Raw genomic sequence first — 70,040 nt, forward strand, 5'->3', positions numbered from 1 at the left:
ACGGTAGGTAGAGCATCTGCACACACAGCCCCTCCACCTTTACACCTGGGCAGAGGGAAGCAGGCAGGACTGCGTCTGGGCAGGCACGTAGGCTGCAAGTAGAGAAAGGAGGGATGCATTTTCATTGGGGGATGCCTGGAGCAAAGCAGGTGGGAAACGTCCAGGACCCAAAGAAAGTGCCAGCTTACCTGGGTATCTCCCCATCTTCAGTAAGGGGTCCCTTCGCTCACTTCCCATATGCACGTCCCAAGCAGCCCACCCTGGCACAGCCCTAGGTGTTCTGAAGATCCCATGTCTTCCCTGAACCTCCAGGAATGTTGGGCATAGCTGCTCTGAGCTCTGCCCCACCCAGACTCTGCCTTGGAAAGTCTTTCCCAGGCTGACTCACTGTCCTTCTATTACTCAGCCTTTCTGGGTGCCATGTTTGGGATAATGGAAGGCACGAAGGGTAGCCTGGGAACTGCGGGCAGTGTCGAGAGAGTAATGGGGTGCAGGGAAGGCCGCAGACAGGAAGGAACCTGAGTGCCTGGAGGGGCGGGGAGGTATCCAGGGAGGATGGAGCCCCAAGCAAGAAGGGTCGCAGGTGGGGCTCCCATTTGCGTGTCAGGGTGGCAGGGAGGTGACAGTCTGTGGGGGTTTGGGCAGAGAAGGTCAGGAGAGGCAGCTGAGATGGCACAGGAAGCCCTTCCTGCCCCTAGCTGCTACCTCCTGTGCCATAGTTCCACGGAGCGTCACTCCCTCTGAGACTTCTGGGGCAGCCGATGGGGATGGACAGAGTCTGGCAGTGGGTATAGGAACCCTCGCCACAGTGGGTGGCCTTGAACTCCTGAACTCAAGTGATCACCCACCTCAGCCTCCCAAAGTGGTAGGATTACAGGCGTGAGCCACCGTGCCTGGCCATGAACTTTATCTTAATTTCAAAATAAGTTGGGGTTTGGTGGCTCATGCCTGTAATCCCAGAACTTTTGGAGGCTGAGGCAGGTGTATCGCTAGAGGTCAGGAGTTTGAGAGACCAGCCTGGGCAACATAGCAAAACCCTGTCTCTATTAAAAATATACAAATTAGATGGGTGTGGTGACGTGCATCTGTAGTCTCAACTACTCAGAGGCTGAGGTGGGAGAATCACTTGACCCCGGGATGTCGAGGGTGCCATGAGCCATGATTATGCCACTGCACTCCGGCCCGTGTGACGAAGCAAGGCCCTGTCTCAAAATAAATAAATAAATAAAATAATAGTGGAGCATCAGGAAAAGAGATCTAGGAAGGGGGCACAGGGAAAGGGGAACACTTCTGGGCCGCCTGAAACCCCAGTATGGGGATCACCACCACCCACCACCTCCATCCCACCGCCATGTTAAGGGTCCCAGCTGGGTGTGGGAGGACTGATTCTGCTTTTCCTCCCTGAGGTCCAGCCTCGAAGAGCCGAGGCCACACACAGCTAGTTCTCATGAGGAGACTGGACACTCTCCTCCAAGCCTCTTAGGGTTGCAAGGAAATGAAACAGGCATCAGATCCAACCTCTCCAATAAATCCAGTGCAGCGATCAGCCCGTGCCTAACCCGCGACATGCGGGGAACTCACTGGGTCTTGAGTAGCTCAAGCCCGCTGCTGATTGCCAGAAATTTCCCCCTATGCTGTATGGAAACCATTTCCTGAATCTTCCATACTAACCCCAGTGTCACCCTTAGGGTCCCCCAAGATCCCCACACCTGCCTTCCCCAGAACAGACTTGGAGAAGTGCTCTCGTCTTCTCGGGAACACGCCCGCCGTCAGTCTTCCTCCCTGGCGGTGGCTTAGTTCCCCCACCACATGGGCTTCTGTCTTCGGTGTGGGCTGCGGTTGGTCCATTCCTCTAACCTCAGCCAGACAGTGGGATATGGAAGAAGGGATTAAAGCTTCCCACAGCCACGGGGGCAACGGCAAGGCCTGAGCTTAAGGATAATTTCCCATCTCTGCAAAGGCCAGGCATTTAGTCTGAATGGGCAGAGTCTGGAAAGAGTGGGCCAGGAAGGCACAGGGAGCAGCCACAGCCCAGATGGCCCAGAAGAGCGAGTGACTGTCCCCAACCTGAGCGAGGTCCCTGAGACCCAAGGTGGCCGCTGATCTGTTATCCCCAGAGGTAGGAGGGAAGGTGGGTGGGATCCTGGGAGGGGGCTCCGGGCAGAGCTCGTGTGTGTGTGAGGGGGAGCAGCCGGGTCTCCTACCCTGCCCCAGGTCCCTGGGAGGTGTGGGAAGAGCTTCCTCCTCTTTGCCCTCCCTTCACCTCCTCTCAATACTTAATGCCACCTTCTGGGTGCCCACTGTGTGCCCAGCAGTTTCCTGTACCCCTTCTCGGTGAATTTTCAAAAATATTATCTTTAGTTTCTTACAGCAGAAGTCATATGTACTCCAGTTTGTTTGCAATGTAAGGATCACAAAAGATCTATACAGACAAAGGTATCCCTCCCACCCCCACCTCTGCCCCCGCCCCCACCCAGGCACAGTGGAGTGTGAGTAATTCCAACTGAAATTAAATGAGATATTGAAATTATATGGCATGTAGAGAAGAGAGTTCATTTTCTTCTCACTGTTGGCTGGCAGCACCTGGAGGGAAGATCGCGTTCATTTGATGCACAATTCATTTGCTCATGGAGGAGAAGTCGCTGCCGGAGGAGAATTTCTGAGCATCCAGCTTTTTTCTCGGGAGCTGCAGGGGAGCTGTAACCACCCTCCATCCTCAGCTGAGGCAGCCAGGGGCTCCTGGGGAGGTGAGCTGGTTCTCCAGTCTCCCAGGACAACTTAAGGGTGGGCTCTAGGACTCAGGGATCCCCCTTCTGTGCAGACATCACTCTGTCAAATATTTTTATGGCTGAAAGATGGAAAGATGGGGCGATTGGTTGTGAAGTCCTCAGCAACCTTTGATATGCGGATGGACCCTCATGTGCCAGGGGTGCCCTTCCAGAGAGACTGGGCCATAGGGAGAGGGCCCAGCCCCGAGGCTCAGCGGAAAGCCGTCAGCAGCCAGCGCGGGTACCACCTGCCTCTTAAGGGGTTAACCCAGGTACCAAGCGCCAGTGGGTGATATGGCACCTGTAGACTTTAAAAATAATTTTCAATCTCTGGAAAAGGAAAGAAATGAGCATTGATCAGAGGCAGTATACAGAAGGGCGTAAAAATGCAAATTCTGAACCTGACTGAGTTCAAATCCTGGCTCCGCCGCTTACCTAGCTGGTAACTCTGGACAACTTACTTCACCACCCTGTGCCTCAGCGTCCTAGCTGTGAAATGGGATCATAATGAGTGTCTGCCTTTTACGTGTGCTATGCTTACGTGGCTTTTTGGTGTCTAGCACATAGCAAGCTCTCAATCAATGTTCACGACTGCTAATGATGAGGGGCTTCCATTTCCAGATGCCGGTCATTAAAACATGGCTGCATTTTTGTCCTACATCAAAATAGTTCCACTGACATAGGTACTGTCGTCCCTGTTTTTCAGATGTGGGAACTGAAGCACAGAGAGATTAGGTGGCTTTCTCAAGGTCAGTCTTTTTTTTTTTTTTTTTTTTTTTTTGAGGCAGAGTCTCGCTCTGTCGCCCAGGCTGGAGTGCAGTGACGCGATCTCGGTTCACTGCAAGCTCCGCCTCCTGGGTTCACGCCATTCTCCTGCCTCAGCCTCCCCAGTAGCTGGGACTACGGCGCCCGCCACCACGCCCGGCTAATTTTTTATATTTTTAGTAGAGACGGGGTTTCACCATGTTAGCCGGGATGGTCTCGATGTCCTGACCTCATGATCTGCCCGCCTCGGCCTCCCAAAGTGCTGGGATTACAGGCGTGAGCTACCGCGCCCAGCCTAACTTTTGTATTTTTAGTAGAGATGGGGTTTCGCCATGTGGGCCAGAATGGTCTCAATCTTGACCTCGTGATCTGCCCGCCTTGGCCTCCCAAAGTGCTGGGATTGCAGGTGTGAGACACTGTGCCCGGCCAAGCCTGGAATTATATCAAGGTCAGCTCCGCGACTAGGCAGAGATCCCCTCAGTAAAGGGTCTGAGTGTCCCTGTGTTTTGTATTCCTGGACCTAGACCTGCACTGTCCTGATTGGCAGCCACCAGCAACACGTGGCTTCAGAGCCCTTGACCCCTGGCTGGCTCGAGTCAAGGTGTGCTTTAATGTAAAATACACACCAGCTTTCCAAGACTTAAGACAAAAAGAAGAGAAATGGAAACTATCTTATTTTAATATTTTAATATTGAATCAATTATTAATATTGATTCAATATTAAAATTAAAACAATTCTAATATTGATGACATGCTGAAATGATAATTTTTGGATAAATTGGGTTAAATGAAAGATATTATTATAATGAATTTCACCTGTTTCTTTTTACTTTTTTTTTTTTTTTAACGTGGCTACTGGGAAATTCTAAGTGGCACTTGTGGCTCGAGCTAGATTTCTATTGGCCTTAGGCCTTGCCGGCCTGGCACCCCACAGGAGGTGTCCAGGAGAGCTTTGTAAACGGATGAACGGATGAATGAATAAGCAAGTAAGTGAGTGAATGAAGGAGTGTGGGAGGGAACAGACCCTTGAGAACAGGACCACGGTGCCTCAGAGTCCCAGCTGGTCCCACCCCTGGTGTTCTCAGACTGTGCAGAGAGGCAGGTCCCTTGGTGAGGGGCCTGACAGCCCCAGGTGAAGTGAGTGAATGGGCTGAGGAGCTGTGCCCATGAAGGACTGCCCGAGCATTCTCCAGCCAGCCTACTCCCTGGGCAGGGTCTCATGGAAAGCCCCACGCTGACCCAGGAAGCAGCATCCTGCAGAACAGCTGAGGCCCCTCTGGGGTCTGGTGTGCACCCCTGGCCCCTCCCAGCTCCTGGCCGATGCATGTGACACCCCCACGCTTCTAGCACTGCCGCCGGTGTGTTCATCCAAAGCCCACAGGGGGCCAGGACCACACTGTAGCAGGCTTTGAGCCACCTGCCTGCTCTGCCTGCCCCAGAGGCCTCACGGAAGAAGAATGTCAAAGCTGTGCTCAGCCCCCAAGCATGGTGCCCAGGCCAGCCCAGGCAGGGGCCTGCACACCACGGTGCCCACTTTGATGCTCGAGAAAAGGTAACTTTGAAGCTGCCAGTCTGAGCAGCTGAGCCAGGCAGGCTTTAGGAAGAGTGCTAAGGCTTCTAACCCTGCAGCCTCTGGTTCACTCATGTACAGATGGGGCACGTGGTCTGAATCTCGCAGGGAAGCCCGCTGGACTCAACAGCACTCCCCTCTCTTTTCAAAGATGTGCGAAACTGTACTCATTTGGAACACTTGGGAAAAAATATTTTACTTAAGGTTTCAGGTAACTGACTTTTAGCCCCTTAGGCACAATGCTTAATTTTTTTCTTTTTTTTTTTTTGGAGACGGAGTCTTGCTCTGTCGCCCAGGCTGGAGTGCGGTGGTGCAATCTCGGCTCACTGCAAGGTCCGCCTCCCGGGTTCACGCCATTCTCCTGCCTCAGCCTTTCCGAGTAGCTGGGACTACAGGCACCTGCCACCACGCCTGGCCATTTTTTTTTGTATTTTTAGTAGAGACGGGGTTTCACCATGGTCTCGATCTCCTGACCTCGTGATCCGCCCGCCTCGGCCTCCCAAAGTGCTGGGATTACAAGCGTGAGCCACCGCGCCTGACTTTTAGCCCCTTAAGCACAATGCTTAATTAAAGATGGTAACGGTTTTAGGGGAGAAATGTCTAACAATGGCATTTATCCTTTTCTTTATGACAAATGGTGGTGTAGGGAGGTATGAGGCTGGACTCTGTTGGACCAAAATGCTCTTGGCACTACTGGACGTGGAGCACTGGACTGGGAGTCCCTCCACAGCTCTCCCAGCAGCCACCCTGTTTGGATGTTGGGTCTCCTTTTCACAGTTCGTTGTCCTCCTCTGGTCATCAGCTCTCGCTCCTGCTGTGTCAGGGCAGGGTGGCGTGTTCAACCTCCTTCCCGGCAGCCCCTCCCTCACAGCCTACCTAAACCATCTTCAGACGGCTGCTTCTGCTACACTCAGGTGGAAAAGCCAAGCTTATTCAGTGTATGTACAGTTAGGCCAGAAGTTTGGGCCAGCTCTTGCCTCTGATCGCTGGGTGGTCTTTGGTGCCAGGCTTTGGGTCCCCCTAGGCTCCTCTGCTGCCTCCTGATTCTCTGTCGAGGTGTGGACAGGTGAGGTCCTCAGGTGTGCCCTCAAATAAATGGCATTCCTGTCCTTCTCGGGATATAATTGGTCTATGAACAGAAATGCCTGTTGCTCGAAGGCAACAAGTTCCCTGCAGTTAGCAAAGTACCAATCTTTGTGTCTTCGAGATGGTTTCAACATCTGCTACTTCCTGAATTTCGCAGGAAATAATTCAACAAAGCAAGCTCACCCATGTGCTGAGTGAGGCACAAGACTGAAATCTGGGAGCTATGCTTAATCCCTATCCGCCTGGCCACAGATCCCGTCCCTGCTCCTACCCCACCCACCCCACGTCTCAGGGACTCACTTTACCTCTCCACTCCCCCACACACCCATCCCATCTTTCCATACCACAGTGTCAACCCCAAGCAAAGCTGGGGCCTCTGACTCTCTTGTTTTGGAAGGTCCCACTCCTGAGCCCAGCAAGCTTATAAAAAAATCCCACCCATTTGCACCATTAAATACCATTTGTTCTGACATTTAAAAACTAATTTTTATAATTTTGCATTTGAAATTATTTGGCTATAAGTAACTTAAATGTAATGGTGGGCCAGGCATGGTGGCTCACGCCTGTAATCCCAGCGCTCTGGGAGACCAAGGTGACCTCACCTGAGGTCGGGAGTTCGAGACCATCCTGACCAACATGGAGAAACCCCATATCTACTAAAAATACAAAATTAGCCGGGCATGGTGGCACATGCCTGTAATCCCAGTTACTTGGGAGGCTGAGGCAGGAGAATCGCTTGAACCTAGGAGGCAGAGGTTGCGTTGAGCCGAAATTGCGCCATTGCACTCCAGCCTGGGCAACAAGAGCGAGACTCCGTCTCAAAAAAAAAAAAAGGAACGGTGGCCGTGACTGCTTGGCAAGCACGCATATTCTGGAAGATTGGTAAAGCTAAACTTCATTTTGCTTCTAAACATACTGAAATCGTTGTGAAGACTACACTTAATAACAGAGTTTCTGTGTCTTAAGTAAACTTTTACTAGCTTGGATTTTGCAGTTTTCTCCATATTTTAGAACCCATAAGGTTTTTGTTTGTTTTTTTGTTTTTTAACTTTTGGACTAGATAATACATTTTCATGATCCAAGTTGCAAGAGGAACAAAGGACATAGAGAAAAAGTCTCCCAGGACCTCTGCCTGCCCCATTCCCTTCCTCACAGGCAGCCAAAAGCCCTAGTTTCCAGTGGAACCTTATGGAGATGTTTTATGCTTTAAAAAGTGCAGATCCAGGTTCTCCTCCCTTTTTATTTTGATTTTGATTTTGAGACGGAGTCTCGCTCTGTCACCCAGGCTGGAGTGCAGTGGTGCGATCTCAATTCATTGCAACAACTTCCACCTCCCAGGTTCAAGCGATTGTCCTGCCTCAGCCTCCCCAGTAGCTGGGATTTCAGGTGCCCACCACCATGCCTGGTTAATTTTTGTATTTTTAGTAGAGACGGGCTTCCACCATATTGGCCAGGCTGGTCTTGAACTCCTGACCTCGTGATCCGCCCGTCTTGGCCTCCCAAAGTGCTGGGATTACAGGCGTAAGCCGCTGCGCCCAGCCTCTCCTCCCTTTTTTATGCAATGATTGAACATTTATATGGTCTTCTACACCTTGCATTTTTTCACTTGGAGATCTTTCCATATCAGAATATAACAGCCCAGGCACAGTGCCGTGCAGTTGTAGTCTCAGCACTTTGGGAGGCTAAAGCAGGAGGATCACTTGAGGCCAGGAGGTTGAGAACAGCTTGGGCAATATAGTGAGACCCCATTTTTACAAAAAATGAAAACAATTAACCGGGCATGGTGGCGTGCTCCTGTGCTCCCAGCTCCTTGGCAGGCTGATATGGGAGGATCGCTTGAGCCCAGAGGGTGGAGGTTGCAGTGAGCTATGATACGCCACTGCACTCCAGCCTGGGCCACAGAGCAAGATCTCGTCTCAAAAACAACAACAACAACAAAAAGACAGGATCTAAAAGCTTTGTCATTCTTTGTCATTCTTTATTTCTTTATGGCTACGAAGCAATCTTTTGCTTTTGGTTTTGAGGTTTTTTTTCCATTCTGGAACATCTTTATAGGCTCCTGGGGAGCTCACCAACCCAGGCATTGCCCACCTCCCGGCACAGCCCCCATTCTCCTGACTGAGTTCTCTGTGCCCCAACAGCCCTGCCCTGCGCCCACTCACCCCAGCAGCAGGTGGAGCCAGCTTCCCAGGCAGCCACTGATCTGGCCGCCCGCCCCTGCTGAAAACGCCTCCGTAGCCAGCTGCTAGCATCGGCACAGAGTCCCAGAATGGGACCCCAGCACCTGCAGGTCTCCGAGGATCACATTGCCCATGCCCTCAGGTCCAGCCTGTCAGCCTCCTAACCTGCTGATCCTGCCCTCCCGGCCCTGCCCTCTCTAATCCCAGCCCTGCCATCTGCCCCTCCGGCCCCTCCACTTTGCTTCCACACCCGCCTCACGCTCACGTCAGTGAGGGTCCCTGCCCACGGCCTCAGGCTCCATGAGGCAAGGGTCTTGCTTGTCTGTTCCCCAGACTGCCAGCACCTGACCAAGTGTCCAGCACGTATGAGATGCTCAGGAAATAATGTCAGGAATGAATGAGCGAGTGAGAGACTGCCGTAATTCTTCCTGTCCCCAGCATGGGCTAGGAAATTTGAGACCTGACTCCTAATCCCAAATGCCCCCTCACTCATGGGGGACCTCCGGGAGCTCGCTCCCAACATGACAGCTTGACCCTCCTTGCCTGCATCAGTGGGGCGCTCCCAAGGCCTGGCACGGCTCCTCCGTCATCTTCAGCGCCCCTCCTGTCTCTTTTCCTCCCATTCATCTCCTGCTGTCCCATGGCTTCTGCTTTCTGGCTTCCTTCCTCTTTCCGTGTGAATCTTCTTGTTTTCTTAGCACCAACTTTGCCCTCGTACCTCCTCCCTGTAGGAGGGCTGCCCCCCACCACCAGGGGCCAGGCTGTTCCTCTTTCTATGTGTGTTTTTGAGACAGGTTCTCACTCGGTTACCTGGGCTGGAGTGCAGTGGCATGATCGTAACTCACTGCAGCTTTGAACTCCCGGGCTCAAGTGATCCTCCCACCTCAGCCTCCTGAGTAGCTGGGCCTACAGGCATGCACCAGCATGTCCAGCTAATTTTTAAATTTGTTTTCTTCCCATGTTGCCCAGGTGTGGAACTCCTAGCCTCAAGCCATCCTCCTGCCTAAGCCCTCCAAAGTGTTGGGGTTACAGGTGCACACTGCCATGCCCAGCTATGTTCCTCCCTCTCTGCTGCAGAGCCAGCCACTGGGACTGCGGGGCCCATGCACCCTCGGCTCTGCCACAGCAGTAGGGCTGCCTGGCATCTGTGGCATCTGTGGGTTATGTGGTCATGTCAGGGCCTTGCTTCTGTGCTGGGTGAAGTGCCCCTTCCCTCCCTTGACCTCCCTTCCCTCCATTATTGTTTTATTACAGCCTCATTGAGGAGGCTTTTTTTTTTTGAGACAAAGTCTCACCTGTTGCCCAGGCGGAGTCAAATGGGGATCTGGTCACTGCAACTCCCCCTCTGCCTCAGCCTCCTGAATAGCTGGGATTATAGGCGTGTGCCACCATGTCCTGCTAATTTTTGTATTTTTAGTAGAGATGAGGGTTCACCATGTTGGCCAGGCTGGTCTCGAACTCCTGACCTCATGATCTGCCTACTTTGGCCTCCCAAAGTTCTGGGATTACAGGTGTGAGCCAGTGCATCTGGCAAGCAGGCATTTTCATGCCATAAAATTCACCTGTTTTGAGTATTCGATTCAATAATTTCAGTGAATCGACAGGTCTCTCTACCCCTTTGCAGGCCCTCCTCCTTCCCAGCCTCAGTCCAGGTAACAGCCCATCTGTTCTCTGTTGCTAAGGACTTGCCTGTTCTGGACATTCCATATAAATGGAGCCATACAGTATGTAGTGTTGTGTGACTGGCTTCCTTAAGCATAATGTTTTTGAGGTTTATCTACATTGTAGCATGTATCGGCACTTTCTTTCTTTTATGGCTGAATAATACTCCATCGTAGTCCTGGCACGGGTGGCCACATCTATAATCCTAGCACTTTGGGAGGCCAAGGCGGGCAGATTGCTTGAGCCCAGGAGTTCCAGACCAGCCTGGGCAATATGGTGAAACCTCATCTCTACAAAAAAATACAAAAATTACTGTATTTTCATATACAAAATGCTGCGGTGGTGCAGCATGCCTGCAGTCCCAGCTACTCAGGAGGCTGAGGTGGAAGGATCACTTGAGCCTGGGAGGTCAAAGCTGCAGTGAGCCAAGATCATGCCACTGCACTCCAGCCTGGGTGACAGAGTGAGACTCTGTCTTCCCCAAAAAACAAAAACACCCATCATCATCTGGCTGGACCACATTTGGTTTATCCGTTCATTCGTTGACCCACAACCCACAGTTGGGTTGTTTCCATTTGTGGCTGCTGTGAGTCAAGCACTGTGAACATGAGTGTCTAAGTCTTTATATGAACATGTGTTCTCTTGGCTAGTACCTAGAAGTGAAATGATGGATCACATGGTAAATAAATGCTTAACTTTTTAAGATTCTGCCAAACTGTTTTCCAAAGTGGCTGTATTATTTTACATTCCCAGTAGTAATTTAAACATTCTTACCCACCCTTACCAATATTTATTTTCTTTTTTTAAAAAATCACAGCCATCCTCATGTGTATGAAATGGGATCTCACTGTGGTTTTGATTTGCATTTCCCCGATGACTAATGATGTTGAGCGTCTTCTCACGTGTGTGTTGGCCATTTGTATATCTTCTTCCGTGAAATATCTACTGAAATCTTCTGCCCAGTGGTGTTTTTGTTTTTGAGACAGGGTCTCACTCTGTTGCCCAGGCTGGAGTGCAGCGGTGCGATCATAGCTCACTGCAGCCTCGACCTCCTGGGCTCAAATGATCCTCCTGCCTCAGCCTCCTGAGTAGCTGGGACCACAGGCACATACCACCATGCCTGGCTAATTTTTCACTTTTTGTGGAGACGGGGTCTCCCTGTGTTGCCCAAGTTAATCTGGAACTCCCAGGTCAAGCCATTCTCCCGCCTTGACCTCCCAAATTGCTGGGATTACAGGCATGAGGTAGTGCGCCCAGCCCAGTCTTTTTTGTTTTTTTTGAGATGGAGTCTCACTCTGTCGCCCAGGCTGGAGTGCAATGGTGCGATCTCAGCTCACTGCAACTTCTGCCTCCTGGTTCAAGTTATTCCCTGCCTCAGCCTCCCGGGTCTTTTTTTTTTTTAAAGACAGGGTCTTGCTATTTTGATGACGTGGCCAACTATTCTTGGGACTTCCCCTCTGTCGGGAGACGCTTTTTGTGCTAGGTACAACGGCCTGGGCTTGAGTCTGTTTCCTGTTGTCCCTTTAACACCTGGGTGGCCACTGTGTGTGACTCTGATCCATGTCCACTGAGGGACAGCATGGTGAGAATCCCAATCAGACTGCCTGGCGGGAACCCAGGCTCTGACCCCCACTCACCTGGGGCAAAAGTGAGGATACCGCTCTATGCATCAGTCACTTCATCTGCAAACGGGGAATCAAAATAGTACTGACTTCCGAAGTCTATGCAAAGTTTGTATTTGAAGCAGTGCCTGGAACTTAGGCAGCTCACCACAAACACTAGCTATGATTCATGTGGTTCCCTCGACTTCGTGGTGAATTTACATTCACGCTTACTCCGTCTTCACAGCGGTCCTCTGAGTGGTTCTCCTCAGCCCACGCTGGGGTGAAACGCTGACACTCAGAGAGGCCGAATGACATCGCTAAGGTCTCACACAGCCCGTGACGGGCTGCCGAGGTTTCAACCCAGGTCGGGATTCCAGATCCCCCGCCACCTCGCTCCCCCACGGCTGCTCCCAGGAAGACAAAGTGAGGTTCATTCCATCCATCTGAAAGCTCAGGCAGAGGCTGTTCCGACGTCCCTGGGCCCCACGCTGATGCTGCTCAACAAACCAGTGCCTGCCAGGGGCCTGGGCATAGGGATCAGTGGTGAGAGACTCAGCTCCCGCTGATGCAAGAGGAACCCTTGACCCTAAGGGAGGCAGAGCTGTGGGGGGCGGGGATAAAGGGCGCCGGTGTTTGGGGACACACTCAGGAGGCCGGTGTGGGGCATGAGGAGGGGGCATCTCAGAGCGGGGGCTGCAGAACCACAGGCTGAGCCTCCTGCATGGATGGGGTGTCCCTGCCTGTCCCCCTGCCGCCAACCCCGCTCCTGGGGCCTGTCTCCCCAGAGCCTGTACTTCTTTTTTTTTTTTTTTATTTTGAGACAGAGTCTCACTCTGTCACCAAGGCTGGAGTGCAGCGGCATGTTCTCGGCTCACTGCAACCTCCGCCTCCTGGGTTCAAGTGATTCTCATGCTTCAGCCTCCCGAGTAGCTGGAGTTATAGGCATATGCCACCAGGCCTGGCTAATTTTTGTATTTTTAGTAGAGACAGGGTTTCACCACACTGACCAGGCTGGTCTCGAACTCGTGACCTCAGGTGATCTGACCATCTTGGCCTCCCAAAGTGTTGGGATTATAGGTGTGAGACACTGTGCCTGGCCCTGTACTTCTTTTTGTTTGTTTTTTTGACTTTTTTTGTTTGTTTTTGAGACGGGGGTTCACTGTGTCACCCAGGCTGGAGTTCATTGGTGTGATCCCAGCACTGTGTCCGGCCTGCAGCCACCTTTAACCCTCCACCCTGCTTAAGAAACCATTGTTGGGCTGGGCGCAATGGGTCACACCCGTAATCCCAGCACTTTGGGAGGTTGAGGTGGGCAGATCACGAAGTCAGGAGTTCGAGACCAGCCTGGCCAGCATGGTGAAACCCCCGTCTCTACTAAAAATACAAAAATTAGCCGGGCGTGGTGGCACACACCTATAATCCCAGCTACTCAGGAGGCTGAGGCAGAAGAATCGCTTGAACCCGGGAGGTGGAGGTTGCAGTCAGCAGAAATCATGCCACTGCACTCCAGCCTGGGCTACAAAGTAAGACTCTGTCTCAAAAACAGAAAAGAAAATAAACCATTGTTGAATAGGAAACCGAATGTCACAGGTGCACCACGTGTTGGTAGGACGTGGGGAGTTGTGAATGGGAAGAGGGTCTCCCTGCTAGCCCCACTCCCCACCCTGCAGGACCCCTAGGAGGTGATGCGGAGCCCCCGGGCTCAGGTCCCTGCAGAGTGGGGTGTGGCTGCAGGGTGCTCCTCCTCGTCCTGCACCCTGAAGGCAGAACTTTCCTGGGAGCTTTTCCTCCTGTCGCCCACACGGCAGCTCCCTTGCACCTGCCAGGGCTTCCTCTACAATCACTGGCTCATAGAAGCTTTTTCCTGCCCATCTTGTCTACAATTTTGACTCCCCACCCCCACCCTTTATAGCCTCCGCTGTAATTGTTTTCCCCGTAGCACTCAGGCGCTGGTGCCCATGAGGGGCAGGGTTTGGCCTGTCTCTCTCAGCCTCTGTATTCTCAGGGCCTGGAGCGGTGCCTGATAGGCGCCAGTAAATGTGTAGAGCTCTTGTCCAACTGTGCACAGGAAGCTGCTCTCCCAACCATTAATCCCGAAGGGGAGATGGGGGGAGAAATTGCTCTAATTCTTCTTCTCCGACATCCTCTGCAGACCGAGTCTCCAGGTCTGAGAAGGAAGGACGGGACTCAGAGGGCTCTGGTGTCAGGGGCCTACCTTCCCGTCCTGTACCCCGCACCTGAAGATTCCCAGCCTCCAGCATCTGCCTTTCCCCACACTCCAGGGGATTCTGATCACAGGCAGGTGTGGGGCCGCAGCCCTGGCCTCGTCTCCGGGGTCTGCAGGCTCAGTGCTCCCTGCAGCTCTTCCCAGGTGGTGGGACAAAGTGAGGCTGCTGAGCGGAACTCTCCTCCCAGAGCCCATGGGTCCCCACTAGCAGCTGCCCGCTACCAGCACCACCCCAAGATCAAGACCAAGTTACTCGGGCAGGCACCTCACCTGGCTGCCAGGAAAGTGACGTGCAGCTGGGCTCTCTGCTGCTAGATTCGAAGTTCTCTGTCAGAGCCAACTATTAACATCATCTGGGTTAGCCTCAACCTCCTAGGCTCAAACAATCCTCCCACCTCAGCCTCCCAAGTAGCTGGACATACAAGCATGCGCCACTATACCTGGCAAATTTTTATATTTTTTGTAGAGCCGGCAGGGGTTGTGTGTGGGGATGTCTCACCATGTTGCTCAGGCTGGTCTCGAGCTCCTGGACTTGAGCAATCCTCCCGCCTCAGCCTCCCAAAGTGCTGAGATTACAGGCATGAACCACCACACCTGGCCTCACCTAGGGGTTTTTACATAACACCCATACCTGGGCCCTACCTGGGCCAATTAAGTCAGAGCCCATGGGGCGAGGCCAGGACCTGGGTATTTGCTTCATTCATTTTTATTTATTTATTTGTCAGCTTGCCAGGTGATCCTGGCATGCAGTCAGGGCCGGGAACTATTGGAAAATACTCAGGGGTTCTCAGCCAAGGGCATGGTGCTCCCAGGGGACAGGTGGCAATGTCGGGAGTCATGTTGTCATGACTTTGAGGAACGGCTCTCCTGGCACCTCGTAGGTAGAGGCCAGGGATGATTCTCAGCACCCACAGGGCGCAGGACAGCCCCCAGCACAAAGGGTGACCGGCACAGATGCCAACAGCGCAGACGCTGGGAAAGTGATGCTGGAGTGTAAACCCACCGTTCTCAGGGCAGCAGCCTCCGGATTCTTTCCACTCCTCATCTCAGGCTGTACAGTTGACAAAACACATCCTCCTCGGCCTCCACTCATTAGTGCAGCGTCCCCTCCCCCAGGGCTGAGGCTTGGGCCAAACTCCCCTGGGATGAGCCGCTCCTGTCTCCGCTGGGGGCAGGAGAGCGCAGGAGTGGAGACGAAGCAGAGTCAGAAGGCAGTCCTCACTGGCTGGGACACCCAGGACCTGTGACCTCCCTAAGCCTCGGGCCCCACACCTGAGAGAGTTGTCATGAACAGGCAGTGACGTGAGGGCCGCCTGCACAGTTGGTGCCAGGTTAAACACATAACCTGATAAATAAGTAAATCCCCAGTCCTCCTTTGAGGAAACTGAAGCCCAGAGACAAGCTGATCTCCACCAGTGTCACCCCTTCTGCACCCTTCCAGAACAAGAAGGCAGGGGTGAGGGCAACTGCCTGTCTGTCATCCCTAGGGACTTCCGCTGCCACCATTAGAGGAGACAGTTCACAGCGGCTCTGCCCCAAAGCTCCTTGGAGAGGAGCAGGACATAGGACCCTCAGCAGCCCAGGAAATGGCCCCTTGGGACTTTCAGGAGGTGCTGCACTTCCCCAGGGACCCGCTGACTCCTGAGGGGCTGGGGCACAGGGAGCCCCTGGGAAGGGCAGGCACTGGCAGTGCGGGGGAGATAGATATTAATCAAATCTTTGCACAATCATGAAAGGGAACCTGGCTCCAGGGCAGGCACTGCTGGGCTGGGAGGTGACTGACGGAGGAGGGAGACGCTGTGCCATGGGGTCTCGGAGCCTTAGTTCTTAGTCGCCTAGGCTTGTCCATCTCAGTTCCTCAGGAACCTAGGTCTGGTCCCTGCCTCCCCACACCCAGTGAAGGGCCGGCACACAGCCAGGCATGATGATTTGCCCACAGCCAGCTTGTTGAGCCCCCTCCCCCTCCTACCCTGAAGCCTCTTAGCTCTTCCTGGCTTTCTAGCCCCTCCCCAGGGATGTGCACTCAGCAGGGAGCCACCTGCACAGGCCTCCCCCAGCCCAGCAGCTGGGGCAGCAGCTTTGATGGGCACGCCCACCACCCCAGCACCGGCCAGCCGCAGGTCCCATCCTGCCTCCGGAGGGTGGGGACTAGTGGAAGGAACGTCCTGCCCCAGGCCTGCCCTTTCTCTTTGTTAGAGGCGGGGGAGTGGGGGACATGATACATTTCCTGCCTGTCAGTTGGGACTCTATAAGGTCAGGGGAACCTAAAGATCGCCCCATTTTTAGGAATGACTCAAGCAACAGCAGACGGCTAGGAAGATGACTCCATTTCCTGCAACTCTGCCACATTCACTAAAGGAATGTCACTTTCCTGCTCTGTGACTCAGTTTCCCCTTCTAAGCCTCCAGAAATATATAGGGCACGGGGTGTGGAGACCTTGGGCTTGTAGGTTGGAGAGGGTACCACAGGCTAGTGACAATGACATGGAAAGCACAGGGCAGGCATCTTTCTGTTCCTCCTGCCCCACTGGGCAGGTGTCTGCAGAGGCCTCCACACAGGTACGGCTGACCTCCTAGGGAGTGTGCCTCCTAAGAAGCTCATCTGGCCAAAAGACATCTGTGTCCACACCGCGGGGAGCTCTGTGTCCACACCGCGGGGAGGTGGCGGATTCCTCTCCCTGATGCTCATCGAGGTCATCACCAAACACCTGAAGCTGCCCAGGGGGCCAGGAGGCAAGCCCTGACCTCCTTGTAGGCTGCAACCCGGGGTTCACCCCAGAAGTGGGGTGCAAAGGCTTGGGTGGAGAGCAAAAGGGAACCCCCACAGCCGGAGCCACAGGGAAGGGCGCACTGCCTACCAGTCTCTGGGGTCCTGCACCAGGGGAGGGCGGCTGCAGACGGCGAGATGGGGAGGGGGGATGTTCTCGCCTCCCCTCTTCGCATCTGGGCGGCGAGGTTCACTGAACCCGGGCCCCCAGTATGGGAGGAACCCTGGTGCCCTTTTTCACCACCCAGGGCTGGGGTGCAGGGCCGCAGGGAGCCCGGCACCCAGCCCCGGAAGAGGGGCGCACGGTGGGGAGCCGTACGGGCCGCGGCCCAAACTTTCCCCGGGACCGCCCAGGGCCTGGAGGGAGGAAACAAGCAAGCAGCGAGGGGTCGGGACCGCCGCCTAGGGCGGCGGGCGGGTCCTGGCACGCTCCCCAGGGAGGCGACGGGCGGGCCCGCTCCGCCCCGCGCCTGGCCGGTGCAATCCTGGCGCCCGCGGCCCGGCGGCTGCCGTCAGCACCGCCCTCTAGGAGCGGGGCGGGACCGCGGGAGGCGCGCGGCTGCCCGAGCGCCAGCCGGGCCATGACCCCCGCTGCTCTGTCTTGCAGGCTTGTAGCCGCGGCCCCCCGAGCCCGACCGCCGCTGCCACCACCAGCGCCCGGGCGGGCCTCGCGCGCCTCGGGCGCGGCTCCGCAGTGAGCCCACCAAGAAGGAAGCGGTGAGTGCCCCGCGCCTCGTGCCCGCCGCCCCTTCCCCGGGACGCCCGCCTTCCCCGAGCAACGCGGCCCCGGCCGGGCGGCGTCCACGCCTCGCAAGCCGCAGCCGCTGCAGGGGCGCGGCCCGGGGGGCGGTGGGGGACCCACGCGGGCCCGGGCGTCCCCCCAACTTCTTGCAGACTTTGCTGCGGAGACACAGGCTTTGGGAAACTTGGCCCGGCTCTGGCCGCGCTGCAACTTGCACCGGCGGTGGGGGTGTGTCCCCGCGCGGAAGCCTCTGGCCCCTCACTCACCACAGGCCACCCCGCGCCGTCACGAGTTCCTTGGGAATGGACCAGAACGCCATTCCTGAGACCTGGAAGGGAGCCCGGCGGGGGGCGGGGGCAGGAGGCCTCCCGAGGAACCATTTCCCTTCTATCGAGTATTTCCAAATCTATTATTTATGAACCGCCTCACTTAGGGGCCCCCCTGCGCTCCCAGGGCATCAAAGCAGGTTTGCAACCGCAAAGGGCGACCCGTGTGGACGCACGCGCTCCTTCTCCTGGCTGGCTGCACTCGAGCGGAACTAGGGGAGGCCTCAGTAAAAAGGGGCACCCGCAGCTCTCCCCAGGGATAGGCGGAGGGCGGGGTCCGAGGGCGGCTGGGACTTCTCTCAGACCGCCTCTGGCTGCGGGGCCCAGATGGAATCAAGGAAAAATCTGTGCAGGTTGGACAGGCTTTGGAGCCCGGAGGAAGGGAAGGCTGCGAGGCAAAGGCACTTCTGAGGTAGTGCAGTTCTCGGGGATCGAACGCCTCAATGTACAGGTGAGGAAACTGAGGCTCTGAGAGGCATACCCTGAGTCACAGACCCTGGCGTTTCCTGCCTAGACCGCACCCACCCAACGCTGTCAGGAGGCCCGTGTCCTGGGCTGGGTTAACTCCAAAAAGCAGCCTCACCTGTGCAGGCCACGCCCTCCTTGGGTTCTGTGCCCCCACCGCTGGGGACCCGGTCCTGTGGATGGGAGAAGGCCATGTATTTATGGAAACGCTTAATCCCTCTCCAGCCCCAAGGAGGCTGAAAGCTCACCACCTAATCTCCTCTCCCTGGAAGCGCCTTCCCATGCCGGTGGGGTGCACCCCAGACCCACGTAGAGTGTATTTTCCCAGCCCAAGGTGCAGGTTACCTCTGGAGACTTGAAATGGGAGCGTCCCGTCAGTAGACACTGAAGAGAGCAGTGATAGTTCATGCTTACAGAGTGCTCCTCGTACACCAGACCCTGCGTTTTCTGTTTTAATCCCCTGACCAACTCTCCAACGAAATACTGTCAGCCTCATTTTAAAGATGAGGAAACGGGGCTGGGCACAGTGGCTGACGCCTGTAGTTGCAATACTTTGGGAGGCCAAAGCAGGAGGAGTGCCTGAGGCCAGGAGTTGGAGACCAGCCTGGGTAACATAGTGAGTCCCCCCAGCTACAAAACATTTTTTAATTAGCTGGGTGTGGTGCATACCTGTAGTCCCAGCTACTTAGGAGGCTGAGACAGGAGGTTTCCTTAAGCCCAATAAGTTGAGGCTACAGTGAGCTATGATCACACCACTGCATTCCAGCCTGGGCAACAAAGGGAGACCCTGTCTCTTAAAAAACAACAACAACAACAAAAACCCCAAAAATTAAAAAATAAAAATGAGGAAACAGAAGCTTGTAAAGGCAATGTCACTGACAAAGATTACATGGCTGGAAAATGGCAAGGCCAGGCCTGGAACCCTGAGCCATGGTACCGAATTGCTCTTACCTACAGTGGAAGCCAGGCTAGGCCTCTGGGCCTGCTAAGTATAATCCCCCATCGTTAAAAAGATTAGTAAGTGATGATGGGGCCCAGGCACAGTGGCTCACACCTGTGATCCCAGTGCTTTGGGAGGGTGAGGCAAGAGCATCACCTGAGGCCAGGAGTTTGAGACCAACCTGAACAACATAGTGAGACTCCTTTCTCTAAAAAAAAAAAAAAAAAAAGATTAGTAAGAGATCATAAACCAAAAAAAAAAAAATTCAAAGCCTCCCAGTCATCTGAATGGACCACTCCCCTTGGCTAAGGGCATTCCAAAGTTAACCTGAAAAGCTAGTTCAGGCTATGATGGGAAGTGGGGTCAGACATGCCTCATTATACTCTCTTGCCTTTTGAAATTCAGACCCAGCTGACCAGCATTAACATCAGTGCAGACCTTCAGACTAATAGGACAGTCCCTTTAAGTCTGATAAGAAACATGTACAATCTATTCTCTCTCAAGCCAAACCCCCTATCGTAACCCAGACATTCCTTTCTATTGATTCCAGGTCTTTAGATAATAACTCTTGGGTTTTTTTGTTGTTTTTTGTTGAGACAGAGTCTTGCTCTGTCACCCAGGCTGGAGTGCAGTGGCGTGATCTTGGCTCACTGCAACCTCCACCTCCCAGGCTCAAGTGATTCTCCTCCCTCAGCCTCCTGAGTAGCTGGAATAACAGGTGCGTGCCACCATGCCCAGCTAACTTTTGTATTTTTAGTAGAGATGGGGTTTTACCCTGTTGGTCAGGCTGGCCTCAAACTCCTGACCTCGTCGTGATCCACCCACGTCAGCCTCCCAAAGTGCTGGGATTACAGGCATGAGTCCTTGCGCCCGGCTGGAACCAATGTATATGTTATCTGTACTGACTGATACCTTGTGTCTTCCTAATGTATAAAACCAAGTTGTAGCCCAACTACCTTGGGCACATATTCTCTGCGTCTCCTGAGGCCATTGGTTACTCATATTTGACTCAGAATAAATCTCTTCAAATATTTTACAGTTTGATACTTTTTGTGGGCAAGGTGATATGCCCATTGTAATAAGTGTACATCAAAAGTGTGCACCAGGTCAAGAAACAGACTTCCAGCCCCCCAGGACACCCCCAGCAATCCCTTCATGCTCCTCCTGGCCATGGTTACCCTATGGGTAGCCGTTAACCTGCCTTCTAACAGCAGACCGCTTTTATTTATTTTGAGACAGGGTCTCACTCTGTTGCCCAGGCTGGAGTGCAGTGGCATGATCGTGGCTCACTGCAGCGTCAACCTCCTGGGCTCAGGTGATCCTCCCAACTCAGCCCCCCAAGTAGTTGGGACCACAGGTGTGTGCCACCATACCCAGCTAGTTTTTGTATTTTTCTGTGGAGACAGGATTTCACCATGTTGCTCTGGCTGGTCTCAAAGCCCTCTTATTTTTTGATAAATGTTTTTATTGGTGTATCATGTACAGAAAGGTGCTCGAATCCTAAGGTGTTCAGCTCTATTATTTCACGGTGGCCCAGAGTCGGCAGTGGGCAAGTATTTTGCTGTAAGTCACATGGCTCATCCGTGGGAGGCCAAGCAGGTGGGGATTTCGGTGGGCCTCCTGCCCCCACCCCATCCTGTTTCACTTCCTGCTGGTGAAGTCTTCCTGTGGGCCAGGTGGAGGTCCTGGCCATTCGGAGAGGGGCTCACTGTCCCTGCAGGACCGTGGCTAAACGGAAGGCAGCCCTCCCTTTTGCACGCTGTGGACCAGGATGAAAGCACATGAATGCTTGCAGTATCGCTTCCCAACCCAGTTCCTTTGGCTGGAATTGCAGGAATTCTAATCCTGCTGCAGAAAGAAAGTGGCTTTCCTAAAGAAGGAAGAAAAGCACCATGCGTGTCGTGAGCCTGCTGGGAGCCCCGCTTGCCCGCACTCTCTTCCCGGCTTGCAGCGTGACCAGGCCCAGAAAGCTGAAGGGGCTTACCCAGCCTCACCGACCACCCTGCCCCACTGGGATTGGAGCCCACTCACCTGGCAAACAGTCACATTCTTCAGCTGTGACTCTTCTTCAGCCCTGCCCTCTTCTGGGTCCTCCCAGGAGGTCTTTGTTAGGCAAGCAGGGCAAGGTGCCACCGTGACTCAGGACCTCCATGGGGTTACTCTGATTTCATCTGGTAGGTGGCTCCGCAGGAACCAGTTCATTCACTTTTCCTGTCTGGTTCTCCAGGTCCCCATCTGGGACAGCCAGATGTTAGAAATCAAATGACCTTGAACAGGATGGTCAGATTCAGCAGATAAACACAAGGATAATTAAGTTATCCAGCTGAGTTTTTGTTGTTGTTTTTGTTTGTTTGTTTGAGGCGGAGTCTCACTCTGCCGCCCAGGCTTGAGTGCAGTGGCGCAATCTCCACTAGCTGCAGCCTCTGTCTCCCAAGTTCAAGCAATTATCCTGCCTCAGCCTCCCTAGTAGCTGGGATTACAGGCGCCCTCTGCCACGCCCGGTTAATTTTTGTATTGTTAGTAGAGATGGGCTTTCACCATGTTGGCCAGGCTGGTCTTGAACTCCCAGCCTCAAGTGATCTGCCCGCCGCCTCATCCTCCCGAAGTGCTGGGATGACAGTAATGAGCCACCGCACCCAGCCCCAACTAAGTTTAACTGCAGATAAACAATGAATAGTTTTTACGAGTGTGTCTCATGCGATAACTGGGCATCCTGTATTTTACCTGGCCATCTCTCTCTGACCACTTCCAGCTCTAGATTTGTATGAGTCTCTCCAGGATGGGTTTATCTCATAGCCTAGAGCTGAACATCTGTGATCCACAGAAGTAGTAACCGAAGGGAATCGGCAAACATCGGAGCCTGCTTTGAAGAGCAGGGTCCCTCCAGCCAGCGGGAGATTCTGTCCCTCTTAGTCACTGCTACGTCTTGGTTGCTTTTGACTTTATGAAAGAACACATCATTTTGCTTTTCTGTTCGCACTGAAAATCTGTAGAGGGTGAGCTGACAAGCAGTCATGTTGTGAGCTGGTAATTTGTGGCACCTGCCTTCAAGGCTGTTGCAAAAACAAACGCAGCCAACGTGGACGTGGGACCTGTCCCTGGAGATGCTGTTGGTCTTAGAGAAGCTGTGTGGCATGACGTTGACATCTGATGTCCTTCTGTCTTGCCGCCCCTCAGGAGGCGGTGGACCTCTGCCAAGGAAGTCAGTTTTTATAATTGCCCATCCTTGTCGCCAGAGAGAGTCCCGTGACCATTTGGTGACAGGGAGATTTTTTTTGTTGTTTTTTTTGAGACAGAGTTTCATCTTGTTGCCCAAGCTGGAGTGCAGTGGTGCAATCTCAGCTCACCACAACCTCCAACTCCCGGGTTCAAGCGATTCTCCTGCCTCAGCCTCCCAAGTAGCTGAGATTAGAAGCATGCGCCACCGTGCCCGGCTAATTTTGTATTTTTAGTAGAGATGGAGTTTCTGCATGTTGGTCAGGCTGGTCTTGAACTCGCAACCTCAGGTGATCCGCCCGCCTTGGCCTCCCAAAGTGATGGTATTACAGGCGTAAGCCACCGCACCTGGCTGACGGGGAGATTTTTTTTTTTTTTTTTTTTTTTTTTTTTGAGATGGAGTCTTGCTCTGTCGCCCAGGCTGGAGTGCAGCGGTGCCATCTCAGCTCACTGCAAGCTCCGCCTCGTGGGTTCACACCATTCTCCTGCCTCAGCCTCCCAAGTAGCTGAGACTACAGGCGACCGCCACCACGCCTGACTAATTTTTTGTATTTTTAGTAGAGACAGGGTTTCACCGTATTAGCCAGGATGGTCTCGATCTCCTGACCTCATGATCCGCCTGCCTTGGCCTCCCAAAGTGCTGGGATTTCAGGCGTGAGCCACCGTGCCTGGCTGCTGACGGGGAGATTTTTATGCCTGGGTGCAAGAAAGAACCTGTTCTTCTTCAAGCTGTTGTGCAAATAATTAACAATCTGATATTTCAAAGGGAGCATAAACAGAGCCCAATTCAATATGAAACGGAAGTTTTTCACACCCCTGCAAATGTGTGAAAAAGATAGAACATTTATACCTAAACTAGCAGTTCTTTTGGGCCCAACTGCTCCCATACCATCATGCCAAGCTAAGGGTATCCTCGCCTTAAATCTTTTTTTCTCCCATTAAATCTTTCTTTTCTTTTCTTTTTTTTTTTTTTTTTTTGAGACGGAGTTTTGCTCTTGTTGCCCAGGCTGGAGTGCAATGGCGCAATCTCGGCTCACCACAACCTCTGCCTCCCAGGTTCAAGCGATTCTCCTGCCTCAGCCTCCTGCCTCAGCTGGGATTATAGGCATGCACCACCACACCCGGCTAATATTGTATTTTTTTTTCTTTTGAGACAGAGTCTCTCTCTGTTGCTCAGGCTGGAATGCAGTGGTGCGATCTCAACTCACTGCAAGCTCTCCGCCTCCCGGGTTCTCACCATTCTTCTGCCTCAGCCTCCCAAGTAGCTGGGACTATAGGTGCCCACCACCATGCCCGGCTAATTTTTTTGTATTTTTAGTAGAGTTGGGGTTTCACCATGTTAGCCAGGATTGTCTCGATCTCCTGACCTCGTGATCTGCCTTCCTCGGCCTCCCAAAGTGCTGGGATTACAGGCTTGAGCCACCGCGTCCGGCCTTAAATCTTTATTTTCTAGTTACAAAGATACGTGTGTTTGTTTGTAACAAACTCAATCTAGAACTCTGGTGTGTGGAATAGAACACTGCAACCCAGTGCAGTGATGTGGGCTTCGCTTTAGTGTCTGGCAGCCCAGAGCTGTAGCTTGCTAGCCCTGGGTGCTGGGAGTCCCTGGACAGCTGTGAGCCCCAGCTCCTCATTTATAAAACAGGATGGTGCTAATGTTTATCTCTTAGGGCATTGTTAGGGTTCAGTGGCATCGTTTTTATAGCAAACTTGGCCCAGAATGTGGCACGTTGAAAACAGCTGGATATCTATCAGCTGATATTGTCGTGATGATGATGATAAAGTTTAAGGTAACAGTGGCTTCCCCCCATGTTTAGACAACTGTATGGCTTCTATTCAGACAGATGTAGAATCAAAGCTGTAACTCCTCCTTGTCAGACATTTCAACTCATCTTAGGGGCCTCTCCCACGTAAGCATCTGTGGTCTCTGCAGGGGGCTGGCCCCGGATCTCAAAGGGAGTGGACAGGGCTCTTCACACTCCCACATAAATTCACCCCCAACACAACAGGCCACACTGTGGAATTGGGGCCACGTAGTGGGAGTGACCTGGTGGTACCTAGCAGCAATCACACTGATGACAATGATGGTGAAGGTGGCAGCAACAATGATGACAGTGACAAGGATGACAACAGTAGTGAGGTGACACCTGTCTTAGTCCATTTGTGTTGCTACAAGGGAATAACCAAGGCTGGATAATTTATAAAGAAAAGAGGTTCGTGCCAGGCACCATGGCTTACGCCTGTAATCCCAGCACTTTGGGAGGCTGAGGCAGGCAGATCACCTGAGGTCGGGAGTTTGAGACTAGCCTGATTAACATGGAGAAACCCCATCTCTACTAAAAATAGAAAATTAGCCGGGCATGGGGCGCATGCCTGTAATCCCAGCTACTCGGGAGGCTAAGTCAGGAGAATCGCTTGAACCCAGGAGGCGGAGATTGCAGTGAGCCGAGATCGCACCATTGCACTCCAGCCTGGGCAAAAACAGTGAAACTGTGTCTCCAACAAACAAAAAAATTTGGCTCACAGTTCTGCATGCTGGACAGGAAACATGGCACCAGGATGATGAGGGCCTCAGGCTGCTTCCGCTCAAGGCGGAAGGTGAAGGGGAGCCACAGAGATCATGTGGTGAGAGGGTGGCAGCAAGTGGGAAGCAGGGAAGGTGCCAGGCTCTTTTATTTTTTCTGAGACGGAGTCTCGCCCTGTCACCCAGGATGGAGTGCAGTGGCATGATCTCGGCTCACTGCAACCTCTGGCTCCCGGGTTCAAGCGATTCTCATTCCTTAACCTCCTGAGTAACTGGGATTACAGACATGCACCATCATAGCCAGCTAATTTTTGTATTTTTAGTAGAGATGGGGTTTTGCCATGTTGGCCAGACTGGTCTCAAACTCCTGACCTCAAGTGATCCACCCACCTCAGCCTCCCACAGTGCTGGGATTACAGGCATGAGCCACCACGCCCAGCCACCAGGCTTCTTTTTAACAACCAGCTCTTGCAGCTCATTCATTACTGTGAGGACGGCACCAAGCAAGCTGTTCATGAGGGATCGCTCCATGACCCAGACACCTCCCATCTGGCCCAGTGCTCAGATTCAAATTTCAACATGAGGTTTGGAAGGGACAAATATCCAAACTATATCAATAAGAATGATGAGAACAGTGATGATGATGAAGATGATGGTGATAACTCTGTCACAGTCCCTATCCTGGAGGCTGGTGGCTCAATGCCTGTTTGGCGGAGGAAGACACAGAGCCTGGGGGACCGAGCCCCAGCACCTCAGACTCGGGAGATGACTTGCTTGAGGTGACACAGCTCCTCTAGATGCCCGATTCTTTCTTGTCCCCTCAGCCAGTCCTGTGCCCACCGCCTTCGTGCTGTCTTTGAAGAGAGGCAGAAGCAGGATGACAATGAGGGCAACTGCAGGGACACTGTGGGAGATGAGAAAACTTGCCGTGTGAAAACTCTCCATGTGGGAGTTCCACACACCCCACATCGAATTGTCGTACGTGGACGTGACCACCCTCGATGCTGCACCTGCCTGACCCTCACTGCATCCTGCCCCCAGTGTCACCTGAATCCCAGCTGGAGCTGCTCCTGGTCCCCCATCCTCTGGTTTGCTTCTTCCCTCCTTCCCTCCCTGCCTTCCTTCCTTCCCCCTGTGTGGTTTGAGGTAGGGGTCTTTCAAGTTGCAAGACAGCTGTTCAGACAAAACCTGTCAGTTCCAGACACCTCTTCTGGGAGGTGGTGCTGCCTGGCACGGCATAACACAGATCCTATGCTCGGCGAGAGCCTGGCCCCAGGAACGCATCTCCACCAAATCATAGAAGCTACTGGGAGGAAAACGGGATCCGACGCACATGCTGCCGCCCGCTTCCCGCCCTGGGAGACCATGGTGGGGAGCCCAGGCATTGCGCAGACTCTCATCGAGCTGCCTTGTCTCTTCTTGATGTTGCCTTTCTTTCCTTTTTAAGCCTTTTTCTTGAAGCAGTTTCAAAGTTAAAGAAGAGTTGTGAGAATATGAAGAGGCCCTGCAAATATCCTTCGCCAGAAATGAACATTTACCTACATGCGCGTCCTCATCTCTCCCTGCACACGTATTCGTGCATATCATTATGTTCCTGCTGAACAATCTGAGAGTTAAGTTACGGAAATGATGACTCTTTAGCCCAGATATGCCAGTATATATAGTGTATATTTTCTTTCTTTCTTTTTTTTGTTTTTTTTGTTTGTTTGAGGGTCTCACTCTCTCGCCCAGGCTGGAGTGCAGTGCCACCATCTCCACTCACTGAAACCTCCGCCTCCCAGTTAGCTGGGATTACAGACGCCCGCCACCATGCCTGGATTATTTTATTTTATTTTTATTTTATTTTATTTTATTTTATTTTATTTTATTTTATTTTATTTTATTTTATTTTATTTTATTTTATTTTATTTTATTTTATTTTTTGAAATAGAGTCTCGCTCTGTCCCCCAGGCTGGAGTGCATTGGCACGATCTCGGCTCACTGCAAGCTCCACCTCCCAGGTTCACGCCATTCTCCTGCCTCAGCCTCCCTAGTAGCTGGGCCCGCCACCACACCTGGCTAATTTTTTAGATTTTTAGTAGAGACGGGGTTTCACCGTGTTAGCCAGGATGGTCTTGATTTCCTGACCTCGTGATCCACCCACCTCAGCCTCCCAAAGTGCTGGGATTACAGGCGTGAGCCACTGTGCCCGGCCACGCCTGGATAATTTTTTGTATTTTTGTTAGAGAGATGGGGTTTCACCATGTTGGCCAGGCTGGTCTCGAACTCCTGACCTCAGGTGATCTGCCCACCTCAGCCTCCCAAAGTGCTACGATGACAAGGTGTGAGCCACCATGCCTGGCCGTCAGTGTGTATTTTCTAAGAGCAAGGACCATTTCTTTTCTTTTCTTTTTTTTTTTTTTTTTGAGACAAAGTCTTCCTCTTGTCGCCCAGGCTGGAGTGCAATGGAGTGATCTTGGCTCCCTGCAACCTCTGCCTCCTGGGTTCAAGCGATTCTCCTGCCTCAGCCTCCCAAGTAGCTGGGATTACCGGTGCCTGCCACCACGCCTGGCTAATTTTTGTATTTTTAGTAGAGACGGGCATTTCATCATGTTGGCCAGGCTGGTCTCGAACTCCTGACCTCAGGCACTCCACCCGCGTTCACCTCCCTAAGTGCTGGGATTAGAGGCATGAGCCACTGCCGAGCAAGGACCATTTCTTACAGAACACAGTAAAATAATCAGAATCAGAAAACTTAATTTTGATCCCAGACTGTCACCTAAAATACAGTTGTTTCTCTTTTGACCGTTTTATTACTTCTTTTCTTTTTTTGAGACAGGGTCTTGCTCTGTCTCCCAGGTAGTGCAGTGGCACAATCACAGCTCACTGTAGCCTCCACTTCAAGGAGGCTCAAGCGATCCTCCTACCTCAGCCTCCTGAGTAGCTGGGATTACAGGCATGCACCACCATGAGTGGTTAAATTTTGTATTTTTTTGTAGAAATGGGGTTTCGCCACGTTGCCCAGGCTGGTCATTACTTTTCAAACAAACACACCAGTATGTCATGCTGTCCTATCTCCCAGTCTCAACAGTAAACAGCATCCCGCTGCTCTCATGGTGGCGCCTCCGTGTGCCCCACAGCATTTTGTTGTTGTTGTTTTACTGGAGTATTTTACAGCAAATTCCGCACATCATTCCATCTGTGAGAACTTCCGTACAGATCACTGGTTTTCAAACCCTGGGGTGAGATGTGTCAAAATCCGCCAGGTGGGCTGTGATCAATGCTGAACAAAGACAGGATAAAAGGGAATAGATGATAAAATCCGAGTACATTGTGCAGGGCCGGTCTGCACTTGGTTGGGATGTTGAGTCTGTCTTACCAGCAGCCACAGCCCAGGGAGGTTTGGGAAGCCTGGCCAGCAGAGGCCCTGGGGCTCTGTGCAGCTTTCCCTCTGGCTTATTTGTGGTTGATCCTGACGTCAGGGCTGCAGGACCCCTTGGCAAGGCTGGCGGCAGGAGAGCCAGCAAGGGCACAATTGATGAGGGATGGAGATGAGGTCTGCTCCACCCTCCCCTGTTCCTGGAAGCTCTGTCCCCTGGGGACTCCAAGACTTCCCAGGTCTGCCTGGTCACTAAAAGCATGGGCTCCAGAGTCCAAAGTTCTGGCTTCAAATCCCTGCTCTGTCACTTGCTACCCAGATGACCTTAGGCAAGTTAACTAATTTCTCTGTGCCTCTGTTTCCTGTGAGATGGGGACAGGAACGGTCCCAACTTCATGGAGTTATTGTGAGGATTCACTAACGATGAATACACATAAAGGGCTCTGAACAGTGCCAGGCACATGGTGAGTGCCAGGAAATGTGCCTGTCACTCCCACAGGCCTGGGCCCTCGTCCCTCAGCCCCAGCCCCACTCCTCCGCTACCCCTCACTCCTCCCGTAGGGAAGGATTCTGTCTTTTGCATGTGAGAGTCCTGCAGGGAGCTTTTAAAAATCCCAGTGCCAGGCCAGGTGCGGTGGCTCACACCTGAAATCCCAGCAATTTGGGAGGCTGAGGTGGGTGGATAACTTGAGGTCAGGAGTTCGAGACTAGCCTGGCCAGCATGACAAAATCCCATCTCTACTAAAAATGCAAAAAAAAAAAAAAAGTTAGCTGGGTGTCATGGTGCACGCCTGTAGTCCCGGCTACTCAGGAGGCTGAGGCAGGAGAATCGCTTGAACCTGGGAAGTGGAGGTTGCGGTGAGCCAAGGTCGCACCACTGCACTCCAGCCTGGGCAACGGAGTGAGACTCCGTCTCAAAAAAAAAAAAAAAATCCCAGTGCCAGCCACACACCAGACCAATTGCCCCAGAATCTCTGGGGGTGAGACTCAGGCAGCAAGCAGCATTTTTTTTTTTTTTTTAAGAGACAGGCTCTTGCTGTCACCCAGGCTGGCGTGAAGTGGCACAATCAAGGTTCACTGCAGCCTCAACCTCCTGGGCTCAAGTGATCCTCCCACCTCAGCCTCCTGAGTAGCTAGGACTACAGGCACAGGCCACCACACTTGACTAATTTTTTAAAAATGTTTTATAGCCAGGATGTCAATGTTTTGGCTTGCTTGGGCCACACTGGAAGAAGAATTGTCTTGGACCACACATAAAATACACTAATGATAGCTGATGAGCTAAAAAAAAAAATCACAAAAAAAATTCATAATGTTTTAAGAAAGTTTACGAATTTGCGTTAGGCCACATTCAAAGCCACCCTGGGCTGCAAGCGGCTCAAGGGCTGCGGGTTGTACAAGCTTGTTTTTTGTTTTTTTTGTTTTTGAGACGGAGTTTTGCTCTTACTGCCCAAGCTGGAGTGCAATGGCATGATCTTGGTTCACTGCAACCTCCATCTCCTGGGTTCAAGAGATTCTCCTGCCTAAGCCTCCTGAGTAGCTGGGATTACAGGCACCCACCACCACACCTAGCTAATTTTTTGTGTTTTTAGTAGCGATAGGGTTTCACCATGTTGGCTAGGCTGGTCTTGAACTCCTGACCTCAGGTGATCTGCCCACCTCGGCCTCCCAAAATGCTGGGATTACAGACGTGAGGCACCGCACCCAGCTGTAAGCTTGTTTTATAGAGACAGGGTCTTCTTATGTTGCCCAAGTTAGTCTTGTACTCTTGGCCCTAAGTGATCCTCATGCCTCAGCCTCCCGAAGTGCTGGGATGACAGGTGTGAGTTACCTAATCCGGAAGAAATGGTATTTTGTAAAGCTCCTGGGTGATGTGCGGAGGCTGCAGTGCCCAGCTCTTCTTGGCTGTAGTGTGGACGCAGGTTCTGAGTGGGCAGGGCCAGCTCAGGGCCGAGACTCTGCATGCACAGCTCCCGGGAAGCCTGTGCTGCTGTTCCATGGGCCATTCTGGGAACAGCAAGGCCCTGGAGAAAAGGCCTAGCTGGAAACCTCGACCTCCTTTCCCTCCCTCTCTGTCATAAGGGACAGCAGCAGCTGACATTGTTCCGACGTGTCCTCTGTCCCCAGCACAGATCACTTCCCCACACTCAGTTCTCGCCGCTGCTCAATGAGACCGTTATGTGCCTCACCCCTTTTTAAAAATTCTTTTTTTCTCGAGATGAAGTCTCACTCTGTCACCCAGGCTGCAGCGCAGTGGTGCGATCTTAGCTCACTGCAACCTCCACCTACAGGTTCAAGTGATTCTCCTGCCTCAGCCTCCTGAGTAGCTGGTATTACAAGCACCCACCACCATGCCTGGCTTATTTTTTTATTTTTAGTAGAGATGGGGTTTCACCATGTTGGCCAGGCTGGTCTTGAACTCCTGATCCACCCACCTCAGCCTCCCAAATTGTTGGGATTACAGGCGTGAGCCACTATGCCCGGCCAATTTATCCCATTTTAAAGATGAGGAAAGTGAAGACTTGAGATAAACTATCCGTCGTCACGTGGCTGGGAGCTGCCGAGGTGGGGCCTGGCCCAGCTAGTGCAGTGGGGAAGCTCCAGAGACCACTCGTAAGTTGGAATGGCCGCCTTTCATACGCAGCTGGCCCAAGCCTGTTCCCATCAGTATCTCTCGCTTTCCCTCCCTTCCCAAGGCCCCCAGTCTATGTCTTGGGGGTATCTCCCACCCATGTCTTACTAGCTCCACCTGGACTTCCAGCTCCTTCTCCTCCAAACCCTTCCCGACCTGCCGTCTTCACATTCACCTCCCCGATTTCTGGCCCAGAGCAAGCATCTCTGACCTCAGCAGGCACAGGAATCCCCGGGGCCTTGTGCGCCTGGTTGGGCCTGAGCTGCTGCCTTGCTCCCCAGCCTCCGGGTTGCTGATGCTACCAGTCCACGCTCCCCAGCCTCCGGGTTGCTGATGCTACCAGTCCACCCACAGCCTACAGATGAGGGCCAGGCCCGGGCTCTCCTCACAGGCGCTAGCCACACACCCCTCTAGAAAGCAGACTCGCTCCTTGGCGTCCTCAGAATAAGCTCTTAACTCCAAACGAATCCCCCAAATCCCAGGTCCAACCCATCTTTGGCTTCTCCCCACCTGTTCCTGCCTGACCTCCCATCCCCTGGAGCTCCTCCCACGGATGGTGCCTTTATCTTCCTCTGGATCTCTGCACACTACAGGCCCCTGTGGGGTGGGGCTCCAGCCTGGGGATCAGGACAGTCCTGGGTTCGAGTCTCAGCTCCACAGTCCCTAGTAAGCTGGTAGCCTTCGACAGGTGCCGCCACCTCTCTGTGCCCTGATTTTTGTGTCTGTGAAGTGGGGACAGTAATAGTACCTTACGGGGCTGTTACTGAGGAGTGAGTGTCAAGAGCACGCGGGGGCCCTGCACCACTGGCTGCTGCTTTTATTTTTCAATTGCTTAGAACTTGGGATGCCTCATGTTGCAGGAACATCATGAGAACACTGGTTGGGACAATTCTAATACCCCGTGGGCTGGGGGGCCACGTGTCCTCTATAGCTCAGGCTGTCAGGTCTCCAAAGAACCTGCATTAGGGAAAAAAAGAAAAAAAGGCAGCATTAGAACGGGAAGTACACCGCCATGGGGGCCTCTGGGCCACCCCCGAGCCCTGCTGGCAGGTCTTCACATCTCTGCAGCTGCAGCCGTCCTGTGGCTCTTGAAAGGAAAGGCTTGGTGGTGTCGGTTCCCCATCATCAGTTCACTGCAGCCTCCGCCTCCTGGGTTCAAGTGACCTCACAGAGCCAGGGCTGCAGACGCCGCCTTGGCTTCCTGTATGTTTAACTTTGAGGCACCCGTAAGTTTTTTCCACCAGCACAGACTCCATCTTTGAGCAAATCCAGCCCAGATGTAGTTGACAGGTGGCGTGACCTGGAGGCCGGTGGTTTCTCTCCACCACAACCTCCTGTTTTGCACTCATCAGGGCCAAGGGTGGGGGCCTGGCCGCACGTGGCCAATACAAACAAGTCGCGCCCTCCCCTCTTTCAACTCTCTCCTCTCTCCACAGGCCTGCAGAGGTGCCGACATGGGGCTTAAGATGTCCTGCCTGAAAGGTAAGGCCTGAAGCTCTGCCCCCACCAGCTCTCATGGCAGGGGGTGGGCTGGGCTGGGGGGCAGGAGGGAGGGGAGATGAAGCCCTCTGCCCTGCAGAGGGAGCGGGGCACCATCCCTTAAAGCAGTCCTGTACATAGCAGGTGCTCTAAAAATGCTTGTCCTGACACTGAGCACCCCTCCAAGCCTTCCATTTCACTAGCAGTGAGTGACTGGGAAGGTGGCAGTGCCCTGGGGCCTCATTTTCCCCCTCAGGGTGCCTAATCCCAGGCTGTGGAGAGTGAGGGAGGAGGAGGCCTTTGCGAAGGAGCCAGGCACACGCTGGGCTGTTTGCTTTCCCGAGGACACACCCTGGGCCTGTTATCACCCAGACAGGAGGTCCAGCGTCCAGGTGGTAGGAGAGAAGGCCAGCAAAAGAAAGTTCTAGAAGGACACAAAACCACTGAAGGGTGTTGTGGGTGTTGGCAAAGACAGCCCAGACTTCTGTCCTGTGTGTGGATGGCCCTGGGGCACGTCAGACCAATGTGGCAGGAGACCTCCCATCTCAAGTCCATTGCTGCCCCTCTTCTTTACCTTGGTGACAGTTGCTTTGGTCTCCCCAGCCAAAAATCTGGGAGTCACATGGGTGGCCCCTGGTCCAGACCCAGCGTGCCCACCTGCTCTGACTTGCGGTCCTGCTGCCTGAGACCGCCTCTGGCTGGCTCCAGGTGTCCCATGGCCAGTTGTGTGAGGGCTGGGTTCCTAGCCTGCCCCGGGGCCACCTGCCTGACCCCAGCAGCCCCTTCCAGGCAGAGGCCACCTACCCACCTGGAGAGGTGGTTGGGAGCTGAGCCAGGCCTGGGATCAGTCTGCACGGTGTGAGTTGTGGTCTCACCAATGCCTCTGTGACACCTAGATCAAGGGCCTCAGTTTCCTTGTCGGTAAAATGGGGATCATGGCGGACCCGTCTCGGGTCACCAGGAGCACGAGAGCAAGGCCTGGCACACCCTGGCGGTGGCTGCTCTTAATTGATTGTATTATTTCCTTCCTCAAATTCACCAGGTTCTATAGCCCATCCTTTGGGTTTAGGCAGGCTTAGGGCTTTTAGATGCATGCTACGGAAGCCGATACTAGTTAACGAGGAATTTACTGGAAAGTCGAGGGGAGCCCACAGGAAAAGTGAAGTAAGGAGGCGTGAAGAGGCCCCTGCTGGGAACCGGGATGAATGGACCACCTTCAGGTTCCCAGGCTTTGAGGAATCCGCTCCAGGAGAGCATCTGATTGGCCCAGTTTAGGTCTTAGGCCCGCCCCCTCGGCATGGAGGGAGGTGCATCTTGATTGACAGCTCCTCCAAGACCGCTTGCAGAGAGATTGGTTCCCCTGGTGAAAATCGGGGTGTGGTTTACTAAGCGGGATGGGATGCCGGACAGTCACAAACAGCCCGGGTCCCCTCCAGGGCCTGGCTTCCTCTGAAACTCCAGGCTGACCCCACAGAGGAGTGGGGAGATGTTTGTTGAATGAGTATCTGGGAGTGGCTGAGGTTGATTCAGCAGCAGACAGTGGCTGAGCGGGTCAAGCCTAAACCCTTGAAACTTGAGGACTTTCTTCCCTTAGATATGAGTTTCCCAGTGCCTGGCACAAAGTAGGCATTGAGGATACTTTTCTTCTTTAAAAAATAATATATATCACATAAAACTTACCGTTTTAACCATGAAGTATACAGGTTAGTGGCATTAAGCACGTTCACAATGTTGTGCAACCATCACCCCACCCATCTTCAGAATGAAGGTTTCATCATCTCCACCTGAAACTTGTCCGCGTTGAACACTAACTCCCCGTTCCCTCCCCAGCCCTTGGCGGCCACTATTCTACTTCCTGTCTCTAAGAATCTGCTTTAGGGACCTCATGTCATTGGAATCATCCAGCGTTTGTCCTTTTGTGTCTGGTCTCCATCACTCAGCGTGGTGTTTTCTAGGCTCATCCACATTGAGCATGCATCACTGCTTTGTTCCTTTTCACGGCTGAATAATATTCCACCATGTGGACAGACCACATTTTCTGTATCCACTTCTCCAATGATGGACACTGGGTTGTTTCCACCTTTTGGCGATTGTGTCAGGACGTGTTTGACGAAGAAACCAGGCCCCTGGAGGTATCTCTGGGAGCACTTTTCTTCCAGCCCAAGGCCGACGCTTGATCAGGAAGGTAGACCAAGACTCTGCAGATCCTGACAGTGCCTGGGAAATGCACTCCTACCTCCACCCACCCCCGGCCCCTCGTGAGTGAAAGCACAGGCAGCCAGATCAGGGCTCGTGGGGCTGGGAGCTCTTAAAAGGACCGCCTTCCTGTCAGCCCCAGAGCTGCTAAGTGTGCTAAGTGCTGGAACAGTGCCTGTCCCGAGTGTGGCTTGTCCCTCCATTTTTCATGGCTGGCTTTGGTGCTGCCCGCCCCTGCCCACCCCTACTGGCCCAGCCTGGGTGTCTGGAGGTGATGAGGCCCACACAAGCATGGGAGTGACTCAGGGAATGGGGATTAGGGGGGCCAGAACTCTTTTTTTTTTTTTTTTTTTTTGAGATGGAGTCTCACTTTGTCACCCAGACTGGAGTGCAGTGGGGCAATCTCAACTCACTGCAACCCCCGCCTCCCGGGTTCAAGCAATTCTCCTGCCTCAGCCTCCTCAGTAGCTGGGATTACAGGTGTGTACCACCATACCCAGCTAATTTTTGTATTTTTAGTAGAGATGGGGTTTCACCGTGTTGTCCAGGCTGGTCTTGGACTCCTGACCTCAAGTGATCCACCTGCCTCAGCCTCCCAAGGTGTTGGGATTACAGGCGTGAGCCACCACACTCGGCCCAGAAAGAATCATTTTAACTCGACATTTGAAGTAGCCAGGAACTCTGTAACATGGGGTCTTCTGTCATCTGTCCTAGGGCTGCCGGAAGAGATGACCCCAAACTAGGTGGCTTAAAAGAGGAATTTATTCTCTCACAGTTCTGGAGGCCAGAGGTGTGACATCCAGGTGTGAGCAGGGCCTCATTTCTTCTGGAAGCTCTAAGGAGGCTCCTTCCTGCCAAGCTTCTGGTGGCACCAGCCATCCTTTGGTTTGTGGCCACTTAGGTCCAGCCTCTGCCTCGTGGCACATGGCTTTCCTCTTCTGTCTTCCCTTCTCTTTTAAGGACAACTGTCATTTGCTTTAGCGCCCACCCTAGTCCAGAATAATCTCATCCCAAGATCCTTAACTCAGTCACATCTGCGGGGCTGCAAGGTGGCCCATGCCTGTAGTCCCAACACTTTGGGAAACTGAGGCAGGAGGCTCTCTTGAGCCCAGGAGTTCAAGACCAGTCTGGGCAACATTGCAAAACCCCATCCGTACAAAAAATACAAAAATTATCTGGGAATGGTGGCGTGCATGCCTGCAGTCCCAGCCACTTGGGAGGCAGAGGTGGGAGGATCCCTTGAGCCCAGCAAGTCAAGGCTGCAGTGAGCCGTGATCACACCACTGCACTCCAGCCTGGGTGACAGAGCCAGACCCTGTCTAAAAAAAAAAAAAGTGACATCACAAAGATCCTATTTTCAACAATGTCAGATTCCCACTCACAGGTTCCGGTTAGGTGTATCTTTTGGAGTGGGCACCGTTCAGCCCTGGATACGATTACTGTCACTCCCTGGGGCCTCAGCACTACACGCTGCCCAGGGCACCAGGAGGAGGGACCCGCCAGGACCCAGGCCCTCTGCCCCTCTGCTCTAGCCCTGCAGCCTGGCCCAGGGACTCAGCCCCACCCACCTGTTTCCAGGTGACCCTCCTGTACCATGCCCCAGCTCCAGGCCTTTCTGGGTTCAAATCCCAGCTCTGCCCCTTAATGATTTGGCCTTGGAGCAGGGCCAGCTTCACGGGCCTCTGCAGCTGCACAGGGTCCCGTGCTCGGTTTAATGCTCTTAATACATATTGAACAATGGGCCTCACATGTTCATTTTCCACTGAGCCCCACAAATTACACAGTGGGTCCTGCCTTAGGGCGAGTGACCTTGTATCTCTAGGCCTCAGCTTCCTCTGGGGTAAACTGAGGCATCCTGCATCCAGCCCACAGGTTTTATTGAGCGCTGGGTTCTGGAGAGGACTTGAAGAATCATAAAGACGGGACTCTGCCCGAGGACATGCTATCTAGAGCCACACCATCCAGTAGAAATAGATTTTAACATGTCTAGCAGTCCCATGTATAAGGTACAAAGAAACGGGTACGATTACTTTTAATATGTTTTATTTAATTCAGTATATTCCAAACATCATTTCAACGAGTGGGGTCCAGTTCACTGGTCTGGGAGGTTCAGTCAGCTGATCTAGGGACATTCCGTTGCCTAGGGGATTTAGTTTTGTGGTTTGGGGGATTTTGTTGTCTGGTCTGGGGGCTTGTCTCATATAGGGGGGTTGGTTAGTTGGCTGATCTGTGGGCTTTAAGTTGTCTGGTTTGGGAGTTACTTGGCTGGGCTGGGGGCTTTACTTGGCTGGTCTTGGGGGCTTGGTTGGCTGGTCTAAGAGGGTTTACCTGTATTGTGTGGGGGTTAATTGGCTAATCTGGGGGTTCAGTTGGCTGGACTGGGGTTACTTGGCTGGTCTTGGGGGTTTAGTTGGCTGGTCTGGGGGTTTAGTTGTGTGGTCTGGGGGTTCAGTTGGCTGATGTGGGGGTTCAATGGCTGGTCTGGGGGTTCCATTGGCTGATGTGGGTGTTCATTTGCCTGGTCTGCGGGATTTAGTTTGCTGCCCTCCTTTCCCTTTCCCTCCAGTCTGGGAATCTCTCCCTCTAGAACCAAAGTAGGCTTTCTGAGCCGGGAGGCACCTTGGCACTCGTCTTGCAAAGCCTTACGTTACAGATAGGGCAATTGAGGCGCAAGGAGAGGAAGTGACCAGCTACGGTCACCACAACTAGAAATGAGACATGACCTCCTCTAGGGAAGCAGCTCCAAGACCCGTTCTTATTCCCTTAGGAGGCGTGGTTACGGGAGGCATGGGCTGAACCCACTCAGCAGAGTGTGAGGGTCACAGTGGGTATGACATTCTTCCCTGCGGGCTTCATCTCACCCGCTCTGACCAGCCACAGCCACAGCCCCAGCCCTCGCCACCTCCTCCTTCCTCAGCTCCCCCATGGGCTCTGAGGCTGTGTAACTGCCCAGGAAGAGACAGGCCCCTTCCCTATTGGGCTGGCTTTGTGTCGATGGCACCCGACTGGCTGGCTGGGATGGGGTCTGCCCACTGCTGGGCTGGCTTCCGTCTCTACCGTGAGTGACTGTCTGGTGGCTGCTGTGACAAATGACCACACACTGGGGGGCTTAAAACAGCAATTTTTATTCTCTCATGGTTCTGATATCAGCCCTGGCAGGGCCACCCTCCCTCCTCAGCCCCAAGGGAGGAACCTTCCTGCCTCTTCCAGCTTCTGATAGCTTCAGGCATCCTGGGTCCAGTCTGTGCCTCCGTCTTCATGTGGCCTTCCTCTCTTCGTGTTGCCCTGCATTCAGCCTCCCTCTCCTCGTCTTGTAAGGACACCACGCATTGGATTTACAGCCCCTCCGCCCCCGAATCCAGGATGAGCTTATCACGAGATCCTTAACTAATTACATCTGCAAAGACCTCACTTCCAAATAAGGTCATATTCTGAGGTTCTGGGTTGATGTGAATTTGGGGGACACTAGTCAGCCCCCATCAAGTCAGTTCACCTCTGAGCTTCCCCTGTGAGGGCCAGGAATGTGCTTCTCCTGTCTGGCAACAAAGACTCTGCCCAAGGGTGGTAGATATTGAGAGGGTGGTATAGGAGGAACACAGCTGTGCCAACACCCCTTTGTTTCCGAGTCCAAAGGAGAAGGGCTGCAGAGTCCCTCTGCTCAAGGGCGACTGACCCACGGGAGCGTCCCACAGACCAAAGAACATCTCCCTCGTGCCTCACCCTATAAGGGCTGGCATGTGCTGGCATCAACAAGAACTGGGCATGGCACCCTCATCACAGCTGAACTCTACAGACGGCGAGGCTGAGGCACAGAGGACCTCTCACTGGCTCAAGGCCACATGGCCAGTTAGGAGAGGTTGGCTCCACAGAGAGAAGGGGACAAGGGGAGTCATCTCCTTGGTTCCCAAGCGCGCCCTCTCCAGGTTACAGCAGGGCGGCACAGCCAAGGAAATGGCATGGTCCTGCTGCGTGGTTCTCAGTGGGGTCCGGGACCTTCTGTATAGGCATCACTTGGGAACCAGTCAGACCATCAGATTCTCAGGACCCACTGGATCAACTGAGTCAGGAGCTCAGGGTTTTCAACACGTCCTCCGGGGGGATTCCAGTGGCTGTGGCTCTGGGGTCAGAGATCCGAGTTCATATTCTGGGTCTGCCTCTGACTGACTGCAACCTTGTGCAAGTCACTTCCCATGCCCAGGCCTCAGTTTCTGTGTCTGTAAAATGGAGTGGTGACTGGGAAGATCTCCCGGGTCAGGTCTCGAGAGTTTTCTGAGATAGGCACTAAAGATGGCACCCAAGAAGGCTTTACACCTTCCTGCTGTGGAGGTGGCTGCAGGTGTGCGGGGGCCTCCGCAGGAAGAGTTAAACTGCAGGCATGGGCTTTCCCACTAGAGTGGCTGGCTGAGGCGTCAGGGCTACCTGGGAGGACCCCTGTGATCTCTGAGGTTCTGCGGGGGCAGGGGCAGGGGCATCAGCTCCAGCCTGGGTTAATTCCAGCACCACCACGGATGCAGGCTCCTGGGAATGAGACTGGTCCCAGCAACTGTCTTGGGGAAGGTCCCTTGGGGCTGCCTGGGGCTTGGTGGGAAAGATGAAGACTTTGTCCTGGGTTGGTAGTTTGTCATTGTTTTTTTTTTAAATAGACTTTATTTTTTAGAACAGTTTTAATTTACAGAAAATTGAAAAGATAGTATAGAGAGTTCCCACACACCCCACACCAGATTCTGCTGTTGTTAACATCTTAGGCTCACACGGTCCACTCATTACAGCAAACCAATCAATACAAATCCATTGTTATTTACTTATTAGTATTTTATTTATTTCTTTGCTGATTTACTTATATTCCTGAGACAGGATCTCGCTCTCCCTCTGTTGCTCAGGCTGGAGTGCGCTGGTACCACCACAACTCACTGCAGCCTTGATCTCTGGGGCTCAAGTGATTCTCCTGCCTCAGCCTCCCAAGCAGCTGGGAATATAGGTGTACAACACCATGCCCAGCTCATTTTTTTTTTTTTTTTTTGTAGAGAACGGGGTCTCACTTTGTTGCTCGGGCTAGTCTTAAACTCTTGGCTTCAAGCCTTGACCTCCCAAAGTGCTAGGATTACAGGCATGAGCCACCGCACCCGGCCAGATCCATTCTTATTAACTAATATCCACACTTTTTGTTTTTTTGAAACAGGGCCTGGCTCTGTTGCCCAAGCTGGAGTGCAGTGGCACAACCTCAGCTCACTGCAACCTCCACCTCTTGGGCTCAAGCGATTCTCCCACCTCAGCCTCCCAAGTAGGCAGGACTACAGGCGAGAGGCACCACACCCGGCTAATTTTTTTGCATTTTTAGTAGAGATGGAAGTTTTACCATGTTGCCCAGTTTGGTCTTGAACTCCTGGGCTCAAGCTATCCTCCTGCCTCAACCTGCCAAAGTGCTGGGATTACAGGTGTGAGCCACCGCGCCCGGCCAGATCTGTTATTATTAACTAATGTCCACATGATTCTGATTTCCCCCATATATTTTTTCTGTCCCAGGATCCCACATGACATTTACTTGTCACACCTCCTTAGGCTCTTGGCTGTGACAGTTTTTCAGACACTCCTCATTTTTGTGGGGACCCCTGGCTGCCAGGCATGGATGTGACTCCCTCGCTTGGGGGGCTCAGCCTGGGGGTGACTGGTGGTTGGCCGTTATGACACCCGTTTTTCTGATTCGCCTTCAGAGGCTTGTGTCTAGCCCCTGGTCAACCCAAAACCCAGAATCCCTCCATATGGCCCCGTGACAGTGTGAATGCCTGGCTCTGCTGGCGGACAGCTGCAGGCCAGAATTGCGTGAGAGATTGTTCCTTCCACAAACGTTTATTGCGTCCCTACCGTGCACTGGGCGCTGGCCCAGGTCCCGGGGCTACAGGGATGAACAAGGCGGTGTGGTCCTGGCCACTCAGAGTGTACAGAGGTGAGGAATGACCTTAATGCTAACTCGGTGCTGGATGGAAGCTAGCACCTGCCTACCCACGGTGGCTAGGGGTGGCATCACCCAGGAAGCACCCCAGCCTAAAGAGCTGGCCTGGCACACAGCGGGGAAGGGGTGGCTGTTTCCGGTAGCAGAAACTCATGGGCACAGGCTGGGAAGCAAGCAGGAGCCTGGCATGCATGGTGGAGGAACTGGAGGGACCACAGCGCCAGAGAGGATGGTAGCAGCCAGGTGGAGCCAGGCAGGGAATGTGGAGTTTCCATCCCTGGGGACAGGAGCTCTGTGAAATGGGAGGGTGAGAAAAACGTTCATTCCACTACTACATTTCAGCAGTGTTCAGAACAAACTGGAAATTTCATACATTTGAAGGGAGATCACATGGTGGAATCTAGTCCCCGCTGAACCAGGAGTTAGAAAATAGGCAAGGTCAAGCACCCCACTTCCCTGAGCTTTCCTGTCCCCATCTGTAAAGTGGGCTCAGGCTCCTGCCTGCGGGGATCCTGGGCGAGGTCCTCACCCGCTGCCTGCCAGTGCCACTGTCATGTTCCAGGGGTCTTTGTCTACTCTGCTGACCTCCACACCCAAGCTGTGAACAGGAGCCAACACACAGTCACTGTTCCATGGTGCTGGATCCCTTCCTCTGCGGGACAGAGCCCAGATGAGGGTGTGTCCCGGGCAACTCCTCACAAACACGTATTGAGTACCTGCTGCATGCCAGGCAGCACACTCAGCCCTCGGGATGCAGCAGTGAGCAGCACAGAGCTCCTGTCCATGGGGCGGAGACGGAAATGTGGAATAGTGTGTGTGAACAAACACACACCCAGCAGGCTGGATTTCGTGGTGAGCACTGTGAAGGGAATTGAGCAAGGGGGTGCAGTTGAGGGGATGAGGCAGGGTGAGGGGTTCTCTGTGGTGCCGACACTGGAGTCAGCCATGTGAATGCAGGGAACAGTGTTCCATGCAGAAGGAACAGCAAATGCAAACGCCCTGAGTCAGGACCAAGCACACTGAGCTGGTGAGCAGCGAGGAGGCAGGTATGAGGCCAGGCTGAGCTGGAGGAGCTGAGGTCCCTGGGGCCAGCAGGTGATAGAAGCTGAGGTGTGGATTGAGAACTTCAGAGTAATACAGGCCAGGCGCGGTAATACAGGCCAGCACTTCGGAAAGCCAACATGGGCAGATTGCTTCAGGTCAGGAGTTGGAGACCAGTCTGGGCAACATGGCGAAACCCCATCTCTACAAAGAACAGAAACATTAGTTGGGCGTGGTAGCATGCGCCTGTAGTGCCAGCTACTCAGGAAGCTGAGGTGTGAGGATTGCTCGAGCCCAGGAGATGGAGGTTGCAGTGAGCCAAAATTGCCAAATTTTGCCAAATTGCCAAAACCACTGCACTCCAGCCTGGCAACAGCGCAAGACCCTGTCTCAAAAAGGAAGAAATACAAAGCACTGGAATCATTCTAGCCCAGGAGTCTAAACCTCCACCACACATCAGAATTTTCTGGAAGGCTTCCAAATGGATGCAGCCACTGCCCGTTCCCCAGAGGTTGGGATGAGGTTGGTGTGGATGGGTCCCAGGCACTGGTGCTCTAGGAGGCCTCCTAGGTGATTCCCCTAGGTGGCCCAGGCTGACAGCCAATGCCCTTGCCTTGCAGATGGGGCTGCAGTGGGGACTGGCTGCCCAAGGTAACAAGGAGCAAGTCAGCCTGGCTGGGAACCCAGGTGTGCAGGCTCAATTCCAGGGCTCTTTCTGGAAGCTTCTGAACAGACCTCTGCCCAGGAGACAGGAGCTCCTGAGAAACACCCCCCTCCAGCCTCTCTTCGGCTCAGGGCAGTGGGGTGGATCATCAAAGCCTGTTTGAAACGAGGGAGCAGATGGCGTCAGATCTCGCCCCACCCCCTGCCCAGGGCAGAGCGGGCAGCCCTCCTGGCTCCCAGCAGGGACTTAGCCGGTCCCCCCCATCAGTCACCCATGCTTAAGCTAAACCTCCAGCACCTGATGTCCTCAGAAAGGAGGGAGGCCAGCAGGTGGGAGATGAAGCACCATTTCCAGCCGTGCCTGGGTAGGTCAGCCCGGCTGGTCTGCACCCCAGCACTCAGCGTTAGTATTCAGATGATAGTTCCCAAGGGCGTTCTCCTCCTCCTCGCACTCCTGGCTCCGTGAGGGCAGGAACCATGCTGCCTTTTTCATCCCTGTAGCCCTGATACCTGGCCCGAGACTTGGCACACACAGACCACGCGACAAATGTTTGCAGAATGAATGTACTCTCAGCCTTAGCCACTGTATGGAGACCCTCCTCGGACTGACCCTCCCACTGGCCGGGGTGGCTGCCCCATCATCCCCGTCATCCCCATTATCCTCGTCATCCCCATGATTCCCATCATCTCCATCATCCCCGTCATTCCCATCATCCCACAGGGAGCTCAGCCCTCCCATAGCTCACACCTCACCAGGCAGGTTCCACTCTTTCCCTCTATCTCCTTTCATGCGCACAGCAAGCCTTCCGCGCTGTCCACTGTCCCCACTATAGATACAGAAGCTGAGGTGTCAGGTCCCGCCTGAGGTCACCCAGCCAGAGTATGGTTGAGCTGGATCCCTAGGGGCCTCAGGAACACAACCCAACCCAGCAAGTCCAGAGCCCAGACAGCCTCCCCCTAGTTCCCGGCAGTTTCCTCAGGGCCTGGCCTGCACCACGTGCTCTGGAAGTATCTGTGGGATGGACAAAGGTGAGGAATGAGCCTCCAGGGAGACAGAGGGATGGGGAGGCGCTGGGACTCACGGTCCCACCAGCGGTTCTCCCTGGCTTTGTGCTGCTCAAGACTCGGAAGTCAGAGCGGGCCGGGTGCAGCGGTGCACGCTTGTAATCCCAGCACTTTGGGAGGCCAAGGCAGGAGGATTGCTTGAGACCAGCCTGGGCAACATTAGTGAGACCCCATTTCTACAAAATAAACGTAGCCAGGTGCCACTGCATTTCAGCCTGGGCAACAGAATATAAGACCTTGTCTCTGGAAAAAAAAAAAAAATCAAAGGAAGTCAGGGCAGTGTTGACCAATTACTAGCTGCTGGGCATGGCTGGGCACAGGAGCAGACCGGCCTAGTTATCCTGGGCCAGGGCATCGCGGCTGCCCCCCCAGGGGCCTGGTTTCCAGGTAGCAGATGTGTGTCTGGGCTGGGGCAGCCTGCTCTTGTGCCATTTTTGTCACCCAACAGCACACACCAGGGATGGCTCCTGTCAGCCGCACAGTACTGCCCACCCTTTGCCACAGCTGCACAGCACGGCTACATGCATGCACCACCACCCTCGAACCCAAATCCGGCCTGCCTTGCCCAAGCAGGACAAGTAAATATCCTTTTACCGTTCAGTAAATATCCTTCTACCATCCACTCAGAAGGTGGCCTAGGGCAGAACATTCTAGATGGTTGGAGGGTGTGCACCCTTCACATGTTGATAGCTTTGCCAGTGACCCTCCTGAAGTCACACCAGCAGCCCCCTTCCACTCACCCGATGGGAGATGACCGTGGCCATAGCGTTAACAGCCTTCCCGTTTTTGCCAATCTGTTGGGTGAAAAATGGTACCTCAGGAGAAGTTCATGCTTCCTCTCTTTTTAAGAGGAAACATTTAACTTTTTTTTTTTTTTTTAAGTACAGATGGGATCTTGCTATGTTGCCCAGGCTGGCTTCAAATGCCTGGCCTCAAGTGGTCCTCCTTCCTTGGCCTCCCAAAGTGCTGGGATTACAGACATGTGCCACTGCACCTGGTCTAACTTCTTTTTTTTCTTTTTTTTGAGATGGAGTCTTGCTCTGTTGCCCAGGCTGGAGTACAGTGGTGCGATCTCAGCTCACTGCAGCCTCCACCTCCTGGGTTCAAGCAATTCTCTTGCCTCAGCCTCCTGAGTAGCTGGGACTACAGGTATGCACCACCACACCTGGCTAATTTTTTGTGTTTTTAGTAGAGACAGAGTTTCATCATGTTGGCCAGGCTGGTCTTCAACTCCCGACCTCAGGTGATCTACTCACCTCAGCTTCCCAAAGTGCTGGGATTACACGCATGAGCCACCACCCCCCACCTGGCCTAACTTCTGATTGAAGTGTAACATACATACAGGAGAAAGATGCAGGTCCTAAGTCAGCTGCTGCATGCCTTTCACACTGACCAACAAACCTGTCAGCTGTCCAGAAGCCCCTCAAACTCCCTGCAAGGGCAACCAGGCTCCTGACAGCACAGATCTTGACCCGCATGTGAGCTCCACGTGTCTTTTTTCTTGAGCGAGGAACTTGTGCCCACACCACACCTGAAGCTCCTCTGAGACCCTCCTTTGACAGCTCAGTGCACTGGCCACCGGGAAGGGAGGGGTGTGCCTCCAGCCGGTAGATGGAGGCTGCGGTCTCAGCTCCTCCACCCGTGAGGGACCCTCGGTCCACGCCTGAACTTCTCCAAGCCTCAGTTTCTGTGAAGTCAGGGCTGACCTGCCTCTCTCAGCGCTAACTTGAGGACTGCAGAAGATGCCCTAGGTGAGGTGCCGTTTCCTAGCTGTCACCCTCAAATGTCATTTGTCACCTAAAAGAACCTCACCATTTACGGGAGGGACACTGCCTTTGGTAGGATGGGCTGTGTGCCCTTAGCTGTGTGATCTTGGGCAAGTGGCTCAACCTCGTTTCGCCTCCATTTCTTCCAGGACGACCTGGGCGGGGTAACACCAGGGGCTGTTTAGATCATTTCAGGAGCCAAGTCCTGTGAAGGCACTGGCATCGAGGCGCCTGGTGCACATAGACCTTCATAAAACGTGTTGAGGGACCTGTCACTGCACTTGTCTCTTCTCAACCCTGGAGCCAGCAGCTCCTGGGGCCCTGGGCTGGGGCTTTCCCGTCAGCAGTGAGCCCCTCTGTAAGGTTCGCTGAGGTTGCCTGGGCAACAAAGGCCGGGTCCCAAAGCATGTTGCTGCTGTCGGAGTCCAGGAAAGGCCTGGTCCCTGATCAGGGAGCGAGCAGAGCAAGGCAGTCCTGGGGCCCTGATCAAGGAGAGCTCGCCTTGCAGAGTGGCTGGACCTGAGCTGGGAGTGACTGCCTGGTGCCGCTTCGGCTCCTGAGTGCTGCTCCTACCTGGAGCTGCAAGTCCAGCCCAGCCTTCAGTCTGCTCTGCTCTCTGGCTGCAGCCTTTCCCAGCTTCAGCTGCCCACAGGGCCCAGGTTCCCCTGGGAGTCTCCCAGTTTGCTCAAGTAGCAATGTTCACCACCTTTCTCTGGTACTAACTGGAATCGGCCTGCTTATACTACTCCTTCCAAAGCAGTAATAATAGTGCTAATTATATGGCCCCACTAAGCGCCTGCCATTTGACACCTTCCACTTAGTACCATGCATCCTTATGACAGCCTTGCAGTATATGGGTTATTATCTAGGGCAAAAGTTACAGTCAGAGCTGGGCACAGTGGCTCACACCTATAATCCCAGCTTACTTAGGGGGCCCAGGCAGGAAGATCACTTGAGCGCAGGAGTTAGGAGGCCAAGGCAGCAAGACCACGTGAGCCCAGAAGTTTGAGTTCCACCTGCCCACATAGCAAGACCACCATCTCTTAAAAAAAAAAAAAAAAAAAGGTTAGAATCTCTATTCCAATGAGAGGGCTAACTGTGTGTGGCAATTGTTAGCGCCTATAACCCCCTTTGCGGTAGGTGACACAGAGGGTAAGAAACTTGTTCAGACCACACAGCAGGTCAAGGGCAGACTGGGGGCTTGGGTTCCTCTGGCTTGGGCCATCTTGGAGCCCCTCTGTGTAGCCCCAGGCACTGGGGCCACATGGGGACAGAGGAAGCCAGCAGCTCCATGCCAGGCGTGGCAGCGCCAGCCCTGAAATGCCCAGTTATTGTTGCAGTGAATGACAATTACCCCTGTCATTGAAGATCGTGGGTGACGGGCCTGCTCCCCCAACAGCCCCACGTAGAGTTGCCGGATTGAGGAGGAAAAAAACATAAAAACAGGATGCCCGGTTATATTTGAATTTCGGATAAGGAATACTGTCAAGTACGAGTATGTCCCAAGCATTGCATGGGACATGCCTCTACTAAAAAAACTATTTGTTAACCTGAGATTCAAATGTGATGGATGGCCCGCATTTTACCTGGTGACCCTGCCCTCCAGGGACAGTTGGCAACGTCTGGAAGTATTTTTGGTCATAGAAGCTGGGGGTGCTACAGGGTCTAGAGGCCAGGGACGCTGCTCAACATTGCCTGACACACAGGACAGCCCCACCGCAGAGAATGACCAAAGTGTCAGCGGCACCAAGGCCAGGGGACCCTAGGCCACCCACGAGCGTTTCCATGGCCAGGCAGGGTGCCAAGTACGTGGCTTTTTTTTTTTTTCTTCTCATAGTCGTCCTGCTCTTGTTTCCATTTTAGGGATGAGTAGATTTAGGGCTGGAGGAGGGGACACCGCCGGGAAGTGATGGAGCCAGGGCTGGACCTGGGCTTCATTTTTTTCTTTTCTTTGGAGACAGAGTTTTGCTCTTATTGCCTAGGCTGGAGTGCAATGGCGCGATCTTGGTTCAGTGCAACCTCTGCCTCCTGGGTTCAAGCGATTCTCCTGCCTCAGCCTCCGAAGTAGCTGGGATTACAGGTGCCCACCACCACGTCCAGCTAATTCTTTTTGTATTTTTAGTAGAGATGGGTTTTCACCATGTTGGCCAGGCTGGTCTCAAAATCCTGCCCTCAAGTGATCCACCAGCCTCGGCCTCCCAGAGTGCTGGGATTACAAGGATGAGCCACCACGCCCAGCGCCACCCCCCAGCGCTATTTTCTTTTTGGGACAGGATCTGTCTTGCCCAGGCTGGGGTGCCATGGCGTGATTGCAGTTCACTGTAACCTTGAACTCCTGGGCTCAAGCAATCCTCCCTTCTCAGCCTCCCTGGTAGCTGGGACTACAGGTGCACATCAACATGCCCGGCTAATTTAAAAAAATTTTTTTTAGAGATGGGGTCTTGCTATGTTGTCCAGGCCGGTCTTGAACCAGGATTGCTGGGCTCAAGCAATCCTTTGTCCTTGTCCTTCCAAAGTGCTGGAATTACAGGCATGAGTCACTGTGCCCGACCCTGGACCTGGCCTTTGGAATCTGGGCTCACCACACTGTACCCACACCGTCCACAGCCTTCCCAGAGCGCCCAGTGCTAGGATGAGCAGGAACAGACCACGGGAACTGGCAGGGCTGCCCAGGAGGGAGGAAGTGCAGTTAGTGCCCAGGGCAGGAATGTGGTTTGGCTGGGCAGAGCCCGGCGGCTGGGCGCCTTCCCCCACCTTGGTGTGCCAAAGCTCCCGTAGCTCCTCTCAGGTTGTCTCTCTCCAGCAGCTCATCCCTGACGCAAGCCAGGGCTTTTTCCTTAATTAAAAAGAGATTTAAAACATCCACTGCTGTCTCTATTGGGCCTGGGATGCCTTGAAAAGGTAAAACCGCCAAGAGCTGCCCCAGCCTCATCCATAATAACACAAAGCTTTCCCTGTAATTGGAATTAAAAAAAAAAAAAGATTAAACGCATCTGGAACCCTTGGAGGAATTTATCAGTTTGCTTTTGAAAGACCTGCACTAAATCCAGACACCCGGTCATCTCTGAGGGATTAGTGTCAGCCCCGCTCAACCCCTGTGGCCCCTGTGTTCCTGCCTCAGGGCCTTTGTGTGTGCTGTGGGTGCCTTGGGGATTTCTCCTGCCACTTTCTGATTGACCCCTTCTGAGAAGCCTTTTCCAGCTCCCAGTCTCCCCTAAACCCTGCTTCTCCCCGCAGTGAGCGGGCTTAGCATCTGCCCCTAGTCCCTGCTTGAACTGACCCAGGATCTTGGAAATATCTTTGTGCTTCCAGCCCCCAGAGCACAGGCTGTGCACAAAACCCTGCGTGGCTCCTGCAAGGGCCCTGACTTCTCTGTGCCTCAGTATGCCCGTCTGGAAGATGGGGGCTGCCTCACTGAGAGGATCAAACGATCAGTGCCCAGAGGCATTCACACAGTCCAGCCTCCCACAAGCACTGTTCTCAAAGCTCAGCATCTTGGGCCCCTCCCAGTGATGGCTTGAGTCACTGGGGACCCTCCTGCTTTTTCTCCAGTTGACCCTGAAATCTGGGGGACCCCATTCCTGCTACTGAAGCCTGGACCGGAGGTGTAGGGGGAAAGGCACGAATAAACCTCTGTAGAGGCGGTTCTTTCCTCAACAGTGTCTGCAGCATCTGGGGCCATGCAGGGCACACAGCAGGTGCACAATAAATGCCTGTTGACTGGCCACCTCCCTGGCCCAGGCTCAGAGCTGGGGCGTTACACCTGTGTTGTAAAGGAGGGTGACATAAGCTGGCTCTCCAGGTGAGAAAGCCCAGGCCGAGAGGCAATGTCACAGCAGGAAACAGAAGTGAGAGTCAGATGGGGGATGTCCTCCTTCCCAAGCCCCTGGCCATTCCCATAGAATAAGGGAAAATTGTGCCCCAAGAGTCAGGTTGGAACCAGGAATATTTTGTGTAGCACCCACTCCAGCCGTGTGACTGCAAGGGGGCGACAAGGCCCCCAACCCACACTCAGGGGGCTGTAACGGTAGCCGTTGGCACCCAGTAGGTGCTGAATGTTGAAGGAATCAATGAATAAGTGCCCTGAGGACAATTACACCTGCGGTTCAAATCACGTGATGTGAATCTAAGCTTAGTATCAACTCATGATCTGAATGACAGCTTGTGTTTATTGCGTGTGCACAGCAAGGCCAGCACTGGGGTTTTCTCATCCACAAAACGCATGTAGAATCATCGCACTGCCTTGGCTGGAGTGAGGACTCAAGTGTGGTCCTTAACCTCTCGTGCCTGCCCACCCGGACCTGGGCATTGTTATTTACCCCAGTTCTGCAGGTGAGGAAGCAGAGGCCCAAAGAGGTGGGGCCACTGCCCAGGTGGACCGTAGCCCAGTGGGCCATCTGGCCGTCCGTCGCATCGAGGGTCCAACAGGCTGGAGCCCTCTGTGTGTGTGATGGTGCCTTGGGGAAGAGGGCGAGGTCCTATTCAGGGCCTCCAAGTGCAACGTCTGGGGTGCAAGCCCGAACACTGTTTAAAAGAATCAGGCCGCGTGGGGTGGCTCATACCTGTAATCCCAGGACTTTGGGAGGCCAAGGCAGGAGGATCGTTTGAGCCTAGGAGTTCAAGACCAATATAGTGAGGCCCTGTCTCTACCAAAAAGTTTAAAACTTAGCCAGGTGTGGTGGAGAGTGCCTGTAGTTTCACCCAGCACTTTGGGAGGCCAAGATGGGAGAATCGCTTGAGCCAGGGAAGTCAAGGCTGCAGTGAACCTCAGCCACAGAGAGAGACCCTGTCTCAAAAAAATCAATTAATTAATTAATTTAAATGAAATGAAAAAGAACCAGTAGAGGGCGCACGTGAGCCGTGATGCCAGCGCTTGCTCCTGTCTCCAGCGGGTGTCTGCGGTGACCTCTGGGCGGCCCGGAGTTCACCAAGAGCTGGCACAGGAAATGGTGCCCTGACCCCAGGGACCTGGGCATCCTCCACAGAGCCTGGATGTGGCATCTCGGGCACGGGCTTGCCTGGCTCAGGGCTTTTGAAGGATCAGGGCTGCTGATCCCAGCAGTGGTGAGGGCAGTGGGGCCTGGAGCTGTGTCAAGCCCCAGCCCTACTCCCCGGGCTCTGTGTATTCCCAGCATGTCGCCTCCCTTCTCCAAAGCTCAGTGTTCTCTTTGTAGCATGGGCGTGATCCTAGTGTTCTCCCTGAGCGATGGTGTGAGGGTTGAATGCAGGAGTGCGAATGGCAGACTCAGCCCAGAGCCCAGCTCCGGACGCTTAGGAAGTGGTGGTCTCAGCGCAGAGGCGGCACAGCACCCCCAGCTCAGGCCCCCCCAGGCCCCGGCCAGCTGGCTTCCCGAGGGCCATTTCTCCCCACACTTGGCAGCCCCCACACCCCACACCTGGCATTTCCTGCAAGGCTGGTGTCACAACAGTTTTACAGCCAGGGAAACTGAGGCTCCAAGAGTAAAGCCACCTGTTGCCATGGTGGCCCTAGCTCAGGGGTTCCCATCCCTGGCTGTTAAAGTCACCTGGGAGTTTTTCAAAATCCTGGCGCTCCTCAGGGAGCCTTGAATCATCCTGTCTGGGCTGAGGCCCTGGGTAGGTGACGTTAACTTCCCAGGTGATCTCAATGGGCAGCCGCGATAGGAACCGCTGTCCTGGAGCTAGGCGGGCGCAGAGCCGGGTCTCAAAGCCTGTCCGACCTCGCCACACCAGCACCCACCTATGTAACCCGTGTGGAAAGCCAGCTCCAGGGCCCCGGGTTCTGTGGTCTGGTCTGCGTGGCTCTGCCCGCACTGCAGAGGACAGTGCATGGCCGCAGAGCAGGGGTCAGGGACTGGTGACCCGGAGCACGAGGCTGGGCTGCCTCCCCAGAAGTGGGAAGGGCTTCCCGCACAGGCTCCATCTTTCTGAAGCCTTGGGTCCGGCCTGGGTCCCTGGGATCTGCTCCCTTCCTTCTGGAATCCCAGGCTCAGGAAATAGGCTTTTAATAGCCCAAGGCAGGCACGTAATTAACAAATAACAATTCTGGCCTTAGCACAAATGAGCTCCTTGTCTGGGGCAGGGCTGGCATTTGGTTTTTAATCCCCAGCATTGGCTTCATCCTCCTGAGAGCGTTCCCTCCTGTTTGGCCACCTCTGCTGCTGATGCTAGGCAGCCCCTGGGGATATGAGAGGGGCTGGGGTCTCTCCCTCCTCCCTGCCTGCCCTGCCCTCTCCCTCCCTTCCTCCTCCCTCTCCCCTGTCTCCTCCCTCCTCCTCCTCTCTTCCCCTTCCTGCCCTGTCTTTCCTCCTCCCTCCTTTTCTCCCTCCTTCCTTCTCCCCTTCCCTCCCTCTGTCCTCCTTCCCTCCCTCCTCTTCCTTCTCCCCGTCTCCTCCCTCCCTTCCTCCTCTCCTTCCTCCCCTCTCTCCTCCTCCCATCCTCTCCCTCCTCTCTTCCTTCCCTTCCTCCTCCTCCTCCCTCCCTATTCTCCCTCCTCCCCTCTCTCCTCCTTCCCTCCCTTCCTCCTCTCTCCCTCTTCTCCCCGCTTTTACTCCTCCCTCCCTCTTCTCCTTCCTTCCCTCTCCTCCTTCCCTCCGTTCTCTCCTCCCTCCTCTCTTCCTTTCCTCCTCTCCCTCCAACCCCCTCTCCTCCGAGACTTCTGCCTCTCCAGGGCTCACTGAGAATCTGATCCTTCCAGATTATATGTGTAGGTTTTGTCTTCAAGCTCCAGACCACGTTAAAATGCAAATGTGGGGTGTTTTATTTTAGAATCTTGGAGTATTCACCGAGGAAGGGGTTTGGAGAGTGAGCAGGGAGGCTCCCTCTTGTTACAGATATGATCATCAGCGATTCCTTTTGTCGGGGGCCTCCGCAAGGAGCTCTTTGTGGATGATAATAGAGAACACTTATGGGGCAGCTGGCTGGGCGAAGGGCTTTCGTGAATTCATTCATTTCCTCACACGCAGCCCTTCAAGAGGGGGCTGCCCTGCCCACCTGCAGCTGGGGTTCTGGCTGTGGCTTTTGTTTTTGGCATGAACAAGCCTCAGGCTTTCGAGGTTCTGTTATTGCCAGTGTGTCTTAGATCCCAGCTCCCCTCCACAGCCAGTCCTGGATGTTAAAGGGCAGGGATTGGCAACCACAGCCCTGAGACCCAATCCTGCCTGATGCCTGCTTTTAGAAATAAAGTTTTATTGAGACAGTCATGCTCGTTCATTTCCACGTTGTCTACGGCTGCTTTCAGGCTGCCGTGGCAAAGCTGTGTGTGTAGTTTGTGTGGCCCACGGAGATCAAATATTTCCTGCCTGGCCCCTTGCAGAAAGTTTGCCAGCTGTTACATGGGATTATGGCTACAGGAAGCACCGGCTCTTGGGGTCAGCCAGATTCCAGTTTGGGGATGGATCCTGGCTCTGCCTCCCACTAGCTGTTCAGTTGTGTGTGGATATTACTCTCTTAGGTCCCCAGTTTCCACATCTGTAAGACGGGGCTGGTGACACCGAGCACGGTGGCAATGGAGACTGAAGGAGCGCACGTCTACAGCCCCAGTAGCTTGTCTGGGCAGTGGCAACACATCCCTTTGTTTGTGGTTGTTTGGGGTAGGGGCGCCTCTCTCCAAGTAACTTCCTTAGATTTGTTTCACACTCTGGGCTTCTGTGCAGAATGCAGGAGAAACGCTCTCTTCTGTAAAGAAGGTTCAAACCCCACTGTATTAGACCTGCTTCGAGGGGGCTGTGTGGGTACCGCTGAGGGGCTCAGAGTTCTGTTGGGCTGAGGTGGCCTCTTCCCTCAAAACTACCCAGTAGTCAGGGGCCAAGAGTCTTCCAAGGCCGGGCGCAGTGGCTCATGCCTGTAATCCCAGGACTTTGGGAGGCCGAGGCGGGTGGATCACAAGGTCAGGAGTTCAAGACCAGCCTGGCCAATATGGTGAAACCCCGTCTCTACTAAACATATAAAAATTGGCTGGGTGTGGTGGCAGGCACCTGTAGTCCCAGCTACTCGGGAGGCTGAGGCAGAAGTATCGCTCGAACCCAGGAGGCGGAGGTTGCAGTGAGTCGAGATCAGGCTACTGCATTCCAGCCTGGGCGACAGAGCGAGATCCGTCTCAAATAAAAAAAAAAAAAACAGGGGGCGGAATCTGGACAGAGACAAGACGCAGGGGGACTACAATGTGAAGGCAAGAGGCAGAGACGGGGTGAGGCTTCTACGAGCCTAGGAACGCCAGATTGTCAGCAACCCCCAGAAGCCAGGAGAGGGACTTGGAACATTCTCCCTTGCAGCCTCCAGAGGAACCAGCCCTGCCAGTACCTGGATCTGGAACTTCTGGCCTCCAGATATGTAAGACAATGAATGTCCATTGTTCCAGCCACCCGGTTGATGGTGCTTTGTTGTGGCAACCCCAGGAGACTAAGGCACTGGGGCTCCTCTGGAGGCTGATTGATTGCTCACTTTGGAGCTCAGGCTGCAGGCTGGTGTCTCTCTGGGCATGACCCGGAGCCCCCCTCCATCAATCACGGCTTTGGACACCCAGTGTAACCACAGCCCCTGGCAAACAAAGACTCTCCTATCAGGCAAGATGTTCCAAGGGCTTAAAGAGCACCTCCCAGAAACCGCGGACAGAGACCAGACCTCTTTTTAGGCAAGGTTAAATTCTTTACTACACAAAGGGCCCAGAGAGGAGGTGCAGTGTGCCTGGGGTCACACAGCTGGTGGCCTGATTCCAAAGCCAGTGTGCCTGCTGCTTTCAGTTTTTCTGAGCCTACAGCCTTGGTCAAGCTGCAGGTGAACCAAGAATTTGGCCTGAATGGCATGGCTCCAGGTCCTCTAGGTGTACATGCTTTTGTGGATTCAAACAGATCATCCCTGACGGCCCAGCTGTAACCTGCCTCTCAGAGGAACACCCCTTGGGTGAACAAAGGTTGCCCTGAGAAGCCCCCTGTGATTTCCCCACAGCCAGGTATGAGATTCCCACTGTGCACCTGCCATCCCTTCCTACTGGGGTCAGGGAAAGATTTGCTGACTCTATCAGTAATCTATCACTGCATAACAAACTATGCCAAAACTTTGTGGCTTAAACATAAAACCTTTATTATCTCAGAGTTTCCGTGGGTCAGGAATTGAGGAGTGGCTTATCTGGGTGGTTCTGGCTCAGGGTTGGTCATGATGTTACATCCAAGATGTCAGCCAGGGCTGCAGTCTCATCTGATGGCTGGACTGGGGTTGGAGGCTCCACTGCTGAGGAGGCTCCCTCGTGGCTGTTGGCTAGAGGCCTTGATTCCTCACCCACGTGGGCTTCTCCACAGGCTGCTTGAGCATCCTCCTAACATGGTGGCTGGCTTCCCCAAGAGCAAGTGTTCCAAGAGAGAGCAAGGAAGAAGTTGCAGTGTCTTTTATGACCTCACCGTGGAAGTCACACACCGTCATGTCTGTCCTATTTGTTGGAAGCAAGTCACTACGTCCATCCACACTCAAGGGCTTAGACTCTGCCTCTCAGAGCCATATTTCAGAACTCCCACACTGACCCTACAATGGTCACTTAGGAACATTGTCCTAATGGTGGTCAAGGGAGGCCTGAGAACAGTAGGAAAAATATCCCCCCAACCCCTTATTACTCAGCTTCTCCTGTTGGTCAGGGGCTCTGATACTTGAGCTAATTTAATCCCAGCCTGGCACTGTTTGGGGCAAAACCAAAGTGATAGGGCATAGAGACAAGGATTGTAACACCTAGTTTAATGCTGCCTGAAGGGTTTTTGGTTATGTTTAATTTTTTTTTTTTTTTTTTTTGAGACGGAGTTTGACTCTTGTTGCCCAGGCTGGAGTGCAATGGCACAATCTTGGCTCACCACAACCTCTGCCTCCCGGATTCAAGCAATTCTCCTGCCTCAGCCTCCCAAGTAGCTGGGTTTACAGGCGCCTGCCACCATGCCCAGTTAATTTTTTTTTATATTTTTAGTGGAGACGGGGTTTCTCCGTGTTGGTCAGGCTGGTCTCAAACTCCTGACCTTAGGTGATCTGCCCACTTCAGCCTCCCAAAGTGCTGGGATTACAGGTGTGAGCCACCACGCCTGGACTTTTTTTTTTTTTTCTCAAGATGGAATCTTACTCTGTCATTTACACTGAAGTGCAATGGTGTGATCTCAGCCTACTTCAACCTCTGCCTCCCAGGTTTAAGTGATTCTCCTCCTGCTTCAGCTCCTGAGTAGCTAGGATTACAGGTGTGTGCCACCACACCTGGCTAATTTTTGTATTTTAGTAGAGACAGGGTTTCACCATGTTGGTCAGGCTGGTCTCGAACTCCTGACCTCAAGTGATCTGCCCGCCTCGGCCTCCAAAAGTGCTGGCATTACAGGCGTGAGCCACCGCCAGCTGGCATTTGAAATTTAAAGCACTCCTACTTACTCTGTCCCGAGCATGCACTAGGCTCAAGGGAAACACAGATGAATGAAATAGAGGCTGTCCTCCAGGTGTTCACAGCAAATAGAGGCAGAAGTAAAAACAAATCATGTCATTCATTGATGAATGAGTGAGTGCAGATGGGCAAAAAAGGGAGCAGCCAGATCTGCCGGGACACCTTTCCTAAGAAAGAGCTGTCTAATCAGAGAGCCCAGTGTGGGCAGACAGAGGCTCAGGTTCTTAGCTCGGCTGTCACAGTCTCTTCCCTCTCTGAGCCTGTGTCCTCACCTATAAATTGGGATCATACCACCTTCCCTGCTCCCAGGACCAGCGTGGGCATAGGGGAGACACAGGGTTACTCTGCAAGGTCCGAGCCCCAGGGAGGTTCCTGAACCCTGGGAGGGGTTCCTCTTAAACTTAAGCAGTTCCAGGGTCCGATTCACCCAGAAGGATCCAGCATCACTGGGCTGGGTCCCGTCTCAGCCTCTGGCAGCACCAGAAAGCAAGGAATCTCAGAGGCCCCAGCCCTGCAGCTCCTGGGCTTTGAAGGATAAGCAGGAGCTTGTTACTCAGGCAGACGAAGAAAGAGCATCCCAGGCGGGGGGGAAAACAGCATATGCAAAGGCACGAAGGGGCCCCAGGAGCCCAGGGAGTCTGGGGAAGTGGGAGCACTTTGGAGAGTAGGGGTTGGTGGCTGGGAATGAGGCTGCAGCTGGCTGGGCCACATGATAAATGCTGAAAACTGGACCCAGAGGCCAACTGGCATATGAGCAGCACTTCCCAAAATCTATTTCCCGACTCATGGTTCTGTGAGATGTGACGGGGGCTCCTTTTTCTTTCCTGAGACTCCGGTTTTCATCTGTGATGCGGGGACAGCTGCGCCCCTTGCTGCGAGGCCTCAGGACTCAGGTGATGGTGAAGGGAGGGTGGCGCCTGCGCTTCCCGGCGGCCACTGATGCCTGTCTCTCTGTCATGTGTATGTGCGTGTGTGCTCCACGCCTGGCTTCTCAGGCTTTCAAATGTGTGTCAGCAGCAGCAGCAGCAACCACGACGAGGCCCCCGTCCTGAACGACAAGCACCTAGACGTGCCCGACATCATCATCACGCCCCCCACCCCCACGGGCATGATGCTGCCAAGGGACTCGGGGAACACAGGTGAGGCCGTCCCCTCCGCTGCCAAGCCGGGTCGGGTCTGGGGGCCCGGTGCAGACAGCTCTCGGGGGCGTCCTTCTGGGCCACGGGGCCGTGCTTGCGTCCCCACCTCCCCCTGGGTTCATTAAACATTTATGGTCAGACCTGTGTACACTGCACCGTGAGCCCCCTGCCACGGCGCCAGCCTCAGCACGACGCGGCGTGTTAAGTAATTAGTAGACAGCCCCTGCCAGCAGCCAGGACGCTTGATGGATGGGGCCGGGCTGGCCTGCCACGCCGTGGCTCCCGCCAGCCAAGGTAATTGATGGATGCTCCTTCCCCTGCCAGCGGGAGGACCGCTGCTCCATCTTGTTGGCTGCTGCAGTTTGGCTTGGCTGGACAGGACAGACTTGGAAACACAGCCCATGCCCAGGCTGGGGCCAGACCCTGGGCCTTCCAGATGCAGCTCACTGCTGGGAGCAGCAAGGAAATAGAGTTCTTCCCAGGGAGAGGGTGAGGAGGTGGGAGACAGAGGCCCAAATCGGCAACCCCACCTGCCTCTCTGTGATACCTCTGGAGCTGCTGGGACAAATTGTTCATGCATTCATCGAGCAGAGATTTATTGAGTTGGGCCTTCGCCAGGTGCTGAGGCTGCTGCTATGATTAATAATATAGTAATATTGGGGATGGTCATGATAGCACTGTACTGAGTGTAATGAATGGATTTTCTTATTTAGTTCTTACAGAAATTCTCAGAGTTCAGAGTTAAGTACAGATTTCATCCCCATTTTATTATTTGTATTAATTTATTTTTTTGAGACGGCGTTTTGCTTTGTCGCCCAGGCTGGAGTGCCGTGGTGCAATCTTGGCTCACTGCAACCTCCACCTCCTTCATTCAAGTGAACTTCTGCCTCCGCCTCCCGAGTAGCTGGGATTACAGGCGCCCGCCACCACACCCAGCTAATTTTTGTATTTTAGTAGAAATGGGGTTTCGTCATGTTGGCCAGGCTGGTCTCCAACTCCTGACCTCAGGTGATCTGCCCGCCTGGGCCTCCCAAACTGCTGGAATTACAGGCGTGAGCCACTGCACCCCCATTTTAGAAATGGGCAAACTGAGGATGACAGAGGCTGAGACACTTGCCATGTAGCTAGTCAGTGGTGCAGCAGGTATGCAGCCCCAGGCTGTGTGATCTGCACTTCACCCCGTGGCCCCCAGGCCGGATGCCCTCCCCACAGGTGGCATCAGTTAGCTGACAGCCATCATGACATGGGTCTCGCTAGGCCCATGCAGGGGACATGGCACCCATGAGGCTGGTGTAGGGTATGTGGAAGGCTGTCTGGGAGGGGGAATCCATACACCCTTCCAGATGTCCTGAGCTTGGGTCTCCGCTTGCCTAGCAGAGCAAGTGACTGGGAGAAAGCTGTCAGGCCCCTCTAGGTTGGGCCAGTGCAGGTGCTGGGTGGGGAGTCATGGTGGGTGCAATGGGGCGCATTCCTCTGGGACCTTTCCAAGTGCCTGGCACCAGGCTAAATGTTTTTCACAAATCTCATTTGATTCTCATTCCAACCCTTATCTCTAGTTTAGAAATGGGGAAACAAACAGGTGCAGAGAGGGACAGTGCCTCGCCCAGGGACACACAGCAAGGTGGGAGCAGAGCTGGGCTCCGGCTGCAGTGCTCCTCCTGCACCCCAGTGCTGTCTAATCAGAGAGCTCAGTGTGGGCAGACAGAGGCTCAGGTCCTTAGCTCGGCTGTCACAGTCTCTTCTCTCTCTCAGCCTGTGTCCTCACCTATAAATTGGGATCATACCACCTTCCCCGCTCCCAGGACCAGCGTGGGCATAGGGGAGACACAGGGTTACTCTACAAGGTCCGAGCCCCAGGGAGGTTCCTGAACCCTGGGAGGGGTTCCTCTTAAACTTAAGCAGTTCCAGGGTCCGATTCACCCAGAAGGATCCAGCATCACTGGGCTGGGTCCCGTCTCAGCCTCTGGCAGCACCAGAAAGCAAGGAATCCCAGAGGCCCCAGCCCTGCAGCTCCCAGGGAAACGGGGCTTGGTGTGGTGGGGTCAGGGTGCATCCAGGTTGTCCATCCCCTCTTTCTCCTAGTCTGGCTGGATGAGACAGGGTCGTGCCCGGATGATGGAGAAATCGACCCGGAAGCCTGAGGAGGTGTCGTGGGTTTGCCTGGCTGGCTCCTGCTCCGTTGTCCCAGCTTCAAGTGTCTAGGGGCATGGCTGCCTGGAGCAGGTGTGCTGAATACCCTGGATGGGAACTGAGCGAATCTGGGCCTCCGCTCGGAGAGACGTGGCAGGACCAGCGAGGAATCCAGCCTGCCCAGTTCCAGAACAGTGTTTCCCAGGCCCCGCTGAGTGGACCGGACCTCTGACACCTCCAGGTTCTTGCTGACTCCTGCCGGGTGAAAGGGGGCGCCATGGTCCTGGCTGTTGGGGTCCCAGGGAGAGGCTGTCTTCTGGACAAACACACCATCCCAGCCCCCAGGGCTGTGCAAACACATAAACACAATCAAGAACTTCTTGCAGGTGGAGTGGCTGTTTTTTATAAGTTGTTTTACAGATATGGAAACAGTCCAAAACGAGATTTATCATTTCTTTTTTGCATTCTAAATAAAGATCCTCTGTAACAAATAGTGAATCCTTTTTTTTTTTTTTTTTTGAGATGGAGTCTCGCTCTTCTCCCAGGTTGGAGTGCAACAGCGTGATCTAGGCTTGGCTCACTGTAGTGTCGCCTCCCAGGTTCAAGCAATTCTCCCACCTCAGACTCCTGAGTAGCTGGGATTATAGGCGTAAATCACACCGCGCCCGGCTAATTTTTGTATTTTTAGTAGAGACGGGGTTTCACAGTGTTGGTCAGGCTAGTCTCGAACTCCTGGCCTCAGGTGATCCACCCACCTCAGCCTCCCAAAGTGCTGGGATTGCAGGCAGACCATGCCTGGCCACAAATGGTGAATCCTGCTTCTTGGGTCAGGAGGAGGCGATGGAGCATGCCAGGTAAGGCGTGGGTTTAAGAGAGACGCTTAACATGGAAGAGCCAGTCTGGTGTGTGCAGGCCATTGTGGGGGTCTCGAGCCCCTCCATTTTCAGTCTGCTGTGTAGGCTTCAGCGTGGCCCAGCCATGGGCTCTGCGGTCACATGGACCTCGTTTGAGTCTCAGCTGTAGGGTCCTAGTAATAATACATCTCTAAGGTGAGAGGCGATGTTGTGTTGGCTTTTTTAAATCACATCACATCAGGGCCGGGCACAGTGGCTCACTCTTATAATTCCAGCACTTTGGAGGCTGAGGCAGGAGGAGCTTGAGGCCAGGAGTTCAAGACCAGCCTGGGCAACATAGTGAGACCCTATCTCAATCAATCCAAATAAATTCATAGCCGGTGTCCCCGTCTTCCCATAGAGCACTCTCATACTGGTGTGCATGTGCGTGTAGTGTGTGTGCGTTTGTAGTGCGTACGTGCATGAGTGGGCATGTGCATGCATGTGCAGATGTGTGTGTGCATGTGTGTGGCATGTATGTGTGTGTGGTGTGTGGTCGTATGTGTATGTGCATATGTGGGTGTATATGTGTGATGTGTGTGTGTGTATGTGGGTGCGTGCATGTATGTATGTGTGTGTGTGGTGTGTATTCATTTTCTCTGTTTTTTTTTTGAGACAGTTTCGCTCTTGTTGCCCAGGCTGGAATGCAATGGTGCAATTTCAGCTCACTTCAACCTCCATCTCCCGAGTTCAAGTGATTCTCCTGCCTCAGCCTCCCAAGTAGCTAGGATTACAGGCATGCACCACCACGCCCAGCTAATTTTGTATTTCTAGTAGAGACTGGGTTTATCCATGTTGGTCAGGCTGGTCTCGAACTCCTGACCTTAGGTGATCCGCCTGCCTCGGCCTCCCAAAGTGCTGGGATTACAGGCGTGAGCCACCGCGCCCGGCCTTTTTTTTTTTTTTTTTTCTTTTTTGAGACAGAGTTTAGCTCTTGTTGCCCAGGCTGGAATGCAACGGCGCGATCTTGGTTCACTGCAACCTCCACCTCCTGGACTCAAATGATTCTCCTGTCTCAGCCTCCCGAATAGCTGGGATTACAGGCATGCGCCACCACTCCCGGATAACTGTATATTTTTAATAGACATGGGGTTTGTCCATGTTGGTCAGGCTGGTCTGGTACTCCTGACCTCAGGTGATCCTCCCACCTCGGCCTCCCAAAGTGCTGGGATTACAGGTGTGAGCCGCCGTGCCCAGCAGTGTGTGTTCATTTTCCGTGGCGTCTCCTGAATTTGGTTTTCCTTGTGTCTCAGGATCCCTAGAGCAAAGCCTGAGCCAAGGCTTTGGGTGCGAGGGGTGGATTTGGAGGTGGCCCCGGGACACAAAGGTAGGGGAGTGGGGAGGGGCACTTCAGGGGTCCCCAAGACCACCCTCAGGTCTAATCATCCACCAGAAGAACGTCATGGTGATGGCTTATTATGGCAAGCAGATACAGGTTAAAATCAGCAGAGGGCGGGAGAATGCAGCAGAGGCCAGGCACAGGCTCCCAGCCATCCTCTCACAACAGAGTTGGGGAGAGTGGGAAACTGCTAACTTCTCCTGACCATGATGTGGGACAACACGCACCGAGCATTGCCAACCAGGGACGCCCCGAAACTCAATGTCCAGAGTCTTCGCTGGGGCTTGGCCACATGGGTGTGACAGATACCACATGGCTGGCCTTAGTCTGCAGCCCCTCCAAAGGTCAGCTGACACCAGGTAGCCCAAGGCCCCACCATAAATTCCATGGTTAGCCTAGACGATCCTGTGTCCCCCAAGACCTCGGCAAACAAAGACAGTCTCATCAGGCAGGACACTGAAAGGGCTAGAGGTGAGGAGGGAAAGGCCAGGCCTGTCTCTGGGCATGGCTGATCCTTCCCTGCACGAGAGGCCAGGCAGGGTGGGAAGGAGTTTGTAAGGTGCCGTGGGGCCTCTGGGGAGGTAGTGTGGATCCCTTCAGTGAGGGGATCCTCGAGGAGTGAGATGTGGGGTCTGCACCCTCCCACTCCCACTCATTGCTGGCCAAGAGCAGCTTCCAGAACCACCCAGGATTCCCAGCCTGCCCACCCACAGACAGCAGTGCTCGCAGAGGCCATGTGGGCACACACCAGGCTTTGAGTCCCAGGGATACGGTGGGCCCCACGGCCAGGGCCAGCTCTCTGGATTTCTCCTGCACACTGCCACGGGGCCCGTCTCAGAAGGCCCACACTGGGTTCAACGCTCTGCTGTAGAACCTTGAAATTCTCAATCAGGGTCCAGCATGATGGCCCATGCCTGTAATCCCAGGGCTTTGGGAGGCCAGGGTGGGTGGATCACTTGAGCCCAGAAGTTCGAGACCAGCCTGGGCAACATAGAGCCCCATCTCTACTAAAAATTTTAAAAATTAGCCAGGTACACATCTGTAGTCCCAGCTACTAGGGAGGCCAGGGTGGGAGGTTCACTTGAGCCTGGGATGTTGAGGCTATACTGAACTACGATGGTGCTGTTGCACTCCAGCCTGGGTGGCAGAGTGAGATTCTATCTCAAAACAAAAAAGAAGGCCGGGCACGGTGGCTCACGCCTGTAATCCCAGCACTTTAGGAGGCTGAGGCGGGCGGATCATGAGGTTGAGACCATCCTGGCTAACACAGTGAAACCCCGTCTCTACTAAAAATACAAGAAAAAATTAGCCGGCTTGGTGGCGGGCACCTGTAGTCCCAGCTACTTGGGAGGCTGAGGCAGGGGAATGGAGTGAACCCGGGAGGCAGAGCTTGCAGTGAGCCGAGATCACGTGCCACTGCCCTCCAGCCTGGGCAACAGAGCAAGATTCCACCTCAAAAAAAAAAAAAAAAAAAGAAAGAAATTCTCAATCATGGCTGTGCAAGGGGCCCTGCAAATGTGATATGGCCAGTCCTGCTTCCAGCTCACGTGAACATCTGTGTGCCGAGATGCAGCTCAAATGATTTGATGGCATTACACCCACCTGGGGGGTTCTGCCCACCGTCCCCCTCAGCTCATCCTCCTTAGAGATTCACACGTTTTCTTTCTCATCCTTGGAGTAACCAGCCCACATCCTGGGAAATGGGAAATCGTTTTAGCAGCCTGGCACTGGCGTCTAAGCTGCTAAGCCACTGCTGCATCCGGCTGCAGTGTTTTGTTTGTCTTGAGATGGAGTCTCACTCTGTCGCCCAGGCTGGAGTGCAGTGGTGCGATCTCAGCTCACCACAGCTTCTGTCTTTTGGGTTCAAGCGATTCTTGTGTCTCAGCCTCCCAAGTAGCTGGGTTACAGGTGTGCGCCGCCCCCCCGCCCCACCCCCACCACCATTCTCGGCTAATTTTTGTATTTTTAGTAGAGATGAAGTTTTACCATGTTGGCCAGGCTGGTTTTGAACTCCTGACCTGAAACCATCTGCCTGCCTCAGCCTCCCGAAGTGCTGGGCTGACAGGCGTGAGCTACAGCACTACCTCCAGTTTTTAAACTTCTGTATTAAGGGATTACCTGGACAATTAAGTATAGCCAAACATCAACCTGTGGCTCACTCAGGTGTGTGTGCGTGTTCACCATGAAACCACCTCCCTGAGCGAGACAGGACGTCGCTGTGACCCTGACCACGGGCTTCACTGGGCCCTTGGAGAGGTCATTGCTGTCCTGGGTCCCTGACCACGGGTTCCTCTATCCTGTTCTCGCCCTTCATATACATGGAATCTTACTATAGTGGACTGCCTTAGCTTAGTAACTGTCTTAGTCTGTTCCTGCTGCTACAAAAATACCTTAGGCTGGGTGAAAACAATAAAATGTATGCCTCACAGTCTTGGAGGCGAGAAGTCCAGCACATTTGGAGTCTGGTGAGGGCCTGTTCTCTGCCTCAAAAGAGGGCACCTTCGTACCGTGTCCTTGCCTAGTGGAAGGGGCGAGGCTGCCCACTTTCCTCTCCACCCTCCTGACTTAATCACTCCCCCAAAGCCTCACCTCTTAATTCTGTCACAGCGGGGTTGGGCACAGTAACTCACACCTGTGGACCCAGCACTTTGCGAGGTTGAGGCAGGAGGGTCACTTGACCTCAGGAGGTTGAGGCCAGCCTGGGCAACATAGTGAGATCCCCACCTCTACAAAAAAAAAATAAAAAAATCAGCTGGGCATTATGGCATGTCTCTGGTCCCAGCTACTCAGGAGGCTGAGGCAGGAGGATTGCTTGAGCTTGGGAGGTCGAGGCTGCAGTGAGCTGTGATCGTACCACTGTACTCCAGCCTGGGTGCTATCGAGACCCTATCCCAAGGAAAAAAAGAAAAGAGAAAAAATAATCCTATCACATAGGAGATTAGTTTCCAGTATGTGAAGTTAGGGACGACGCCAACATTCAGACTATAGCAGTAACATAAGTGGCTTGATTTAAAGGTGGTTTTAGGCCAGGCATGGTGGCTCATGTCTGTAATCCCAGCACTTTGGGAGGCTGAGGCAGGCAGATTACTTGATACCAGGAGTTTGAGAGCAGCCTGGCCAACATGGCAAAACCTCGTCTCTACTAAAAATACAAAAATTAGCAGGGCGTGGTGGCACATGCCTGTAATCTCTAGCTACTCGGGAGGCTGAGACACAAGAATCACTTGTACCCAAGAGGTGGCGGTTGCAGTGAGCCAAGATCACGCCACCGCACTCCAGCCGGGGTGACAGAGTAAGACTCTGTCAAAAAAAAAAAAAAAAAAGGAAGGAAGGAAGGAGGGAAGGAAGGGAAGGAAAAGAAGGAAGGAAAGGACATGCCTGCTGATGCTTGATGCTTGCCTTCTCTTCTACTTCTGTCCTTCACTCTGCTGCCTGCTCAATCTCTGTGCCCTCCACTGCCTGCTTAGCAGCCTCCAAAAACTCTCCACGCTCCCTAAGAGGCCAAAGGGTCAGCCTTGCTCACCCTCCACTGCAATCAAACTGAACTCCTTGATTTTCCTTGTACGCATGCCTCTTGTTCTGGTTACCGTTGCTGCATAACAAATATTTAGTTTGAAACAACAACAATTATCTGTTTCGCCCACATATCTGCAATTTGGACAGGGCCTGAAGACAGAGTTTGTCTGTTTCATGAGACACCAGCTGAGACATGTATGTCATCTGGGGCTAGAAGACCCACTTCCAAGATGGCACACCCACATGGGCAAGCACCTACCACGTGGCTGCCAAGTTGGTTCTGGGATCTTGTTTTTCTCCACAAGAACCTCTCCCTGGGCGGCTTGGGCTTCCTCACAGCATGGCAGCTGACATCCAAGCAAGAGCATCTCCAGAAAACCAGGTGGAAGCTGTATCGCCTGTGACCACCTAGTCTCTGAAGTCACATCACATCACTTCTGCGGTCGTCACGGGCCTTCCTAGATTAAAAAGGAGGGAACATAGGCACCCCCTCCTGATGGGAACAAAGTCAAAGGCGTAAGTAGAGCACAGGCTGAGTGCAGTGGCTTCTGCCTGTAATCCTGGTGCTTTGGGAGGCCCAGGGATGAGGATCACTTGAGGCCAGGAGTTCAAGACCAGCCTGGGCAATGTAGTGAGACGCTGTCAGTACAAAAATAAAAAATAAAAATAAACTGGGTGTGGTAGTGTAGACCCACCAGTTGGAGGCTGTAGTGAGCTGTGATCACACTGCTGCACTCCAGCCTGAGTGACAGAGCATTAAGACCCTGTCTCTAAAAAAAGAGGAGGAGGAGGAGGAGGAGGAGAAGGAAGAAGAAGGAAAAAGAAGAAGGAGAAGGAGGAAGAAGAAAGAGAAAGAAGAAGAAGAAAGAAGAAGAAAATGTGGATGGGAGATGTTGTGGCCCCATTTGGAAACTACAACCTGCCACCCGGTTCAGGCAGTTCTTCTCCCTGGAATGCCTTTGCTCCCAACCCCAGTCTCTCTGCAAGGTCCAGTTCCATGGAAGCCTGGTGCCCCTCTGTGCCAGGCCCTGCCAGCAGAAAGCCTTACTGTCCTCCAGCTCCCACAGCACGTGTTCCCTCCCTCCCCTGTGAGCGGGGTGCCCTTCTGTTGTTTTGCAGTCACTGATGTGCAGGACATCACAGGAAGAGATGCCTTGTCGCTGGGGCTCACAGCCTAAAGCTGATCAACTTACCAACACCCCAGGAACTCCTGCCACTGTCTGTAATAAATAAATTTCCTAAAGGTAGTGACTTAGGCTCACACATCGGTATATTCCCAGCACCTCGATCATAGGCGCTACCGTATTTATTTATTTAGCTTTTGGTTTTTGTTTTGTGTTTTTTGTTTCTTTGTTTTTTGAGACAGAGTCTCACTCTGTTGCCCAGGCTAGAGTGCAATGGCGCTATCTTGGCTCACTGCAACCTCCACCTCCCAGGTTCAAGCTATTCTCATGTCTCAGCCTCCCAAGTAGCTGGGATTACAGGCACCCACTACTGTGCCTGGCTAATTTTTTTTTTTTTTTTTTTTTTTGAGACAGAGTCTCACTCTGTCGCCCAGGCTAGAGTGCAGTAGTACAATCTCAGCTCACTGCAAGCTCCACCTCAAGGGTTCACACCATTCTCCTGCCTCAGCCTCCTGAGTAGCTGGGACTACAGGTGCCCGCCACCATGTGTGGCTAATTTTTTGTAGTTTTAGTAGAGACAGCGTTTCACTGTTAGCCAGGATGGTCTCAATCTCCTGACCTCGTGATCCACCTGCCTCGGCCTCCCGAAGTGCTGGGATTACAGGTGTGAGCCGCCGTGCCCGGCCTAATTTTTGTACTTTTAGTAGAGATGGGTTTTTGCCATGTTGGTCAGGTTGGTCTCGAGCTCCTGACCTCAGCTGATCTGCCTGCCTCGGCCTCCCAAAGTGCTGGGATTACGGGCGTGAGCCACCGCACCCGGCCTTGTTTTGTTTTTTAGAGACAAGGTCTTGCTCTGTCACCCAGGCTGAAGTGAATAGTATGATTGAACTCTGGGGCTCAAGCAGTTATCCTGCCTCAGCTCTGGGATTACAGGTGTGCACCACTGTGCCCGGCCCTTATTTAGCATTCATATTGCCTGCTGTGTACCAGGCACTGTACTTAACACTTGACAGATATTTTAACTCACATAATTCTCATGGAAACCCTGAGAGATAGTGTGTTAGTCAGTTTTCTTTTTGCTGTGTAACAACCCCCACCCCCGGCCGCCTCCCCAGACTCAGTGGCTTTCAACAGCGAGCACTGATTCCTCACTCACAGGTCTGTGGATTGGCCGTGGCCTTGCCGATTGGCTGCGAGGAGCTGGGCTTTATCAGCTGCAGCTGGACTCCAGTTTCCTTCAAGTGTCCTCTCTTTTAGGAACCAAGCAGAGGATGTTCACTCACTCAGTTGGTGGCAGAGGCACAGAGCACAGGCTGAGCGAATGCATTTGCAGCTTCTGCTTGCGACACGTGCTCACATTCCCTCAGCCAAGCAAGTCACATGGCCAAGCCCAACACTGTGAGCCGGGAAGTTGCATGGCACAAGGAGGGGACAGACAATTCTCCTAAAGAGAGGGAAACGTGAGTTGGAAACAATAACCTAATCTCCCGCAGGTCGGTGCTCTTATTACCCGCATTTTACAGATGGGGGACTGGAGGCACCTAGAGGTTAAATCATTTGCCCAAGGTCATCTGAGGTAAGTAAGTGGCAGAGGTGGGATTCAAACCCAGAGCCTGTGGTCTTACCACCCAAGGAATCTGCATCTCTTGCGCTTGTTGATTGGCCAGGCGAATCGTCGCCCCCTTCCTTCTGGCTTCTCAGAGCCCCTTCTGTCCACCTAGAAGCCAGGCTGGATCCTCTGCCCTCCTCTTGAATCCAGGGGGCTCTGGGTCTCAGGGTTGCAGGAAACCTCACGCCTCCCTGAATACTCCTCAGCGGTCTGTTGTGACTGGTCACTGGCTTCCCCTAGGATTCTAGGGCTCACAGCAACCTGGCTGAGGGCTCTGAGCTGGGGACACAGGCGGGAGGGCCAGCTAGAGGCTGCAAGGCCCCAGGACTCTGGGTGTGGCTTTCTCTCAGGGGCCTGGGCTGCGTTTACTTCTCTCCTAGAGGAACTGGGGACCAAGGCATGCACAGCAATCCGCAGCTTTGGGCCTGGTGTGGCCAGAGGCCTCAGTGAGGTCAGCGTTTGGGAGGTGTTACCCCACGATGATGTCTGCTGACTAAGGGCAGAGAGACCCTTCCTGGTGACAGCTGCCCCCTACGCTGCCGTCAACCCTGTAGCGTACCCACTGCACAGCTCCTCTGCCCCTCATATGCTTCCCATAAGCTCTGCCTCCCCTAGGAAGGGAGGGGCTCGGCGGAGGGGGGCCTGCTCCGCGCCAGCTCTCACACAGGAAGGCATGGGAGCTGGGGGAAGGGCACCCACTGCAGCCCTGGCACTGGGGAGTGGGTAGGAGCAAGGGCTTTGGTGTCAGCAAGCTCCCCGTTGTGCTGTGTGATCCTGGAAAGTCACTCAACCTCTCTGAGCCTCTTCTTCACCTATAAAGTGGGGATAGTAACTACCTACCTTATGGAAGCATATAAGGCTTGTGGGAAATCATCCATGTAGCCCATCCACCGCCACGTGGAGTTTGGCACGGAGCAAACAGTTTCTAAATGGAAGTCATCTTGATCAGGTGGGCTGCCAACCTCTCTGAGCCTCAGTTTGCTCTTCTAGGGAATGGAGACAATGCAACGGGAATCTGAGGTTTGTGTGAAATTGTGCAAATGCATGAATGTGGGCTGGGGTAGTATAAGGGAGGGCCCCAGAGCAGCCCACCTGGGGTCCTATCTGGTGGACACGCCCGGTGCCCATCCATTGCTGTGATGCCAGCAGCCCACTGCAAGCATCCTCTTCCTTTCCAAGGTTGTCTGTGGTGCATGAATAGGTGTGGCAGGGGTGGGGGCTCCTAAAGACCAACCGGGGTACTAGGGACCTTAGACTCTCGCGAGCAGCCTGCACCCCATATCAGGAGGGGTCAATAGATAAATACACCTGCCTCCTTGCCCCTTAGTGGTGGTGTGGTGGGCAAGTCAGAGAAACTGTTCTTCTCACACTTTCACGTGCTCTCAGTGGAGATCTGGTTCAAAGGCAGAAGTCTGGGCTGGGGTCTGTGATTGTGCATCTCCAGCTAGCTCCTGGGGGGTTGGCTCATGCCAATGGTCCACGGGCCACACTTTGAGTAGTGAGGTCTCATAGCTGCCCAGAGGTTCCCGGTGGAACTGAGCCCTGGTTGCCGGCCATAGAAACCTGCTCGCTAACCTGAACAGGCTCCTTCTCAAGTTCCCGGTCTCAACCTCCCTTCCTGGGACTGCCTTCTGAATAAACCACTTCCACTTGGATCCTGTTTGGGGATCCAACCTCAGATGACGTTCCCGCACTCCACCTATCAGCCGATGGCCTCGAGCAAGTCACTTGGCCTCTCTGAGCCTCAGTTTCCTTAATCTTCAAATGGAGACAGTAACCAGAATGTGCAGAAGATGGCATGAATGAATACGCGCAAGGAACCGGAAACGCTAGCCCCAGCGCCAATGTTTGCACAGCTGTGCTGGAGAAGAGGAAGGCTGATCCACGTTGCCACAGGGTTTCTGCAGTGTTGGGCTCTCAATGAACCGGGCGCTTCATCAAAGGCTGGGGTTGCTCTGTAGGTGGGGGTGGGTGCCTCTATGGAGCAAATCCAGAGTGAGGCTTTATGTTGAACCCAAAACATCACTCCCCTATCTTATTTTTTGTCTGTTCTTCTTTAAATACGTCCTGGGGGAGTGGTTCCTAATGTCTGCAGTTTATTTTTCATTTATTTTTAATGCCAAAGCCAAGCATACTGATTAAAACCAACAATAAAAATGCTTTGTGAATGGCTCCCCCAAAGTGTGTGTGGGGGGAACATGGGGCCATAGTAAATGGCAAATGAAGAGGAAATAGATGGAAATTAACAGCACTGGCTGCCAGCAAAGCCCGTTAACCCTAACCCTGGTGTGTCAGGGGAAAGTTCCCAGGTTCCAAGAGGCGAGGGAACGTTCTGGTCTTGAAACTTGGGATTCATGTTGTATTCCTCCAGGAAGGGACGTTGGGAGGGAGAAAAGTGTGAAAACAGATGGAAATGTAATTTTTTAATGACAGCAGCAGATGGCAAAAAGACACAAGAGTGTATTCACACCATGTCGGAGCCATTTGAGAACGCCTGGCCCAGCCGTAATGTGCGCGGCGGGGCTGTCATGATGGCTCCCCGGCCAAACCCAGGAGCCGGCGCGCTGCAGGCAGGAACATGCCAGTCCCCCGAGGAGGCGTGGGACGCGCTGCCAGGCTGTGCAGAGCTACAGGTAGATGGGGAAGTACCTGTGGCCACCTGGGTTGGATCTGGAAGCTTCCCTGTGCCTGGCTCTTCTGGGCAGAGTGTAGATGGTCCATGGGCTCTAGTTTCAGACAGACCCCACTCTTGGTGTCTTGGCTCCTCGGCTCACCTGCCTCCAAGTGAGTCTCCTGCTGCTATACTGCATCCTACCCTCTACTTCATGCACCCCAAATTCTCTTCTAAAGTGTATATCTAGGCTGGTCATGGTGGTGTGCACCTGTAATCCCGTTGTTTTAGGAGGCTGAGGCAGGAG

General features: G+C 53.6%; 1 protein-coding gene across 2 annotated transcripts; it reads left to right on the forward strand.

The window, feature by feature from the left end:
- The first annotated feature begins 17,152 nt into the window (after window positions 1-17,152).
- On the forward strand, window positions 17,153-59,132 carry CUNH16orf74 (chromosome unknown C16orf74 homolog). 2 transcript variants are annotated; one of them, XM_032156277.2, is made up of 5 exons: window positions 17,153-17,345; window positions 18,050-18,147; window positions 32,268-32,313; window positions 56,368-56,511; window positions 58,594-59,098. In XM_032156277.2, the coding sequence occupies exons 3-5, from the start codon at window positions 32,286-32,288 to the stop codon at window positions 58,650-58,652; spliced, it is 231 nt and encodes a 76-aa protein (XP_032012168.1). In that variant the 5' UTR covers window positions 17,153-17,345; window positions 18,050-18,147; window positions 32,268-32,285; the 3' UTR covers window positions 58,653-59,098. The 2 variants fall into 2 exon arrangements, with proteins under 2 accessions (XP_032012168.1, XP_032012167.1); XM_032156276.2 differs by lacking the exon at window positions 18,050-18,147 and having other exon boundaries at window positions 58,594-59,132.
- Window positions 59,133-70,040: the final 10,908 nt, after the last annotated feature.

The sequence above is a fragment of the Hylobates moloch genome, unplaced genomic scaffold (assembly GCF_009828535.3).
Source record: "Hylobates moloch isolate HMO894 unplaced genomic scaffold, HMol_V3 SCAFFOLD_6, whole genome shotgun sequence".
Taxonomy (NCBI): Eukaryota; Metazoa; Chordata; class Mammalia; order Primates; family Hylobatidae; genus Hylobates; species Hylobates moloch.

What these genes read in the sequence shown, in the direction of transcription:
- CUNH16orf74 (XM_032156276.2), top strand. Translation starts at nt 32,286, where the DNA reads ATGGGGCTTAAGATGTCCTGCCTGAAAG. An exon ending in TAAGATGTCCTGCCTGAAAG is followed by an intron (nt 32,314 to 56,367) that starts GTAAGGCCTGAA and finishes CTGGCTTCTCAG; the next exon opens with GCTTTCAAATGTGTGTCAGC. An exon ending in AAGGGACTCGGGGAACACAG is followed by an intron (nt 56,512 to 58,593) that starts GTGAGGCCGTCC and finishes TCTTTCTCCTAG; the next exon opens with TCTGGCTGGATGAGACAGGG.